Source organism: Elephas maximus, chromosome 10, assembly GCF_024166365.1.
Source record: "Elephas maximus indicus isolate mEleMax1 chromosome 10, mEleMax1 primary haplotype, whole genome shotgun sequence".
Taxonomy (NCBI): domain Eukaryota; kingdom Metazoa; phylum Chordata; class Mammalia; order Proboscidea; family Elephantidae; genus Elephas; species Elephas maximus.
The window spans coordinates 25,289,255-25,361,343 of record NC_064828.1 but is presented as its reverse complement, the minus strand read 5'-3'; the positions used below and the strand labels follow the sequence as shown (position 1 = coordinate 25,361,343).

The 72,089-nt window shown below is 35.8% G+C and overlaps 3 protein-coding genes and 1 pseudogene across 3 annotated transcripts; all 4 read left to right on the top strand.

Annotated features, from left to right (window-relative positions):
- The first annotated feature begins 23,265 nt into the window (after positions 1–23,265).
- Positions 23,266–24,192, top strand: LOC126084197 (olfactory receptor 4N5). Its single transcript, XM_049898517.1, has one exon. The coding sequence runs from the start codon at positions 23,266–23,268 to the stop codon at positions 24,190–24,192; it is 927 nt and encodes a 308-aa protein (XP_049754474.1).
- Positions 24,193–34,255: 10,063 nt separating this feature from the next.
- LOC126084315 (olfactory receptor 4K13-like) lies at positions 34,256–35,197 on the top strand. Its single transcript, XM_049898826.1, has one exon. The coding sequence runs from the start codon at positions 34,256–34,258 to the stop codon at positions 35,195–35,197; it is 942 nt and encodes a 313-aa protein (XP_049754783.1).
- An 11,086-nt stretch (positions 35,198–46,283) lies between these two features.
- LOC126084144 (olfactory receptor 4L1-like) lies at positions 46,284–47,210 on the top strand. Its single transcript, XM_049898412.1, has one exon. It carries the CDS (start codon positions 46,284–46,286, stop codon positions 47,208–47,210), a length of 927 nt encoding a protein of 308 aa, XP_049754369.1.
- A 3,478-nt stretch (positions 47,211–50,688) lies between these two features.
- LOC126084443 (olfactory receptor 4K13-like) lies at positions 50,689–58,177 on the top strand (annotated as a pseudogene).
- Positions 58,178–72,089: the final 13,912 nt, after the last annotated feature.

Genomic DNA, 72,089 nt, shown 5'->3' with positions numbered 1-72,089 from the left:
TGGCATGATTCTTAGAAATTTTCACTAAATAGTCACAATCATTATAAGTTACAAGAAAAATATATTCACTTATGTATTTAGATATTTTGTTGTTTTAATTACTATTCTTTCAATGTTTATAACATTTTAATTTATTTTAAGACTAAGGTAGCTAACAGCTTTATTCATTTCTAAATAACTTCCCAATAATTTGAAAGCCTCCTTTATCCTAAACAGCATATTTGTAATACCTGACTTAATTTTTAAACTTTCAAGTTTCTACTATTTATATTTCTATCTATTCTTGAGCCCAGAAAGTAAAATTTCAATTACTCTAAGCTTATACTACATTTTGATATTGGATAGATTTATCTCCCATATTTTCCTTTTCTTTCAGTTATTTTCCTAGCAATTCTCACAAGATGCTTTGGGAGGGCTGGTGGGAGAAGAGAATGGGAGACATCTTCCAGTCTGTCTGGTGAATTTGCTCTGTCAAAAGTTAAGGTATGACTTGGAATATTATTCAATCCAGCCTATCTGTAGTAGATTGCCACATCAATAATCATCGACCTTAGTTGTCAGTCCTGCTGCAACTCTAAATATTTTAGGCTGTAGATGACGAATCGGCACAGCTAGTTACCATCATGACCTCAAGATGCTTCTAGGTTATTTTTCAAATTATTTCATATCTATATATAAAATCAGTGATTCTCTGATTTGAAATTCTTGGTAGCTAAATATCAGCTCATTTTCAGGGGCATTTATTCATGGCAGGAATCTCATTCAACCATATTAAACTTTAAACAATTTGAAATCATAAAAATTAGAATCTGAGTCAAACCCTATAACCAATTTAAGAGATAAGCAGTCTCGAAAGCTTAATAAATTTTTATGCTGTTTTCTAAGATTTGTAAGAGCTCTGTATAAATATGTATATAATACGTGTTTTCACTGAAATGTTATTTAAAGATATGTACAGTTTAACCTTTTTTAATTTAACAGTATACCTTATACGTATTTCTATGTTAGTGCATATAGATTTCCATTTTTAAATTAATCACCAATGATGGGCTCTGGTGTGCTTTCCAATTTTTGTTTAGAAAGTCAATGCTACAGTGAATATTATAACTCATTTATCTTTGAAAACATAAGTTATAAATTCTAAAAGTGAAGGTTCTTTGTTAAAGTATAGCCAAATTTGAACATCTAAAATATGCTACCAAATTTCTTCCCCAAAATGTGCCAATGTACGAAAAGTAATATATGAAACACTTTTACCCCCATCCCACGTCCTGAAAAAAATTGAATTTACCTTATTTAAAATTTGGTCGGTAACATTATATATCTTTGTTATTTTAACTTGCATTTCTTTAATAATAAGTAATGCTGACAACTCTGTTTAAAGATATTTACACTTCTACTTTTGTGAATTGACAAGCCATATGATGTGTCCATGTTTCCATTGCTTCATTAATGTTTTCTTACTAATTGCTAAATGTTATTTGTCAATCATGGGAAACAGATCTGTTTTTGTGTTAAAAATATATTTTTTACTTTTTTTTTTGCTTTTCACTTTCATCTTACTTTTTTCACTTTCATAAAATATAATATATTGGTCTATCTTTATGGATTCTAGTTTTTATAGCATGTCTGGAATGTTTTATCAGCTTGGTTATTATTCTAAAATAATATTTACCCATGTTTGTTTTTACTAATTTCTTAGTATTATTCTTATAGATGTAAATCTTTTATCCTTCTGAAATTTCTTTTCATATGAGAAGTGAGACTGGGATCTGCTTTCCCCATTCTTGATTGCTAGTCAATTGTCCCATTTCCTTTTACTGAATATTTTTCTTACTGATCCAAAAATCTACCTCTATTATATATGAAGTTCACATATCAATTTGTGTTTATTTCTGGACAATAATTTCTATCTTGCTATTTCATTCTTCTTGCTCTGGGCCCCCAGTCTTTGAATTGCTGTAGCTCTGTAATGTTGTGGGGTATAGAATACATGAAGGCAAACACCATCATGTCACGTGGTATAAGCACATGTCACAAAGGCTTACTGGAGAAACTTAGGGTAAAAATCAGCTAGGTTCCCCGCCTTCTAATAATCTCACAGAGAAGCATACAGAAGCCAGGTTACTGCTGCTTGCAGCATGGTGCCCTGTTCTAGAAAAGCAATCTCACCTGATACTTAGTCTACTTTTTAATTGGACAAAACTGAGGGCAAGCTTGGAAAAATGGATTAAAATGTCAATCCTAAGAAGCTAAGAAATAGGAATTTTCAATCCAGCTTTTTAGGAAAATATGATAAAGCCAATGATGGCATTTACTGATACTGTGGACATTTGACATCAGGAAGATACTGTTTCCCAAAGGAGAAGAGCCACCAGTACCAGCTATCTTATTACAATGCACCCTTCCTGACTCACCAGGGAACAATTCTTTAGTCTCTCCACAAATTTTTTATTATTTTCATAAAATAGTGCTTTTCTCTATTTTCAAATTCGTTGGTTTATTTGCAGATCTTTCAGCTAACATCAAACTGTCGGGATTATATAGCTGTATAGTAGGTCTTCGTGTATTATAAATCCTCTAATGTTGTTCTTCAAGATTGCCTTGGCTCTTCCTGGTCTTTTGTATTTCCATATACATTTTCAAATCAACTTGTCAATTTTCAAAAATGTTCTGGTGGGATTCAGACTGGGAGTAAGCTGAATATAGAGATGAATTTAAGGACAGTTGGCATATTTACAACTCATAAACCTAATACATTTCATTTATTTAGAGGTTCATTTTGTCTTTATTTTTAAGGTATTATATTGTTTGTCTCTTTAATATTGTTAGTTATATAAATATATTACCCAATATTAAACCACTATAGCATCCCTAGAATTAAAAATAGTAGTTAGAATAAGGGTTAAAAATACCAAGATTTAGTTTGTACAATCTCTTCTTAGGAATTTTGCAATTATTTGCTAAGTGGAAAATGACCTAATAATTCTACTCCAGTAATCTATCTTTGAATAAAAGTCTTTCACATACAAATAAATATGCACATATTTCTTAATGGTACAGTTTTTATAGTAGTAATTAACCAGGAAAAGTACAATTTTTATTTGCAGAATGTTGTGTATAACATACCATTTATTCACTCATACACATATAATTATAAGACAACAAGCAAACTTTACCTCTACCAGCATCTTTTATTTTATTTAAAAATTCTAAAGCAAAATGGCAAGAATATAGTTATTTGTTTATAGGAATAATAAGCATAAAATACATATTATATTTTTCTGTATTGTTAAAACTTTTTAAAATATTTTAAAAAGCACTTTGTGTCTACTCCTTCCCATTAATGAAGTGTTCAGTAAGATATGAACTTCATGTTTTTCTTCCACTCTTACTTTTTTCCCGGCACTCACTTTAAAAAAAAAAAAAATTATCATAATATCTCTTCTTAGCCATCTAGGATATTTTTCTTGATACCTGGTTTCAAAAATGTTAGTTTAAGTTATTCTGCCTGAGTCTGCTTTATCTATCTAGAGCAATATGAGAATGTTTCTTTGGGGTCCCCCTTTGTTACCAGAGCTCTGCATTTGTAATACCCTTATAAATGTCTAAAGATAGATGGCTTAACAGATAAGTTTGTATACTCAGGTACCTGAAGCCAAAAGAAGTAGGTCAGTTGAGAGCTAGTGGCAACCATTCATTATACTATCTTTGAACACTTTATTTCCCAATCTGTTAAATCCGTAGGCCCATTGTAAAAAAAGTTCCCAAATATTTGGACTCTTCTTACATTACAGGAAAAATATAGGTGGAATGCCATCTCAGTTTGGCCATCAAACTGGGACTTTTAGCAGCAAATATGATCGACTTCCAGATTTTCAATTCTCTCTAATGATCTACTCAATTTTGTTTCTCTGGGTTCTGTTTCTCAATCAGAAAACCATTTAACCCTTTCTTCACGTACATGCCCCTTAGCATTATGCAACGTAGAAATAGAATTCATATTGAAAGGAGCCTTTTCTTTGCCTCTGGAGGACCAATAAATCTGCTCAAATTGTAAAAAATTGTTAAGAACTTCCACACCCTGGGACCAACTGAGATATACACCTTTCTCCAGATTAGTGCAGATATGGGTTGCATATCAACAGCTTCAATTTTTTTCAGACATCTTGATTTCTAGCTGATATTCTTCATAATCTCTGATAAGAAACGATACCTATTCTTTTTTTTTTAATTTTAGTTTAATTATTGTTCAATATTTTGTATTTGCTTTTCACATTTCAGTGGTTTTCAGGAAGTAGAGTTAACTAAATATGTATTTTGTCTCTCAACTTTATCTCACAAATTTTAATTTATTTTAACTTTATTTTAGCTATCACAGGTTTATTTTACTTGTGACAAGTAAAAGGAGTCAGTGGGGGCTCCTGCCATTCCAAAAGACTGACTTGAAAAGGAAAGCAAGGTTGGGGCTTATATGAGTTTTGTGGGGAAAATGAAGCAATGAATATTGAGTGAATTTCTGAACAAGGAGAGGGGCTTTCAGGCATGGGAGTGGTTAAAAAAATAGGCATCTGAAATCCAAGTTGGGGTCACTTGACATAACCATCGTGGTGGTGTTGTTCATTACTGCCACCTCAGGAAGGTCATATAGCGGTCACTGTGTCTCAGGCTGTGCATGCCTGGCTCCTCTGGAGTCTAGAAAAACAAAACAAATGTGTTATCACTTGAGCAGTTAGTTTTGCAACAGAACAAGGATGACGGCTGGGGTCTGGATACAGGCAGTGCAGATTAAACAATGTTGGCCAACGTGTAGGTACAATTCTCAGCAAAAACAGGAAGTGCCATACCTTTTTGGCTCACTGGCCCACGTTTTTGTTAACATGTCTCAAAAGAAGCCAGTCACAGAAGATCACATATTGCACCATTCTATTTGTATGAAATGTCCAGAATAGGCTAATCTATAAAGACAGAAAGTAGATCAGTGGTTGCCTAGAGATGGGTGAAGGAGTCCTGGTGGCACAATGGTTAAGAGCTCAGCTGCTAAATGAGAGGTTGGTGGTTAGAACCCACCAGATAGCTGATCTGCAGAAGAAAATACCTGGTGATATGATCCCGTAAAGATTACAGGCTAGGAAACCCTATGGGGCAGTTCCACTCTGTCATACAGAGTTCACTATGAGTCAGAAATTGACTGGACAGCACAGAGTGACAAAAACAGAGATAGGAGGGGAGGAGAATTGTGGATGTGGTCTTTAGTTATTGGCTTTTTATTGCCAAATAATGTTTCATTGTCTGACTATAACACACGGGGAGTGTCTGTTAATGCATACATCTTTTTAAGGATGATAAAATGTTCTAAAATTAGTTTGCTATGATTGTTACATAACTCCTTGAATATACTAAACACCATTTAATTGCACACTTAAAATGGGTAAATTTTGTGGTATGCTAATTCTATCTCTATAAGACTGTTTAAAAAATCCAATTCTAGGAGTACTCTCATGGCTCCTGCTAGTATATACAAGCTAATTCTTGCAACTGCTTCAGTGTATAAACTTTTTCTCCCTTATGTGGCCCAGTATGTCCCAACAGGTTATGCTGTATCTTGAGTCTAATTATCACAGAGTTGGAAGGCAGTCAGATCAGGCTCCAAGGACTTACCTGTTACCTTGTGAGAGAAAGGCCTCCACAGTGTCTTCCAACAGGCAGTAGCCAATGGCTTCTGGTCGTCTAGCCACACGTACGCATCCCGTTGTTCAGTGTTCTAGATTCTCCCTAACAAAGCCCCCGGCATTTTCATAACACACATGCCTTGACTGAACATTTACATTTTTTCTGGTACTCTGTAACTCTATTAAATCTTCAAGCTACTGCTTGTCTATTTCTGCTCTTCCCCTGAGGAAGATAAGGGCCTCTTTGTAAGCTACCAAAGAGTTTCTTAGCTCTTACATTTAACCTGCAACTGCTTGTTAAAGTCTTCCATTTCTTATTATTCCTCTATAGGGCATCAATACAATTTAGCAATAAGCAATCAACTCCACTGTTTTTGTAGAAGTATACTACAATTGTCTTTCAAATGCATGAATTTATGTACCTGCAATGACATTCGCCTTCACCAGGATGCTTTCCCAGACAACTACCAGCGAACTCTTTAGCAATCAGGCAGCTATTTTATGCCAGGGCCAATCCATGTGCCATCCTATCATTTGGAATGGAGCCTCCTTGCCCACTGGGTGGTGATTAAGCCAGTCACAAATCCCCATTTACTACTTGTTTTCTCAGATCACTCCTAGTATCCGTTGTGTAGGCTTAGGTCTCTGAGAAGTGGATACCAAGATGGGTTTAGAGTACATTCATACATTGAAACAACACTGAGCACTGAAAACAAAGCTGGTACATGAACAGCATGGATACATCTCTACAATATTATTATGTTGAGCAAAGACATTCAAAACAGGAGTACATAACTGTGAGATTTTATTTAAATGAAATTCAAGAATGCAAAACTAACTTTTAGTAATCAAAACGAAAATAGACATTATCACTGATGGTGAATATTGACTGTAAAGGGGCCCTAGGGCTCTTTTTGGTGTGAGGGGAGTATTTTATAATAATTTAATAAGTGTTGTAGTTAAACAGATACATACGTAGAAAAAAGTATTCAGTCCATAATTGAAGATGTGTGCATCTTACTCCCTAAATTATTTCTCACATAATAAAAAGAATTAAAAACTGATTGTTAAAAAATAACAAATAAAATTGTAGTTTAAAATAGCATTGGGAATGTATCCTTTCAATAGTACTTCCAATAAAACTAAAGTTCCTGCTGCATTATGGAAATAATATCAGTTATAGAGCAGTATATTGTTTTGTTTCTTTACCAGACCACACTTTTTACCTGGGGGCATTTTTAACTGGCTAGAAGTTCTTATAGCCAATGTCTAATGACACTCTCCAGGGTCAAAGCAGGCCTGGGGGGAGAGGAGTCCTAGGTTGGCTGAGCTTAAGAGATGTTATGCAAATTTTTGTTTATTTTTTATAGTCTTCTCTCTTGCATTTTTTTGCGTGCTGCACTTGTCTCTAATTTTTTCTCATGTGTTAACATTAAACTAGAAATACACTGATAATTAATATTGTTTTCCCAATTTGCTATTTCCTTTTCAGCAAAATAAATCATGATTCACCAGTCAATTATTTATTACATAACCCTTTCTTTTTCCCCGGCACCCCAATAAATGACCATGCTTCATATTTAAAATGTAGCTTAGAATAGCAGTCTGTATTTGTCTACATATAACAACTTTTTAGCTCAAACTGAGGAACATAGTCATCAAAAGGATGGAGTGTTTCATATGACTAGATAGAGCTTTAAACTAACGTTGTGGGAAATAGATTTCTGTCACCATTTTACTGTGAATGACTAAAGATCAATGAATAATTAAAGAATCCCAGAGGTTTTATTTATCTGAAGATATTTTTATTATTAGTTAAGAACTTACTTTGCACCTCCTGGACTGATGCGGAATGGTGGTATACAGAATTCGTTTATATCAAATTGTCTCCTATAATGACCTGCTTCCTTTCTCAATACTAAAGTGACTTCTGTGTTAAAAACTTAGAGGCTTAGTTTTGAGCTGTGACTCCTGAATCCTTAGTTGACTTTACTGGAAATGATAAAACCATAGACTTTTCTGTATGATCAAACATCCACTTAAAATGCAAAATAAGTAAATCAGAAGAAGAAAAGAGTGAAGAAAGGAGATATAGATACAAGTGAACAATAAAATACTATTTTTGTACTTTAAGTCTTGTTACCTTATTGTCATTTCTCCATAGCCAGACCTGCCAGATTTTATTTCCTCACTCTGTGTTTCATATAACCAGGATTAATGTCAGTGGGAAAGTGACCACTGACTTGATATGGTCTTCAAACTCCAGTGTATTGCTGCTACAGGGGGTATTTTCTTAAAACTTTTCAGCTTGGACTAAACAAACAAGAAAATAGATCACTGTAGAGTAATGAAATAGGGCTAAGTTAGAAATAACATGAATTAAGGAATTAAAATAGAAGAAGGGAGAGGGAAACTTTTAGAATGCTAGAAAGCCCTTAGCTAGCCTGAGTCATTGAGGACATGGCTGGAGTGGAGGCTTAGATAAGGTAGGTGAAAAAAACAAACCAAACTCGTTGCCATCAAGTCGACTCCAACTAGTGCAAGAGAAATAATTAGAGAAAAAAACGCATAACTATTCCTTTAACTTGCAGTGCTGCTTGAAGTTACCCAGAAAACCTGGCAGTGAAAGCCCAAACTTGCCAACTAACTCTCCAGTCTTCTCTCAGTTATGTAGATGTTACTTTAAATCCTTCTGTGTTTTGTCTTTCCTTTTTTCTTTTTCAAATCGCTGATTAGTTTCTGCTTTCAATATCAGCAATTTCTGATGAAATAAAATCAGATCTGATGCTCCAGAATGTGCTACACTGTCAAGAACTCTCTGCTTGGCCTAAAATATTTTAGTCTAATTGTACCATATCTCAGCCTTAGATGCTAAACCAAATATAAACACATAGACTGTGATTATGCCTTGTAAAAAAGGTGAGACCTTTGCTTTTTAACACTTGAAAGAAGTCTTTTGCAGCAGATTTGCCCAATGTAATACATAGTTTGATTTCTTGACTGCTGCTGCCATGGGCCTTGATTGTGGATCCAAGTAAAATGAAATCCTTGACAACTTCAATATTTTCTTCATTTATCATGATGCTGCTTCTTGGTCCAGTTGTGAGGAATTTTGTTTTCTTTATGTTGAAATGTAATTCATACCAAAGGGTGTAGTCTTTAATCTCCATCAGTAAGTCCTTCAACTCTTCATCACTTTCAGCAGGCAAGGTTGTGTCATCTGCATATCACAAGTTGTTAACAAGTCTTCTTCCAATCCTGATGCCATGTTCTTCTTCGTACAGTCCAGCTTCTCAGATTATTTGCTCAGCATACAGATTGGTAAGTATAATGAAAGGATACAATCCTGACACACACTTTTCCTGATTTTAAACCATGCAGTATTCCCTTGTTCTGTTCTAGCAACTGCCTCTTTTTCTATGTACAGTTTCTGCATGAGCATAATCAAGTGTTCTGGAATCCCCATTCTTGGGAATGGGAATTTGTTATGACTCACACAGTCAAATGCCTTTGCATAGTCAGTGAAACAAAGGCAAACGTCTTTCTGGTATGCTCCGCTTTCAGTCAAGATCCATCTGACATTAGCAATCATATACCTTGTGCCATGTCTTCTTCTGAATCCAGTTTGAATTTCTGGCAGTTCCCTGTCAATGTACTGCTGAAACTGTTTTTTAACTATCTTCAGCAAAATTTTACTTATAAGTGATATTAAGTATATTGTTCGGTAATTTCCGAATTGTGTTGGATCACCTTTCTTTGAAATGGGCACAAATATGCGTCTTTCCCAGTCAGTTGGCCAAGTAGTTATCTTTCATATTTCTTGGCATAAACAAATTCTTCACAAATTTCTGAATCATGAACAATAGCAAAAGGTTGTTGTGTTTTAAGCCACTAATTTATGAAAGGATCTTTATGCAGTAAATAATTAAAAAAAAAACATAGGTACTAGTATTGGAATGCTAACAAAACCCAAAAACATGTGACATTGTCTTTGGAACCCAGCAACAGATAGAGGCTACAAGGTCAGAGAGAAGATGGTTAGTGGGCGGAAGAGCAGTGATGAAATGGCTATAAGAGGGGGAATGAGAGTGGTCATTGTGACATTGCAGTGAAATGTTTGGCAACATTGTCATCAGAATTACTGTGGGATACTAAAAATGTACAGATTTACTTCAGAACATAGCTCAGGAATTTTAAAGGCAGAAAATTGACAGCATCAGAGTGTTACTTTAAGCTGTGTATGAAAATACAGTGAAGAGAAATGATCTAAAAAAGGAATTGTCCAGTTTTCAAGCAGATTTTAGGAGAAAAGAGACTCCAGGACTGTGCCTCTGAACCAGCAAAAACAAAGCAAACACACAAGAAAAAACACACAAGCAAACAATAAAAACCTCAGTATAAGAAATGACCTCTGAATAAAGAATAAATCAAGGTGTGGCTGAAAGACCTCAGAAAGATTTAAGGCAGTGCCTAGCAGAACCTCTCAGTTAGAAAATAGAACGTCTAAGAAAACTTCAGATTTTGTGTCACTAACCAGGCATACATAAAGTCACGAAATATCTGTTTCAGAAAAAATACATGGATGTGACTTTTGAAGCATGGAGTAAACTCCTAAAAGATTTCTAGAAAATGCACAAACTATTTAAGAGAATTATTCTGCAAAGTGAAAAGAGGAGTCTGGTGAAAAGTCTGAAAAGGCACTATATGAGAGAAGCTATCCAAATGACCAATAAACATATGAAAGGTTTCTCATCATCATTGCTCTTCAAGAATATGTGAATTAAAATTACAGTGATCCAATCCAAATTCCAATGACATTTTTTAATGTGATGGAGAAACAAATCACCGACTTCATATGGAAAGGAAAGAAGCCCCAGATAAGTAAAGCATTACTGAAAAAGAAGAAGAAAGTGGGAGGCCTCACTCTACCTGATTTTAGAACCTATTATACAGCCACAGTAGTCAAAACAGCCTGGTACTGGTACAACAGACACATAGACCAATGGAACAGAATTGAGAACCCAGATATAAATCCATCCACATATGAGCAGCTGATATTTGACAAAGACCCAGTGTCAGTTAATTGGGGAAAAGATAGTCTTTTTAACAAATGCTGCTGGCATAACTGGATATCCATTTGCAAACAAATGAAACAGGACCCATACCTCACACCATGCACAAAAACTAACTCCAAGTTGATCAAAGACCTAAACATGAAGACTAAAATGATAAAGATCATGGAAGAAAAGACAGGGACAAGGTTAGGAGCCCTAATACAAGGCATAAACAGAATACAAACATTACCAAAAATGATGAAGAGAAACCAGATAACTGGGAGCTCCTAAAAATCAAACACCTATGCTCATCTAAAGACTTCACCAAAAGAGTAAAAAGACCACCTACAGATTGGGAAAGAATTTTCAGCTATGACATCTCCGAACAGCACCTGATCTCCAAAATCTGTATGATTCTGTTAAAACTCAACCACAAAAAGACAAACAACCCAATCAAGAAGTGGGCAAAGGAAATGAACACATACTTCACTAAAGAAGATATTCAGGCAGCCAACAGATACATGAGAAAATGCTCTCGATCATTAGCCATTAGAGAAATGCAAATTAAAACTACGATGAGATTCCATCTCACTCCAACAAGGCTGGCATTAATCCAAAAAACACAAAATAATAAAAGTTGGAGAGGCTGTGGAGAGATTGGAACTCTTACACACTGCTGGTGGGAATGTAAAATGGTACAATCACTTTGGAAATCTATCTGGCGTTATCTTAAACAGTTAGAAATAGAACTACCATACAACCCAGAAATCCCACTCCTCGGAATATACCCTAGAGAAATAAGAGCCTTCACACAAACAGATATATGCACATCCATGTTTATTGCACCTCTGTTTACAATAGCAAAAAGCTGGAAGCAACCAAGGTGTCCATCAACGGATAAATGGTTATATAAATTGTGGTATACTCATACAATGGAATACTACACATGGATAAAGAACAGTGACGAATCTGTGAAACATTTCATAACATGGAGGAACCTGGAAGGCATTATGCTGAGCGAAATTAGTCAGAGGCAAAAGGACAAATATTGTATAAGACCACTATTATAAGATCTTGAGAAATAGTATAAACTGAGAAGAACACATACTTTTGTGGTTACGAGGGGGGAGGGAGGGAGGGTGGGAGAGGGTTATTTACTGATTAGTTAAAATTATTATTATTATTTTTTTTAGCAGATAAGAACTACTTTAGGTGAAGGGAAGGACAGTACTCAATACACTAAAAGTCAGCTCAACTGGACTGGACCAAAAGCAAAGAAGTTTCCAGAATAAACTGAATGCTTTAAAGGTCAGTGGAGCAAGGGCGGGGGTTTGGGGACTATGGCTTGAGGGGACTTCTAAGTCAATTAGCAAAATAATTCTATTATGAAAGCATTCTGCATCTCACTTTGAAATGTGGCGTCTGGGGTCTTAAATGCTAACAAGCGGAATAATTCTATTATGAAAGCATTCTGCATCCCACTTTGAAATGTGGCGTCTGGGGTCTTAAATGCTAACAAGCGGCCATCTAAGATGCAGCAATTGGTCTCAACCCACCTGGATCAAAGGAGAATGAAGAACACCAAGGTCACAAGATAACTATGAGCCCAAGAGACAGAAAGGGCCACATGAACCAGAGACTTACATCATCCTGAGACCAGAAGAACTAGTTGGTGCCCGGCCACAACCGATGACTGCCCTGACAGGGAGCACAACAGAGAACCCCTGAAGGAGCAGGAGAACAGTGGGATGCAGACCCCAAATTCTCATAAAAAGACCAGACTTAATGGTCTGACTGAGACTATAGGAATCCCGGTGGTCATGGGCCCCAAACCTTCTGTTGACCCAGGAAAGGAACCATTCCCAAAGACAACTCATCAGGCATGGAAGGGACTGGACAATGGGTTGGAGAGAGATGCTGACGAAGAGTGAGCTACTTGTATCAGGTGGACACTTGAGACTGTGTTGGCATCTCCTGTCTGGAGGGGGGATGGGAGGATAGAGAGAGTTGGAAGCTGGCAAAATTGTCATGAAAGGAGAGACTGGAAGGAGGGAGCGGGCTGACTCATTAGGGGGAGAGTAATTGGGAGAATGGAGTAAGGTGTATATAAGCTTATATGTGACAGACTGACTTGATTTGTAAACTTTCACTTAAAGCACCATAAAAATTATTAAAAAAAATAGAGACAAAGACATCAATCTCATACAATGTTTAGGGAATAAAGTCAAATTAGATATTAAGTTGAATATACTTTGTTTAATTTTGTGCCTTGTTCAATAATTGTAGACAGAATATGTTCCCACATCTATTTTGAATACTAATGGTCATGATAGAGAGATGTTTCTGTTTTACTTGGAGTAAACTAAAAAGAAAAAAAAAAGTAATTTAAACATAATGCCCATTCTAGAGTGGAATTCCTTAAAAAGACAGGTGTCCATTAGTGATAACATACATAGAAAGCAACAAAAAAATACAACAAATAGGGTGAGTTATAATTTTCACAAATAACTTACCAACACACATACCATGCGAAAAGGATGAAATTAAGTAAAATTGTTATGATATAGCGTGCCCATGAATATACTGTGCAGGTCTTGTGACATTTCCAGAAGTAAGTTTTGGCCTCATTCGTGAGTCCTTCTGTATTGCAGGTAAATCATACCATTCTATTCAATGTCTTTAATCTCCCTACTCAGTTGTATAAGAATAGTCTGAAAATGTTACTTTTAATCATAATTCTATAATGAAGGTACAAACCATGGTCAAGAAGTCATAGATCGAGTTTGGTAGCCCCCCATCAATCAGAAAATAAACAATTGAAGCTGTGCCCTTGTTTCCATTAATTTAAGTTGATAATTACAATGCATTATTAGCTCAAGAGTTGATGTACCAGTAAATACTTTTGGCTTAAATTTCAAGTAATATAAAATCAATACCTACCTTAAGGGAGGTTTCCATATGATAAGAAATCAAAACTGAAGTCAGCAAAATGTTAAAAAAAAAAAAAGAAATTGGCATAATGCTTACAAAAATAAAGTGTGGGGTTGTGTGGTTGGCAAAAAACGTATAATCGGCTCATTATTTGCATAAAAATACAGTAATATATTAAACGTATTTGATATAAATGTGATTGTCTTCCAGTACTGAACACAAGTTGACCACTTGAGCAAACATATAAAGAAAGCTCTGCTGAAATTTTTCAGCAGTGCAATTGGAAAAAAAAAAAAATTACAGTGAGATGACACTACACACCAACTAATAATTGCTAAAATTAGACTGATAGGACAAATTTTTGGCAGGTTTTAAAACAACTGGTTCTCTCATTGATGTCGTTGTTGTTAGTAGGAGTGTAAAATGGTGCAACCACTACAGAAAACTCTTTGAACATTTCTCATAAACTTAAAAATATGCTTACTCTATGTTCCAGCAATTCTACTCAAAGCATATATATGTGAGAAGTGAGAGCATATGTCTACAGAAAGACCTATACAAGAATGGTCTTTGCAGCTTTATTCATGATTGCCCCCAAAAGCGAGGTGTGGGGAAGGGAAAGGCTCATCAATTGTATGTTTGTACAAGGGGAATAAACATGGATGAATCTCAAAATTTTATGTTGTATATAAAAAGTCAGGCACTTAACAGTATATATTGTGTACATCTTTAATATTACGGAACCTTTCAATTTATGTTACTTTCAAGAATACACAAACTAATCGATGTTGATAAAAATAAAAATAGCGATCCCTTCCAGAGATTTAATTGCTTACAAAGGCCCTCAAGAGAACATTCCATATGTATCTTATATCTTGGTCTTTCTGGTGAACTCTAGGTATATACATGTGCAAAAAGTCTTCGAGCTGTATAATTAAGGCTTGTTCATTTCACTGCAAGTAAATTATAACTCAGTAGAGTACAGGAAAAATACCATGCATATACACATACACACACACACAAATTTTGACCCTCTACTTATATCTGTGTTTTACTGACTATGCAAAAGCATTTGACCATGTGGGTCATAACAAATTATGGATAAGATTACCAAAATGGGAACTCCAGAACACTTGTGCTCATGAGGATCCTGTACATAGACCAGAGGCATTTGTCCGAACACAAAGGGGTTTTGAGTGGTTTAAAATCAGGAAGGGTGTGTCAAGGTTGTATTCTTTCACCATACTTATTCAATCTCTATGCTGAGCAAATAATCCAAGAAGCTGGATTATATGAAGAAGAACAGGGCGTCAGGAATGGAGGAAAACTCATTAACAACCTGCGATATGCAGGTGACACAATCTTGCTTGCTGAAAGTGAAGAAGACTTGAAGCATTTATTGATGAAGGTCAAAGCGTACGGTCTTCAGTACAGATTACACTTCAACATAAAGAAAACAAAAATTCTCACAACTGGACCAATAAGCAGCATAATGATAAATGGAGAAAATATTGAAGTTGTCAAGGATTTCATCTTACTTGGATCCACAATCAAGGCCCATGGCAGCAGCAGTCAAGAAATAAAATGATGCATTGCATTGGGCAAATCTGCTGTAGAAGAACTCTTTAAAAAGAGTTCAAAAGCAAAGATGTCACCTTAGGGACTAAGGTGTGCCTGACTCAAGCCATGGTGTTTTCAATCTCCTCAAATGCATGCAAAAGCTGTACAATGAATAAAGGAGACCAAGGAAGAATTGATGCCTTTGAATTATGGTGTTGGTGAAAAATATTGAATACACCATGGACTGCCGGAAGAACAAATAAATCTGTCTTGAAAGAAGTACAGCCAGAATGCTCCTTAGAAGCAAGGATGACAACACTTTGTCTCACATACTTTGGACATGTTATCAGGAAAGACCAGTCCTTGGAAAAAGACATCATACTTGGCAAAGTAGAGGGTCCGTAAAAAAGAGGAAGACCCTCAACAAGATGGATTGACATGGTCTCTGGAACAATGGGCTAAAGCATAACAACAATTGAAAGGATGAAGAAGGACTGGGCAGTATTTTGTTCTATTGTGCGTTGTGTCCCTATGAGTCAACCTACTCAGGAGCACCTAATAAGAACAATACTTACACCTCTATAAATTTACCATACACATGCATGTGCATGTGTTAAATACTGTATCATGTTCAGGTTTAATTATTACATAACAGATTGTGATAGCCAAAAAAAGGAAAAGAAAACTACTTATATGTTTATCATTAGAAGATAATTTTTAAAATGATATATTAATAATTTATTAATAGCTTGAATAATTAGCATCAGTATTATTTGGAACTTCTTTAGGCATTAATATAAAATATTCTCCAACATTTACTGCAAGTGAAAAAATGAGGTGTGAAATATTGTTAATGATATACTTCAAATGTGTGCGTAAACAGGGTAAAACAATGTACATGAAATTTTACACATTTTTAAAAATTTATGCAAGAAACTGATAATATCCTCTATAGCAGTGCATTTCATAGACAAGGCACTGGGATGGGAAGATATCTCACTGTACAATTTTTTCTATTTTTTTTGAAAAATATTTAGCTTTGCAAACATATTTCTTATGCAAAGATTAAATGCTTATATAAAATGGAATCGTTCATTTCTCCAGTCATTCTCATCATTTTGTCTGAATCACCCCCGCGTTAGTAAATTGCAGTACTACTCAGAATTATTTCACCTAAAATATTAGGAGTCATTCCTGATTCTCATTTAGATCTCATGTCGATTATCAACTCCCAATGGATGTACCATCAAAATATATGTCAAGTTCTCTTTACTCCTTCTACTACAACCTCCTCCCCCAACTCCTGCCACTTTAAGCCCCCACCATGTTTTATGCATGGTACTACTTCAAAATCTCCAAACTGTTCTTGTTTCTACCCTTGCCCACCTCAAATCCATTCTCCACATAGTAACCAGAGAAGCCTTCAAACTACAACACTCCCCATTATAATCACACACTTAGAGTAATGACCAAATGCCGTACATACCCTGGGAAACATCTGCCCGCCTCTCTGACCTTGCCTTATACTTTCATTTTAACGCTACTCTCTCACCACCCTGGTCTCCTTTGTTTTTCAATGCACCAGCTTTTTTACCTTTCATGGACTTTGTTCTTGCTTTTTCCTTTTTCTGGAATGCTCTTCCCTCAGATCTTCCCATGGCTAAACACATCTAGTCATTCAGGCCTTAGCTTAATTACCATCTATTCAAAAAAACTTTTCTAACTACCCAATTAAAAAAAAAAAATAACCTTCCTTGCCTCCAGTCACTTTCCAACACTTCACTCTTACAGTCATTCATTCTCTGACATTTTATTGCCTCTGTTCTTTGCTTTTTATTGGCTTCCTCCAATAGAATGTCAGATCTCTGAGACCAAGGACCTTGCACACTTACTGACCCATAAAATAAGTTTCTCATATTATAGGCACTCAATAAGCTCTGTTAAAAAAAATAATAATCCTAATTTTTCAGATGAGGAAAAAGCTAGAAGAGCAACAATTTGATAAGACATAGAACTATAATTGTTGGAGCCTTGTATTTTGCATTCCAATCTCATGGTCTTTTTTACCATAACTGAGTGCCTTGTTGTTTAATGAAGTAGTTGAGGTCAATCTGAGTAAAGTTCTAAACTTGCTTTCTTAGCAGAGAGGAGAGACCTACTGTGGATTAGTTAAAACCTCAATATTACTTCTATCTATTTCTAAAGCTTTGTGTTAAATTCTAAGAAGTGAGATCCCTGGGAAGTCTGTAATTGTAAAACAAAACAAAAGTCTTCATATTTCCAAAGAGATCTCTCCTTCCTCTCTTCCTCCTCATCTTCTGTACATATGGATTTGTGGTACATGCATCTCTCTGGCTTGGCTTCTCTGTCTCTTCATTTTTCTCCTTATTTTCCATGTGTCCCTTTCCATTTTTTTTCCTCTGTACTTCTGTCTTTTCCAATTATCTATTTGTCTATGTTTCTAACTTTCTGACTTTTTGAAATTTATCCTGTAGATATACTTGTATGCAAGTAAAATTACATATGGTCAAAGTTATTTATTTGAAGCACAGATTGCAATAGGAAAAACAAACTGTGAATAACATTATCTCTCTCTTTTTACCTCTCCTTCCATTTTTTAAAATCTCTCACTGCATCTTTGGCCAAAATGTGCATAATTTTGAATGAAAATACATTCTGTTGTGTTTTATATTTATTTTATAAAATGTGTGTGTCATTTTAATTTTTATATGACTAAGATTTATCCTTTCTTTTTGATACATAATCAAGGCTTATACTAATTTAATTTTTTTCTTTATGTTTCTTCTATGTAATAATCTTGAATTGAAAAACAAGGAGGTCCACATTTTGCTATAGCAGAGCAAGGGAACCACATATTAAAAAAAAATGACTGACCATAAATACCAAGATCACAATAGGTGTTTCTTTTTTCATTTGAGAGGACACACTTCTAGATGAACTTTATCTAGAGACCATGCCGTTCTCTTATTTAAGGAAATTATTTTTTAGCATAATATAATCTGTGCTTATCGCTTACTCTCCAAAAATATCAAATACTAACATATTTACCATTGACTTAGCCTCACCACTTCCTTTCTTATTAAACATCAGTGGTTTTCTACCACTTACTTATGAGAAGATCTAAAGTAACCTCCCAAGGCTTAGTATCTTCATCATCCCTAATAATCCTGCAAGTTATTGCATTATCCCTGTCACTGATAAAATATTAAATTCAAAATCCAAAAATGATCCAGTAGGAAATTAGCTGATACATGATTGAATATTCAGTCCTTAAAATGTCCTGAACTTTTCTTTGGTCTAATTCTAGTTCATGTACTAATAGCTCCCATTGGAAGTATTCTGTAGGATTGAGGTAGCTGTAAAACCCCAAAGCACATTCTCTTGCATCATAAATTAGAGCGGATTTCAGAAACTATAGTCTTCCATTATGAGAATATGCATTCAAGATAAATTCAGGGGTGATCAGTTAACCTACCTTTCCTCAGAAGAAAGAGGATAAGCCTTTGTTTGAGAGTAGCAATGGACCCCAGGAGAGGTGACATTTTGGTCATTCTTCACATTTAAAAGAAAGAAAAGAGGAAGAAATAGAAAAAAAAAATCATACTATTCATCTGGGGCATCTGCTTCTTTGAAGGGCATGAGAATAGAATAATGCTGCAGAAATAGTAAGAGTAAGGTCTAAATTCCGATGTTTAGTACCTTCTATTCTCTGCCTCAAATAAACCTCCTGCTACTCCTGAATCTTAGTATAAAGGAGATCAAAACCTTTAATTCCACTTTTATAAAAAAGGAAAAATTTCAGTAGCTTTGGAAAAGCCACAACTTGGTTTAAATTTGAGTATCATAAAATGACTGATATTTTTCGCCATTCTAAGTCAGAGATGAAGGGGACAGAGATATTGATCATCACAATAAGTCAGAAAAGGTAGCCTTGGTTCCAGAGATGAACTTCACTGACTTCACGATTCTGCAAACGTCGTGCTTTCCACACACAGCTGGTATAAGTTTCCTTTTTTTTGAATAGGGTCCTAGCATATGCCAATATAAGGCTCAGAATTAGGGATACTAAAATGAGGAAGACTTAATTCACAAACTCTGTCTGAATTAGGTAAGAAAATCTTTACATAGACGGTTACTTGAACTTCCTCGAGTTCCGAAAATTCACTCGGACCTTCCATGAACCTCCCTAAATCAGCAATCCACTTAGACTTAGGCAGCCACTATCTTCTCAGAGATTAACCCCAGGGCCTTAGCAAAAGAGTCTCCAGTTATCATTTTTACTGGAATTTAATCACTGAATGTTTCCTCTCGTACTTCTGTTTAACTAGATGTGAATCAGTTACTAATCTTCTCATTTAATCTTAATGCCAACTATATAGAGTAGAAAGGGTGGACATGTTATTTTTATTTTATGGATAAAAAATTCAAATTTTAAAAGGCTAGATGATTTGCCTAAGATTACACGGTTAGTAAAATGCAAAAATAGTAGCTTAAGGTAGAATAATTTCCAAACCAAGGCTTTTTCTATAACATTAACTATATCATGTAAAACTTTAGCATATTATGAAAAAAAAAAAAAAAACTGTAGAGGTTTTTGTTACCTAATTTAATTATCTGGCTTAATTGATAAGTAATTGTCTTGGTAAAAATTTAGTAATTGAACACAGCTTTCTATAATCCTCAAAAATACAAGCATCAGATAAAAATTTTTAATGTTCTTCAGCCTGATGCACTTTTTCTAAACCTTGTGGCAACAGGTAAGGGTATGTCTTAATACAAAAGACAGAATCAGTATAGTATCTTATTCTGGAAATTTTATTAAATTTTTTTTCATGTTGGCAAGGATGGTATTAGGAGAATTTCCTCTAGAGCACAAAGATGAGTTACTCCATTTTTTATCAGGATCAGTTACAAACAGAAAAAATATATAAAAAAATGTAAGATAATAAGTTACTCAGACTTAGTAAATGTCAAATAGGATGACATTCAACAGGAAAGGCAGCGCACTGAAGAGTAAGTTAAACATTTTCAATCTGTAGAAAAGTCCACGGGAATGAAAGAGCTGGGAAGCACCTACCTTGTTTACTCTACCTTGGGATGGGTAAAATAATCTATTTTCTCAAAATTAGTGGAAACACAGGCATGGAATACAACAGAGTACAATAATGTAGACAACAAAGTGAAAAAGATTAAAAATCAAAAGAATGTGAACAACTAAGAGAAAGATGAGAAAATAATAAGAGCAATGTGGAAGAAAAAGCAAGGGATAAAGGGAGAGAGATAAATTATGACAGGAAGTAGAAGGGAAAGTAATAGGTAAAGAAGGTAAAATCAACCGTGAGAAAAGGAAGTGTACGAAGATAAAATTACTAGGAAAATAATGGGGAAAGAGGAAAAATAAGAAGGAAGCAAGAGGAAACAGAAGGGGGAAAGGGGAGAGTGAGCCAATAGGAGATGGTGGTCAGCTCCCCAAACACCTGGCTCCAAGAACTGTTCTGACAACAGTCTGGAATTCAGGCATGTGCAGTGTTGCCTGCAGGCGTTTGTGAGTCTGCAGTCTGAAATAGAGGGGAGGGATATGGTCACTCCCCCAAGCCCTGTGTCTTTCAGTGCCAGATTTCATGCACAGCTGAAATAAGAAGGAAGGTCGGTGATAATGGCAAGCATTTGAGCATTCGGATGGCTGTTTTAGCCTACGCTGACACTATTTCTTTTCTTCATTTGACTAAAAGAGAAAGTTTGTCCTTGTAAGATCCAATGTTTTGGGGCTTTATTGCAACAACTTATTTTGTGTAGAGGAATGCCCACCTGATATGCACATCTATTCTCTACCTCTGGACCTGTGATGAGCACAACTTAAAAATCACAGGAACAGAGGGACATACTTGAAAATGGGAGAAAAAAAAAGGTGGATTAGCCACTAAGTCATATAGGATTCTACCTCTTAGGTAACAGACTGGGGAATAGAGGTAGATGATAGGAAGTAAAAACAAAGGAGGAGTGGAAGAACTCTCAGAGTGCTCCCTAAGTCTTAGATTTGTCAATCTAAGGAGCATGGAATAATTAAGTGGCCACCTGGAATGGATAAAACATAAAAATAGTTGGGAAGACCTTATGACTTACTGTCCCAACAGCAGATTTCTGAGGGTAGAGAGGTATGACTGTGGGCCAATGGGTACTTAAGTGGAGAAAAGAGAGAAGGGAGCCCCTAAAGCTAATTTGAATGGCCCCAAAGAGGTTTTTTTTTTCCTGTTGAAATTTCCTTAGATTGTGTGTGTTTATATGTGCATCAGTATGTGTTTATATGCATAAATATGTGCCCATGTGTTATAAGTATCCATTCCATAATATTTGGTTAACACTTAAAATGTTACTAACCGTATAAAGCAGATACTGTGATGTTTTGTAGTTGGTGTGCCCTAAAACGCCAATAGAATGCCTGAATTTCCCATGAGCTCTCTTTTTGGACATTTCTGGCTGATTTTGTTTTATTCTCTCCATGTCTTTTCTCTCTTCCTAGCTTCTCTTTCTAGAGATGCCACATAATTTAGTAAAAAAAATCAATTGGGAACATTTTCCTCCTCACCACACACATTCCATAGCATTTTTTTAAGAAGCAGTTTTATTGAGATATAATTAACATATCATAAAAGTCACTGTTTAAGTGTAAATTCAATGGTTTTTAATGTTTTTACAGAGCTGTGCAAGCAGCACCATAATCTAATTTTAAGTATTTTCATCACCACCCCCAAAAAAACTCTCATATGTATTAGCAGTCACTCACCATCCCCTCCCAGCCCTAAACGACCACGTTTCTACTTTCTCTCTCTATAGAGATTTGCCTTTCACAGAAATGGGATTATACTATATGCGGTCTTTTGTGATTGGCTCGTTCATGGTGTACTATGTACCAGTACTGTCTTAGATATCTAGTGCTACCATAACAGAAATGCTACAAGCACCATTTCATGAGATAGTAATTAATAACTTCCTACTCAGTTTGAAACTAAGGAATGCATACCTTTCTTTTTCTACCACTTGCTAATGAGAGCAAAGAAGAAAACTAACTGTAAATTTAAGAAATTTAATTGAAATAGCTTTATTTTTCTAATCTGTCAAATCAGTATATTAGACTATGCACTCTTTATGACAAATTCCAGCTCTAGTCCTCTTTAATTGTATTAATTGAGAAAGTCAAAATCTTATTCTGGAAATTGTTTATGATGAAATATTTTTGTAGGAAGGATATCATTTGGCTGTGATTCTGGAATCTGAGGAAGAAGTAAGCTATGGAAATACATGAGCAAATGAGACTGGGTTAGTGCTAATTCGAATGCAAGAATAGGGAATGCAGCAGATGCAGGATTGAGATCCAACCAGAGATGTAACTAGGAGAACACCTCTGAGTTAGGTGAGACGTGGAGTTCTTGGTTGAGATTCTAGTGACCTGTTTGGAGTAAGGTTGAAAAAGAACACCAAACCAGGACAATGTGATGGAAACCACTAAGTCATGAATTCAAAAAACAAGGCAGATAGTCAAAAGCCAGGAACTAGGGATTATACAGGAACTGAAGGAGAGAAGGCTCTTCAATGACACTCTATTCTTTCGGAATGAGGAGAAGGGACCAAAAATCTAGTGAGTAATCTAAACATCAGAGACAGTGTACCGCTACCACCACAACCACCACCACCAACAACGAAAACAGATGGCTTTGATAATGTATTTCAATCACGAAACTTCTAACAAACCTCAAGCAAAGTATGTACCAATCCTAAGGCATGGGCATCCCAGAGTTCTCCAGCAGAGCAAACGCATTACTCTTAGCATGGAATTGGGAAAATGAAGGGTAGATGGGTTTACCCAGGATATGGGAAAGTAAGGGGGCATTGGTTGTTAGTTTTTTCAGCATGGAGAAGTGTTGGATGTGGCAAACCTTATTTTCAATTAGAAAGGAGCTATGGAATATGTAAAAGGTAGATATAACAGGAAACAATTTGCTTTTTGTTATTCTGTAGGGTGCAGAGTCATGGAGAGAGAGAACAGCACAGTGGTGACAGAGTTCATTCTCCTTGGTCTGACCCAGTCTCAAGATGCTCAACTCCTGGTCTTCATGCTAGTCTTAATTTTCTACGTCATCATTCGCCCTGGAAATTTCCTCATCATTCTCACCATAAAATCAGACCCTAGTCTCACAGCCCCCCTCTACTTCTTCCTGAGCAACCTGGCCTTCCTGGATGCATCATACTCCTTCATTGTGGCTCCCAGGATGCTGGCGGACTTCCTGGCTACGAAGAAGGTGATCTCCTACAGAGGCTGCATCACTCAGCTCTTTTTCTTGCACTTCCTTGGAGCAGGGGAGATGTTTCTTCTTGTCGTGATGGCCTTTGACCGCTACGTTGCCATATGTCGGCCTTTACACTACTCAACTGTCATGAAACCTAGAATTTGCTATGCATTGTTGTTGGCTCTGTGGCTTGGGGGCTTTGCCCATTCCATTGTTCAAGTGGCCCTTATCCTTCATTTGCCCTTCTGTGGCCCAAACCAGCTGGATAACTTCTTCTGTGATGTCCCGCAGGTCATCAAGCTGGCCTGCACAGACACCTTTGTAGTGGAGCTCTTGATGGTCTCCAACAGTGGCTTGCTCACCCTCCTGTGTTTCCTGGGCCTTCTGGCCTCTTATGCTGTCATCCTTTGCCGTGTAAAGGGGCACTCTTCTGAAGGGAAGAACAAGGCTGTGTCCACATGTACCACTCACATTATCATCGTGTTTCTCATGTTTGGACCTGCCATTTTTATTTACACTCACCCTTTCAGGGCGTTCCCAGCTGACAAAGTGGTTTCTTTCTTCCACACAGTAATTTTTCCTTTGATGAATCCTGTGATTTATACTCTTCGCAACCAGGAAGTAAAAGCTTCTTTGAGGAGGTTGTTGAGTAGGCACTTTGTTTGCTGAATGGAATAGGAGAATGAAAAATCAAGAGAGGAGAAAGTCCAATTGAAATTTATTAAATTATTTTTCATTCATGCACTCAGTCATTTAGGAAATACTATGTTAAGCACTTCCAATTTTCAGGTGCTAGTCTAGTTATATGAATGAGACAGGTAAGATGGTAGCATTCTATTTCTCCTAGAGTTATATTCAAGTGGGCAAATAAAGGTTAAACTATTAAATAAGCAAATAATAATAATTTCAGAAAGAGATAGTGCTCTGAAGCAAGTTGAACATAATGCTATGCTAGAGTTTGATTGCAGGGAAGAGAGTTACTTTTTTTTTTGATTGTCAATTAAGGTTTTGTTGAGTGGTGTGTTAACTGATATCCAAATGACATGAAAGGGCATGCGATTAAATTACAGGCAGAGAGAATGACTAGTATGCAGACCTGAAGAGCTTATGAGCTTGCTGCATTTGAAGATATAAAGATATAAAGAAGATTAACAAAAAAAAAAAGTTTTTTTTTTTTTTTTACTAGCTGAAATGTAGTTAGTGAGTGTAAAGGTGGAAGAAATTTCATGATGTTGGAGAGGTTGGTAGGGAGAAATCTTGTATTTTAGGCAATATAAAGAAGTCTAGGTGTGCTCCTTGCTACTACGGTATCATTGTTTCTAGGCCCTCTCAGCTGGCAAACCAAGAAAATATATCTGTGTATACTAATCCTTGTATATACACATATCCATAAGCATTTGTATACACAACTATCTGTATCTTTATTAAACTAAACAGTTCAGACTGATATCTCAAACCCTAATCCATGATGACTCTAGCCTCCTCTTCTTGCTTATCTGTAAATTCCCATTCAAGAGTATAAAACCTGTATCTAACCAGCTGACATCCATATATTCAATTGTTCAATACCATTATACATGTACAGCAGTATAGTATTTTAAATTTATAGTATTGTTTCTTGGGAAACAACTTTAACAGCTAGAGTACAGTGGTTATGTCCTGTCCTTTAGTTTTACAGATTCCACTCATTTTCGAAGTTACTTATGTCAATACCTTTCTCCGGCAACCCCTTCACTGAGGTTGTTTCACACATTTGTGATACAATTAGATTCACTAGTCCTCTTCTTTTTTTGTTTTTGGTCCAATCTAATAATCTTAGACTTAATTTGGTGTGGTTATGCCATTTGTATTTATTATGATTAGCACTGATATGGTTGGATTAAAATTTGCTATCCTGTCAACTATTTTCTATTTGGGATTTATGTTTTCCTTTTTTCTGCTTTCTTTCCATTTAATTGATCACAATAATTGCACTTTTCTCCAATATTTGATTGTTATTTTTTTTAAAAAAATTAGTAGTTGCCCTAGAATTAATAAAAAAACAAAAAACATTGCAGTCAGGTCAATTCCAACTCATAGCAACTTTCTAGGACAGAGTAGAACTGCCACTTGGGGTTTCTAAGTCTGTAAATCTTTTCAGAAGCACACAGCCACGTCTTTCTCTCACAAAGTGGCTGTTGGGTTCGAACTGCCAACCTTTTGGTTAGCAGTCAAATACTTAACCACTGTGCCACGAGAGTTCTCCTAGAACTTACAAGATACATCTTTAATAAAGTCTATATTCAAACAATATTTTACTGTTTGCACTGCATTTACAAACCTTATATCAATGTATCCCTATCCTTTGTTCTACTGTCATATATTTTATTTTGATGTTTGCTATAATATAACAAACACACAATACATTGCTATTATTTTTACTTTAGGCAGTTATAGAGAAATTAAAATTAAAGAGAAATGAATTTAATTTTTACCTTCATTTATACCATTTCCAACACTCTTTGTTTCTTAGTGCAGATCCATATTTCTTTCTGATGTCAGTGACTTCTGCCTGAAGAACTTCCTTCAATATTTCTTGTAGTGCAGATCTCCTGGGAATAAATTTTCTCATTTTTTTCAATTTGTGTGAGAAAGTACTTATTTCTTAGCCATTTTTGAGAGAAATTTTTGGCTATGCATAGAATCCAAGTGCAACATTTTTTTTCCTTTCTTTCAGTATTTTGAAGATGTCCTCTGTCTTTTCACTTGCACAGCCTCAGATGAATGTAGTGTAACTTTTATCTTTCTTCATCTATGTCTAATGTGACTTTTTTTCCCCTCCAGGTAGCTTCAAGATTTTCTTCTTGATTTATTTTTTAATCGGTTGAATATGATATGCCTAGGGACTGTTTCTTTGTTGATATTTAATATGCTTTTTTTTTTTGTATGGTCTTCTTCGATCTCTGGTGTAGTATGTCATTAATTTTCAAAAGTTTTTAGTCAGTATTTCTTCAAGTATTCTTCTTACCCTAAACCCACCAAAAAAAAAAAAAAAAGTGGAAACACTGATTCACCTTTTGGAAACTTAATTAGACATATATTAGATTCTTTGAAGTTTTTCTACAGCTCTTCAATATTCTGTTCTAGTTTTTTTTTTCTTCACTCTTTTGTCTTTTTCTGTTTCTGTTGACCTGTCTTCGTGTTTGCTAATTTTTTCTGAAGTCATGTTAAATATACTAATGTGTCTGTCAAATGCGTTCTTAATATTACAGTGGTTTGAAATTTCTAATATTTGCATTTTATTCTATGTTACAGTTTACATTTTTCCGCTGAAGGTACTCACTGGATACTTTTTGTTGTCCATCTTTTCCATTAGAGACTTTAATGTATTAATAAAAGCATTTTTTTTAAACTCTCTGTCTAATAATTTCAACTCCTGTGTCATATCTGTGCCTGGTTCTATTGATTCATTTGCCTCTTCACAGAATTTTTCTTTTTCTTTTTTTTTTCCATGGTTTGTGTGTGCCTCATAAATTCTTTTTGTTAAAAGTTAAAAGCTTCATGTAGTATAAGACTGAGATAAATAAATTTTATGGCCAAAGATGAGTAAATCTTTGTTTTCACTGTATTTTTAGTGTTAGGATTTGGATCAATATAGTCAAAGTTTGTGCTAGGTTTTGAGTTTGTTGTTGTTAGGTCAGAGCCTCACAGTCTTCAAATTTCTCCAGCAAATTAAATATACAGAATTTAATAGTAATTTTCTTTACTTGTCTTTGTGCCTGAAAAATACTACACTAATAAATAGGTAAATTTTTTTGTTAATGAATTCATGTGTACTTGTAAGACATTTCTGTGTTCTGTATTTTCTATGGTACCTTGGTGGCACAGTGATTAAGAGCTCAGCTGCTAACCGAAAGGTTGGCAGTTCAAATCTGCTAGCTGCTCCTTGGAAATTCCATAGGACAGTTCTACTCTGCCCTATGGGGTCACTGTGAATTGGATTCAACTTGATAGTAACAAGTTTTTTTTTTTCTATAATAAATAAATGTCCACTTTTTTCATCTCCATAAGATTTTCTATTTTATTCTCTTCTATACATTTGAATTCTGCAATGAAATTCTTCTTTTTTACATGGGTTTTACACATTTTCTTATATTTTCTTAAGCATTTCATCATAAAAATTACTTAAGAAAACATTATTGGCCCACTCTAATATTTAAATACCTGGGCGCTTCTATTAGTGTTTTTCTTCTCTTTGTTTTATTGCTATAAGAACATCTCTCTTGGTATAATGAAAACATTTAATTTTATATTGGACTTGGGTATTACATATTGGAAAGGTCACAGATGATGCTGTTTTCCTCTGAATAATGTTTATTCTTTCCTTTTCTGGGCAGATAAAATGAAATCTGATCAATTTAATGCAAATGGAGACTGAGCTAAGTCAAGCCTGGAATGGCAGACAGACTCGTAAGGTGCCCGCCTCCTGATCCTGACCTCCTAATAGTCATACCTTTGTATATTCTCCTGTATTGAATGGGGCCTCACTCCTGTGGGTAAGGATTCTAAAGCCCTCATTCCCACAACCACAAAAAACTGAATTCTTCCAACAACTTGAGTGAGCTTAGAAGATCTGTCCCCAGCCTAGCCTCAGATGTGACAACAGCCTCATCTAGCAGCTTGCATGTAGCCTCATGAGACCCTAAGCAGAGGATACAACCAAGCTGTGCCCAGACCCCTGACTCACAGAAAGAGTGAGAAAATAAATGTGTGTTTTCAGTCACCAGGAAACCCTCATGGGTGATTTTTTTTTTTTTAAGAAAAACCTTCCCTGAAAATCAGATTTACATATACCCCCTCCTAATCCCCTTCTTCTTCCTTTTTGAGTATTTTTGGCCATACCAATATTCAACCCTGGGCCATACGCTCCTAAAACTTTTAGCTGTATTCTGAAAGTTTCTCCCTATGTCATGTTTATCAAAAGGCTTGAATAATAAATTCTGGGTATCAAACTTTGTGCGTAAGGAACCCTGGTGGTGCAATAGCTCAGCACTTGGCTGCTAACCAATATAGGTTGGTGGTTCGAACACACCAGCAGCTCCACCTTAGAAAGATATGGCAGTCCCCTCCTGTAAAGATTTACAGCACTGGAAACCCCATGGTGGCAGCAGTTCTACTCTGTCCTATAGGGTCACTATGAATAGGAATTGACCTGCCTGCAAGGGATAATTTTACACATATCTTTCTGAAATCTGCATTGAAGAATCTCCTTTCTTACAAACACCTACTCTAACAGCAATAAAACACTAAACCATGGCATCTATCGCCTCATAAAAAAAATTAAAATGATTTTATTTTTCATAGAAGTTGTGATTGATTGCTAATAGGTGTATGGAGTACTAAATTAAAAAAGAAAATCCAAGGCTTAGTCAGAAAAAGTGACCTGTTAACTAGGAAATGAATGTGACACTCCACCGCTGTATATTTACTACCCTGACTTCTCTGTAATCTTTTTTGGAGGATTTTAACTGTTGAAGAAATAGTTGGAAAGGTTACATATAAGTATCAATGCAAAAAATTTTCCTAGTAAATGAAGTCATCATTTACTGTTCTCAGTTGTTGCTGTTAGCTGCCGTTCAATTTGCTGGACTCATAGTGACCCCATGTACAACAGGATACGACCATTGTGATCCATTGGGTTTTCAGTGAAAGTAGATCATCAGGCCTTTCATCCTGGTCCTTCTCAGTCTGGAAGCACTGCTGAAATTTGTTCTCCATCATAGCAACATCCAAGCCTTCTCTGATATACTGGTAGTGGCAGTGCGTGAGGTGCATTGGCCGGAAATCAAACCCACATCTCCCACATGAAAGATGACAATTCTTCCGTTGAAGCACCAACATCCCCCTTGTTACTCAGTTAGCTGTTAGTATTGTTATTGTTAGCTGCCATCGAGTTGAACTGTTAGTATATTGCTTGCTAATTATATTGCTTTGCCAGAAAAGTTAACACTAGAGTTATCTCCATGCTCTTCCTTTTATATTTTACTTTTCATAAAGTTTTATGTAATAACAAAGGACTAAGTGAAATACTAAATCTTCAGAGTGATTGAATGTTAAGCTCCAAGAATATTATCATTATTCAATAAAGAACATTAAGGATGGTAATAGTATGTACTCTCTCTCTCCTCCCTTGTATAGTAAAAGAATATTTTTCTCTTAAAGAAGAAAAAGTCTATGAATTTCTTTATAAGCCTTGTTTGGTGTATACACAGCTTATTTTAATTATACATGAATAAAAGCTCAAAATTACCCAATTAATTGTAAATATTCTGATGTATGAAATCAAGTTAATGGAATTATAGTTTTCCAAAGTCCATTATCTTTGATAGGTTTATTTTCTATAAATGTGCTCATCCTCCACCAACCAGCCAGACTTAGAGAAATTTCTAGAGAAATTTCTAGAGAAAGTTCACATGACAATAAACTTGGCAAATTCACAATCCACTTAAATAATGACAGAATAAGTTCTTGCTCCAAAAAAAAAAAAAAAAAAAGCTCTAAACCCAAGGGAAAACCAACTGGCTCATTTTAATAATTCCCTCTGGTGGTTGATCATCAGTCAGCGTCTGTTGTGTACGCTTCCTATCTTTTTTTTTGTTTTTTAACCTAAAAATGATTGTCATGTGTATTCCTGGAGGTAGAAAAGAGAACCCGTATATAACCAGACTCTCGCTGTGTCTGCAGCTCATGAAGAGGCCACTCCTCAGCTAGAGCTGGTAGGTTAAACAGCAGTGCTAACAGAATACTGCAATTGTGCCCTCTAATAAAAGATGAGACATTTAACATAAAAGTTGTAGCTGGATAAAAAACACATTATTCTAATCATGAGGACTACAGCATAAAACTAATCTAGGTCGACTAGTGTCTGGACAACTGCATCCAGTTCCAATAAGAAGCAAAGAGCGACTCTGCGCCTGACAAAAAAACTGCGCTCGTATCCTGCTCAGAGAGGTTAGGTTTATAGCTTGAACTTGAGTTTTTGGAATATGAACGGAATTAGTTTAATCCACAGGGCAAAAAAAAAAAAAAAAAAAGCCAAAGTATCTTAGAAAATATACATTAATGAAAAAATCAGGTTCTTGCTTGGCTAAGTTTAGCATCTGTGATAAGACCAAAATTTAATAAAACCTCAGGTCACAAAATGGGAAATATTGACCAATTTCAGTATTTAGTTTACTTATTTTCATTTTCATGTCCCTACAATGAGCATTTAGTTTAATTCAGAAAACATTTAAGAAATGCCAAGTGAGATAAATGTGTTACATTTAAATCAATTTCTTTTTAATTCTCCCTGGAGTCTATACTTTTTCTATATTTTAGTCAATACAGCTATCTAATTATATTGCTAATATATTCATTTTTTAAAATAATTTTGCAACTTAAAGACTATTCTCTATTTTTCTAAACCCACTGACCCTTTCCCACTTCCATGTAGAACTATTATTTTAATATGTTTTAACTTTTTTGAAAAAAATAATAACTTTTTCGATATATTAAAAAAGCCCTTTATGCACTTAAAAATAATATTTAGGTTTCATCTATTAAATACACAAACATTTTAATTAGGAAAATAGTTATAGTTGTTGTTTTGATAACTAATCTGATTTTTCACTTTCCAAGCATTTTCTTAGCTGATAAGTGAACATCACGTGTGGGTTATCTAGTCCATGCATGGATTCCCACTTTCATGAAAAGAAAACATAACAAACACTCATGATGACTAGAAAAGGCATGGCTCTTATTTTCAACAAAAAAATTTTAAAAATGTCAGCTACACATTTACACATATTTTAACTGTGCTATGTAAGCACTTTTATGGAAATGACTCTGCCTTTTAATATAGATATACAGTATTGAACACTCTAAACATAGCTTCTCTCTTGCCCCCAACAAGCCACCACAGTTGATAGGCGTTAAGTAATTTTTTATCTTTTAGTCATGTGTGTGACATGAAAAGGGCTAGGTCCTCAATTACAGGGCATTCATCCCATTCTCAGATACAGTGTCTGCCATACAAACCATGCTCTACTTTATCCTATTTATCCCATTATTGTTCATTCCTTTTTAGTTCACTGTCAGTTCATTGGGGCCCAGATGGAGCAGTGGTTAAGTGTTTGGATGCTAACCAAAAGGTCAGCAGTTTGAATCCACCAGCGGTTCCTTGAAAACCCTATGGGGCAGTTCTACTCTGTCCTATAGGGTCACCGTGAGTTGGAATCTACTGGATGGCAATGATTTTTTTCGTCTGTTTGTTTCTTTGGTTAGTTCATTGTTAGTCAAATGTTGTGCTGTTGTTGTTAGGTGTCATCAAGTCAGTTCCAATTCATGGAGACCCTAGGTACAACAGAAAGAAAACTGCACAGTCCTGCACCATTCTCGACAATCATCAGTTAGTCAAATTTATACTATTAAATATTTTATTTTCCCTTTGAGGTTAAACTGTGGCTTAAATTGGGAAGACTTCTTTTCTTTTTCTTATTCAACCTTATTTTTATTTGTGTCTTAATAAAATTTACTTTTTCAAATGTTAAATTTTAATGAATGACTTCATCTATCATAATAAATTTTAATCTCTGTATGTGTAGACTTAGCTGGAAACTTTTTAGTATATATGCTTGTAAAAATTCAAAAAATTCTGAAGAAATAAACACCGTTTTCTGTTTTTAATTTTATAAGTTTAAACTATGAAATTACTTTTGTGAGTTTCCTCAAGATTTTCTCCTGTTAATATTTTCAGATTGAGGGCACATAGTTTTGAAAACAATTTCACAATTAGTGTGTAGACTCAATTTACTACATAAATAAGGATATCGATGTTTTCATTAACACCAATTCTTCTTTACCATTCTTCAGGAATGAAATTCTTCATTGATCCCCTTAGTCTGGGTATTCTCATAGTTATTAAAAATGAGAACGTTAAAGAATAGAGCTTTGTAAAGACACATAAACAGCACATATACATGTAGAGTGAAATATAAAGTATACCCACCTGCATTACCCTTTAAAGGTTCATAACATTCTGTAAAGTTGAAGAGTAGATATTATTTTATTTTTACAGAAAAGCAAAAATGTTGAGTATATTTCCCTCGTAAATGTTGATGCCAGGACTAGAATTTAAATCTTGACCCTTATTTCATTTTTTAAGAAATTCTGATGTTTGAGCTAAACAATGTCTACCAAATACCTGATGAACTATTACACAGAAAAACTGAAATTCAGACCAGATTTTTCATATTCTATTCTGGTGCTCCAGAACTAAAGTATGGGATAACTATTTGTGTGTGTGTGTGTGTGTGTGTGTGTGTGTGCATGTTGTATCAGTAACAAAAATAAAGAAGAAGAGGAAGAAAGGCAAAAAAGTGAAAGAAACTAAGACCAAGAAACCAGTCGAGTTGGGACCAACAGATTACAAAGCTGGGACCAAAAGAGCTAAATCAAGACTTAAAAAGTAAGGTAGAAGTGAGCCAACAGTGGCAGCTCAATCTGAGAAAACACCTAAAGCGCAAATGTCAAGAGTGTGAGAGCCAGGAGAATAGTCGAGAGTTAGCATGTACATAGCCTGAAATGTCAGAGAAAAGCATTGAGTGAAAAAAGGTAAGCATTCAGGAACCAAGGGAAGACAAACATTGCTCGTTTGGGTGAAAGGCTTGGTGGTTGGTCAGATTCTATAAATACACAGAGCATAAAAGGATAAGAAATAAAGAACTCCAGAGAGAAGATCAATAACTCTAAATTCAGAAAAATAGGCAAGGGACTGAACTATGAAAGTCTGGAGTTTTGTTTAGGAACCAAAGTATGAGACACAGAGCATGAATCACAAAAAACCTAGACACTGAGAAACGTGAATGTTCCTGTCCAGAAATGCCCCAGGAAGTTAATATTATCTTATATTATTATAATTTTACTGGGGTTAAAAAAAAATGGAGTAAATGAAATGATTAGCATATCTTTTTGGAATAAAAAGGGGTTAAGAATACAGGATGTCTGCTAGAAGAATGTACCATAAAGTAACTTGCTGAGTTAGATGTACAAGTCAACTCACATCTGAGTATTTGAATATTTTGAATTGGGGTGATGGAGAGGAGTAAACGATTGAACACTAGGTTCCAAAAAGTTAAATGATTATGCTCTTATCCACTTGAACTAATTCACTTAAGTAGTAGTCATTTGACTCATTTAACCCATTGATCCATTGAATTCAGGGGTCATAAATTCATGACTGGAGCCCTGGTGGCTCAGGAGTAAATATTTTGACTGCTAACCAAGATGTTGGCGGTTCAAATCCACCAGCAGCTCCTTGGAAATCCTATGGGGCAGATCTACTCTGTCCTATAGGTTTGCTATGAGTAAGAATTGACTCCATGCCAGCAGGTTTTTTTTTCTTCTTTTTTTAATTTGTGATAAAAACAATAAATTCATGTGAAGTCATAATGTATTGCCTCAAACTACATTTACAGAATTTTACAATAAATTTTCATCATTTGCACCATTCTGGCTTAAAAAAATGTAGTGATGTGACTATTGCTTGCACTAATCAATTAAAATGTATTTTTCAGAAATGTCCACCTTCTTATAGGAATCAAATATTCATTTTCTGTATGTTCATACCTTCAAAACTGTAACAGATGAAATGGTGACTTCTTCTTGATTTTCTCTATTTTAAAGACGTTCTGAAAACTCCTACATAGACTGGATGAATATAAACAATAGCTCAATGATATCTGAGTTTGTTTTGCTAGGACTTACCAGCACTTGGGAACTTGAAATTTTCTTTTTTCTCATATTTTTCTTGAGCTATGCAGCAATCATGGCAGGAAACCTTCTCATTGTGGTCACTGTAACTTTTGATTTTCACCTGCGCTCCACACCTATGTACTTCCTCCTTGGAAATCTCTCGTTTCTTGATATGACTCTGTCTACAATCACAACCCGTAAGATGGTCACAGATTTCCTCAGAGAGAAGAAAACGATTTCCTTGTGGGGTTGCATGGCTCAGATGTTCTTCCTCCACCTTTTAGGAGGCAGTGAGGTGACTTTTCTCGTAGTAATGGCTGTTGATCGGTACATTGCAATATGCAAACCTCTTTACTACACAGCCATCATGAACCGCCGGGTACTCGTGGGTTCTGTGCTGCTGTCCTGGGGTGTTGGTGTTGTGCACACTATGAGCCAGATGGCTTTTACTATCACCTTGCCTTTCTGTGGCCCCAATGTGGTGGACGATATTTTTTGTGACCTTCCCCTAGTTCTAAAACTTGCTTGCACTGACACGTATGTTCTAGAGTTGCTGGTAATTATCGACAGTGGACTATTGTCTTTCATCTGCTTCTTACTCTTGCTCATTTCTTACACTGTCATTCTGGTGACTGTTAGACGTAGGTCCTGTGGTGGACTCTCCAAGGCTCTGTCCACACTGTCTGCTCATATCACTGTGGTCACTCTGTTCTTTGGGCCATGCATCTTCATTTATGCTTGGCCGTTTAGTAGCTTATCAATGGATAAATTTCTTTCTGTATTTTATTCAGTCATCACACCCTTACTGAATCCCATTATTTATACTCTGAGGAATCAGGAGATGAAAGCAGCTATGACCAGGCTCAGGGCCCAGCATGTTAGCTCCAGAAGGAACTTCTAGGTAACAATCATGAAGACGAAGATTTCAGTGCAAAGCCCTTGTAAATTAAATCTCAGGATAAATTCAATTCCTTGTGTGTACAGACTTTTGTAAATATTCATAATATGTATTGAAATGACCATGTCCCATCATTATTTTTGTATGGATTTATTGAAATAATAATATTCTTACTGGAAATTCAATTCAGTATGGGAAAAATAAATTAAAAAAATTCTAATACATATTGAATGGAAAAACTGGCTCATTAACTATAGCTGGAAACCCAGATGTCTAAGTCTAAATTTTCTTAAATAAAGAGAAAGCAAATATAAGTTTGTATGCTTTTAATTTTGCATTAGGAGTCTTTCAGCTAATTGTTCTGGATGACTAAATGTGCATAAAATTGTGTAAACTCTAAAACCACAAGTAAACACAAACACATTTTTGTGGCTTTTTATATATGAATGGATCACTGTATTTAAAGAGGTAAGAGGCTAGTTTTTTATGAGTGAAAGGATACATAGAGTGACTGTCATCAACTGACATGAAACATAGTTCATTCTAAAAAAAATTTTAAAAATTCACCTCAGAAAAGTTCATGGAGCTGCATTCCACTGTCATTCATATTTACATTCATATTTACTTCATATATCTCTTGAGAGTCAAGTAAAGAAACATTACTATTGTGCTAATTCCCATGGACAAAGAATAAATGAAGAAGACTATATATAGCAGTCATTCATGTCACAGCCCATGATACAGTGGGGTAATATTGAAGCTGGTGAAATTTCATTAAGAAAGCCAGAAAATTTATGTCCTGATATATAAATTTAGATCTGTTGTCCATGGAGGTTAGAATAAGTAAACGTTGTATGACCTCCTTGATATCAAATTAAAAATGCTATACTTTTTCCCAAAACCTAGTAACCCTTATAAGCTTCTACCCATAGTTTTCCCTCATTTTCTCTTAAGAAATATGAATAACGTAGTAGCTAGAGGCCAAGGGGGTTATCAAGGAAGTATTTCCAAACATATGTTTATAACATTTTAGAGGAAAATTTTTATTAAAAAAAAAAAAATGGATTGAAGCAAATAAGATCTGTGTCCCTAAGAACATGGGGCATATCTGCACTTATTTCTTATGAACTATTATAATCCTGGGGCCCTCGAGGCAAAGTGGTTAAAGAGCTTGCCTGCTAACCAAAAGGCCAAAGGGTTGGCAGTTCAAATTCACCATCTACTTCTTGGAAATTCTACAGGGTAGTTCTACTCTGTCCTATAGGGTCACTATGAGTCAGAATTGACTTGACGGCAATGGGTTTGGGTTTTTTAGTTTGCTTATTACAATCATAGAGTTAAATGTAGATAACTATACAACATGTAGCTTTATCAAGTTTCTAACCTTTTGCATCGTTTGTTTCAGATTCTTTTTTACTAAGTGAATGAGGCCACTAAGTGAATGAGACCAATAACACAAGCACTAACCAGAAGCCAAATGCACATTCATGGAGTCATGATGGTTATTAGTGGAGAGTACATATGGTGCCATATGTCTTAGTCCATGGCTATGAGCAGCACCATCTCAGATCCATCAAGGACATGAAGCAAAAAAATCTAGATGACACACCCGTGGAATGATATGTTATTTTGCCCAGAGCAAAAGTCAGAGATCATCTTAGGAACTGAAACTTTGAGGTAGAAAGACACAAGTCAATAAATGAGAGGTTGTCTAACAGGAAGTACATAAGGAAATGCAAATGAGAGTCAAAAGTCACTGTAATCGCAACCGGGAGGTTTCCCAGAACAATTGTTACCTAAAACACTGTAGAGAAGGTAAGGAGGAAATGCTGCATTGATCTAGGGTTAGAAAGTCCCAGAAAATCAAATTCAGACACCTCAGAGTAATTTGCTTCATACATTGACTTTGTCTTTTGTTGCCTGAAAGACCAAAAACAAAGAAATGACAAAAGCAATATATCATGAATAAACATTGACAGAAACAGATTTGAGTTGTTTTTAAATTCTAATATAAAAAGAAATCTTCACTAACAGCTACATAGTATTGTGGAAAAATTCTGAATTTGTTTATCCATTCAATTAATATTCCCAGTGAAAATTTGTTACATGGCACCTACAATGTCACTTCATGAGGTTTACAGTGTAATGGTGGAGCTAAACGTTAAATAGTCATAAATACAGATGTAATTATGATAATTGATTTGGAGGAACAAACAGAGTACTATGAGAACAGTATGACTCATCAAAGAGATGCCTGCTCTGGACTCTGCTAAATATGTTGTTTATATTAAAATGTAAGTAAAATAGTCCAGGCTGAGGAAATGTCATCTCCAAAGACCCTGAGACAGGAGACCAGTGGGACAAGATGAATGGTTTAGGTCAGGTTGGAATGATAGGCAGAGTGCACACAGAGTAACATCTCGTATCTATGATAGGAACTTTGCTTTTTATCCTAAGAGCAATAGAAAGTCTGATCATATTTCTGCTTTGAAACTGTCACAATAGCTTCATTGTACAGAATGGAATGAAAGGGCTAGAATGAAGCTTACAGTGACCTATCAGAAGACTCCTGAAGGACTGAATCACATCAGGGTGAACAGGGTGAATTATTGAACCATTGGTGTTGGCACAAGAGATAAACCTTGGAAAAATAATGTAAGTTTCAAATGGATACTTAACGTTAAAAAGATAAACAGGTCAAAGAAATCATAAGACTATTTAGACTAACATTAAGGAGAAAAATTCATTTTAAGCATACCCTCATATTCATAAAACCTGGAGAAAATATTTATAGTACCTAAAATATTAAAATGTGCATATTATATATGCATATATATACACATATATACATAGACATATAAAGATAGCATACATATATACTTATACTGCTATATGCATTCTGAAAATAAAAGTAAAAATGAAACGTGGAAAATAGTTTAAAATATCAGACAGATGACTAACATCTTTACCATAAAATTCATTCTTCCAAATAGATAAGGAAAAAAATGTGGTTTACCTAGTTAAAAATGAGCAAAACATATAAAGACTAATGACAAAATCATCCAAATAAGCAATAATCATGTCAAACATAAAACTCTTATTAATAATCCAATAAATATAAATAAGACAACATGTGCACTATTTTGTACTAAATAAATTATTAAAGTTTTTTAAAAAATGATTATTTATCATGGATGAGACCATATATTGATAATGAGAGTGCAAACTGATACCACTTCAGAAGGCACGTTTCAAATATATATCAAAAGTTTAAAATTTTCCTTAGCTATGACAAAATCCCACTTCAATAAAATTTCCATAAAGTAATACCAACAGATAAGCAAAAAGATTTATTTATAGGGGCACCTATTACATCATTGTCTATACAAAGAAAAATAAAAAATAACCTTAATGCCCACAATAGAGGATTAAATTATTCATACTGCTTCCAGCTAGGAAAGACACTCATTTTCATATGTAAAAACAATTACCTATTGATATTACAGAAAGATGTTCAAGATGTAAGTTTGACTAAAAACAGCAGGTTATAAAATAATATGTATAGGAAACCCATTTGAAAATATTATAGGCCCATGAAAAAATTAGAAAGATGTTTAAATTGTTAATGACTGGGCTCAAATCCTCACAATCCTTGCTATGTTTGAGCCCATTGTTGCAGCCACTGTGTCACTCCATCTCATATTTTGAGCACCTTCCAACCTGAGGGGCTCAACTTCTGGCACTAACTATATTGGACAATGTTCTGCTGCTGTTCAGGAGGTTTTCACTGGCCAATTATTTCAGAAGTAGATCACTAGGTCCTTCTTGCTGAAAACCTGTCTACAGTGGGTGACCCTGCTGGTGTACAAAATACTGCTGCCATAACTCCTAGCATCACTACAATGTACAAGCCACTACAGTACGACAAACTGACAGACAAGTAGTGATGTATTAGTTGGAACCATATGAAATTGCTTTTTCATTTGATCAAAAGATGGTCAAATATCATCAGTTTTTCAACGTTCAGTCTTACATATTAAGTTCTATTTTTCTTACACAATTTCCTAAACTGCTTTCCCTTTTAACAACGAAACATAATTGATTCTTGTTCCACACCTGAATTGAATACCATTGGCTCCCCACTTGCACTGCACCAACAAGCTCTCATCTAGCCCCTACACCACTGACAACCGGCCCTTTTCATGTTTTAACCCCACCCTGTGCCACTCTGCACCATGCCCAGACTCCAGCTTGGACCTGACCCTGCAGTTTCAGCAGGAGAGCAGCAGAAGAGAGAGGGAGAATCATGGACACAACAGGGTCAAGAATAGACTTGACAGCAGGCAGGCCAGGCCAAAATGGGGCCCTGAGAGTTATGGACATGGAGCAGGTTGTTGTTTTAGATGCAGTCCAGTCAGTTTTGGCTCATAGAGACCCTACGTACAACAGAACGAAACACTTCCCAGTCCTGCACCATCTTCACAATCGTTGTTATGCTTGAGAGCATTGTTGCAGGCACTCTGTCAATCCATCTTTTCAAGGGTCTTCCTCTTTTTTGCTGACCCTCTACTTTACCAAGTAAGATGTCCTTCTCCAGAGACTAATCCCTCCTCATAACTTGTCCAAAGTATGTGAGACGAAGTCTCTCCATCCTTGCTTAAGGAGTATTCTGGATGTACTTCTTCCAAGACAGATTTTTTCATTCTTCTGGCAGTCCATGATATATTCAATATGTTTTGCTAACACCATAATTCAAAGGCATCAGTTATACATTGATCTTCTTTATTCATTTTCCAGCTTTTTCATGCATATGAGGGGATTGAAAACACCATGGCTTGGCATTGTAGGAATTGTGGCAAATAGGAAGTCTTGTAGGGGTGCTGTTAGAAGGCCCCACCACAATGGCCCTGGATGGGGAATTTTACAGCTAGTAACTGGAAAATAGAGAAGCACTAAGCAAGTGAGAATGGGATAATCACTTAGGTGAGTGGCAGTGCATGTGATATTACAAGGAATATGTAGGCAAATCTCTCTTCTAAAAGGATTTGGCCATGAAAGGTATGAATTTTAAAAGATGCATAGGATAAAACACAATAATGTACATTCAGTGGCCTCCCAACTGTGAAAATGAATGAAATATTTAAAGATCTAAAGAACAGTCAGTTAAAAAAAAAGAGCACTGATAGTTTTTTCTGAATGGTAGAAAAATGTATAATTTTATTTTATCATCTTTTTTCCAAATATTGAAAATTAATTTATTAATAAACTGACTTCATGTGATACAGTTCAACAAGAGAGGAAAACATGTTGTCAACAAACAATCAGCATATTATCGCTGATATAAAAGCCAATATATCACCTCCACAAGGAGGAGATCTGGTGAAAAACCAAGAAGACGTGCACACGTAACTCACTTCGGGAACAACACCTAAAAATGGCCAATAAAAATATTTAAGTATGTTCAACTCACCAGTCATTCAGATTTTCACCTTTTTTCCCAATCAATAAGCAAAAGGAAAATTAGAGAACAAGACAGAGAAACAGAAAGAGAAAATTCCCAGGGTTATCAAGGTTTCAAAATAACAATTACTTTTATACAATTTTGGAGGTATTACAAATTGACAATATTTTTTAAAATACAATATGTGCAAAGAAACGTGCTTCTAGAAATACAAGCACAACAACACATTTTTTATACATAAGTAATTTTTATTTATATTTAAACATATATATACAAACATAGATATACATACATATACATACAAGCACACACATGCGCATACATATAGTACATTATTGACACGTCAATCAACAGGGAAGTATCAATGACATTATAGTACATCTAAGCCCTGGGCTCCGAACAGGCCGCTGGTTCGAACCCACCAGACACTTTGAGGGAGAAAGAGGCTGCAGTCAGTATCTGTAAAGACTTACAGCCTTGAAAACCTATGGGGCAGTTCTACTCTGTCCTATGGGTTCGCTACGACTCAGAATAGATTTGATGGCAATGGGTAATACTGTACATATATTTCTTTCTAAAATCTGTATTGAAGAATCTTTGCTTTCTTACAAACAGCTACTCAAACAGCAAAAAAACACTAAACGCTGGTATGTGTCTCTTCACCAGAAAAATATTTAAAAAGGTTTTCTTTTTCATGGCACTGTGATTGATTGCTAGTAGCAATGTGGAGTACTGAATGAAAAAGACAATCTGAAACTTAGAAAAAGTGACCTACTAGCAATGTCTGCTATGGGCTTAGGAATGAACGTGGCACTACATTTTTCATGTATTTACCACCTGCACTTCTCTGTAATCCTTTTGGGATGGTTATAGCTGTTGGAGAAGTAGGTAGAAAGATTACTTATAAGAATCAATGCAAAAAATTTTCCTAGCAAACGAAGTCATCATTTATTGTTACTCAGTTGTCATTGTTGTTGTTGTTAGCTGCCATCTCGTCAGCCCAACTCCTAGGGAAACCACACATTATGGGATAGGATGTGATCAGTAAGGTTTTCATTGGCTGATTTTTGGAAGGAGATTGCCAGGCCTTTCTTCATAATCCTCCTTAGTCTTAAAACTCTGCTGAACTTGTTCAGCATCATAGCAACGCCCGAGCCTCCTCTGATAGGTGGGTGGTGGCTGTGCGTGAGGTGCCTTGGCCGGGAATAAAATCCACATCCCCCACATAGAAGAGGAGAATTCTTCCACTGAATCATCACTGCCCTGACTGCTGCTCAGTTAGCTCTTAGTATTGTTGTTGTTATTGTTAGTTGCCATCAAGTTGAGTTGTTAGTACATTACTTGCTAATTATATTGCTTTGCCACAGAGGTAATATGGAAGTTACCTACATGATCTTCCATTTATATTTTACTTTTTATGAAGTTTTATGTAATAACACAGGATTTAGTGAAATTCTAAATCTTCAGAATGATTGAGTGTTAAATTCTAAGAATCTTATCATTATGCAATAAAGAGCATTAAGGATGGTGAAAGGATGATCTCCTCTCCCCCAACACATTAAAATGACATTTATCTCTATGTTAAAGAAGAATAATTATATGAATTTATAAGACTTGCTTGGTGTCTACAATGTTTATTTTAATTATACATGAATAAAAAACCAAACCCCTAGCCACTGAGTCAATTTGGACTCAGAGGAACCCTATAGGACAGAGTAGATCTGCTCCACAGTGTTTTCAAGGAGTGGCTGGTGGATTCAAACTGCCGATCTTTTGGTTAGCAGCCACATGCTTAACCACTACACCACCAGGTCTCCTACACGTGAATAAAAGCATCCAATTACCAAAGTAATTGTAAATATTCACATTTATGAAATCAAGTGAATAGAGTTATAATTTTCGTAATTCTGTTACCTATTATGATAGGTTCATTTTGTATAAATGTGCTTGTTCCCCAACAACCAACCAGACTTAGTGCTTTCTAGAGAAAATTCCTAGAGAAAGTTCACATGACTGATAAATTTGGTGAATTCACAATCCATTTAAATAATGAGGGAATAAGTCCTTTTTTAAATAATGAGAATAAGTCCTTTTTTAAATAATGAGAGAATAAGTCCTTGCTCTAACCCCAAGGGAAAATCAACGGGCTCATTTTAATAACTCCCTCTGGTGGTTGATCACCAGTCCGCATCTTCTGTATATGCTTCCAGTCTTTTTTTGTTTTTTAAGCTAAAAATGATTGTCATGTATATTCCTGGAGGTAAAAAAGATAACCCACATATAACCAGACTCTCACTGTGTCTGCAGCTAATGAAGAGGCCACTCAACAGCTAGAACAGCTAGAACGGGTAGGTTAAATAGCAGTGCTAACAGAATATTGCAATCGTGTACTCTAAGATGAGACATTTTACGTAAAACCTGTAGCTGAATAAAAAACACAGTATTCTGATCATGAGGGCAACAGTGTAACAGAACTCTTGGCCAACTAGCATCTGGACAACAGCATCCATTCCCAATAAGGAGCCACTCTGTAACAGACAAAGAAATAGCATTACATCCAGCTCGGAGGGGTCAGTTTTATAGTTTGAACTTGAGCTTTGGTAATATAAACAGGGATTCATTTAATACACAGGGCAAAAATATACAAAATAGCTTAGAAAATAGATATTAATGAAAAAATCAGGTTCTTCTTTGACTAAGTTTAGTGTGTGTGATAAGTCTGAAATTTAATATATTAAAATTTCAGATCACAAAATGGGAATTATTGACTTATTTTAATTTTGTTCACTTATTTTTATTTTTATGTTCATTCCTACATTGAATATTTATTTTAGAAAACATTTAAGAAATGTCAAGTGAGATAAAGGTGTTACAATTGAATCAAATTTTTTTTTTTTTAATTTTCTCCTGTAGTCTACACTTATTTTCTTGATATATGATTTTTTAGTCAATGTTGTTGTTAGGTGCTGTCAAGTTAGTGCCAATTCACAGCAACCCTCTGTACAACAGAACAGCCCAGTCCTGAATAGCTGTCTAATTATACTGCTAATATATTCATTTTTTATAATTTTGCAACCCAAGGTCTAGTCCCTATTTTTCTAAAGCCACGTACATGTTTTCCATGAAGGTGGTACTTTTCCAGTTACATTGAAAACAATTCTTTTAATACGTTTTAAAGTGTTCAATGTTTGAGAAAAATCCCTTTGTGCACTAAAAATAATATTTAGGTTTTGGCTATTAAATGTACAAGTATATTATTTTAATTAGTAAAATAGTTATAAGTAATCTGATTTTTCACTTTACACGCATTTTCTTTGGTGATAGGCGAACATTACTTGTGGCTTTTCTAGTCCGCATACGGATTCACACTTTCATGAAGAGAACATGATAAACACTCATGATGACTAGAAAGAGTACGGTCTTTATTCTTATCCAAAATTTAAAAAAAAAAATGTCGGCTACACATTTCCACATATACTGACTCTGCTATTTAAGCACTCTTGTGGAAATGTATGGAAATGATTGTGTCATTGAATACAGATATGCAGTACTGAACACCCTATACCTAGCTTCCATTTTGCCCAAAAAGCAAAACACCACGGTCAACTAATTTTTTCATCTTTTAGTCATGTGTGTGGCATTAAAAGAGGTAGGATCCTCAACCACAACGAATTTTTCCCATTCTCAGGCATAGTTCTGCTGGACAAATCAAACCCTACTTGATCCTGTTTATTTCATTAGTCTTCATTTCTTTTTAGTTCACTGTGGTGGTGAAGTGGTTAAGCACTTGGCTGGTAACCAAAAGTTTGGCAGTTCAAATACACCAGCCACTCCTTGGAAACCCCATGGGGCAGTTCTACTCTCTCCTGTAGGGTCGCTATGAGTCAGGATTGACTCGATGGCAATGGTTTTTTTGGTGTTATAGAATTTCCAAGGAATGGCTGGTGGATTCAAACTGCTGACCTGTTGGTTAGCAGCCCAACACTTAATCACTGTGACAGAGCTGACTATATTTCCCTAAGTGTTGAGGTCAGGATTAGAATTCAAATCTTGACCCTTAATTCATTTTTTCAAAAAGAAATTCCAGTATTTGAGCTAAACGATGTCTACTGAAAATTTGATGAAATATTAAGCCCAAAAATTGAAATTCTGACCAGATTTTTCCACACCCTATTTTGGTGCTCCAGAAATAAAACATGATATATATGTGTGTGTGTGTTTTGAATCAATAACAACAACAACAACAACAACAAAAAAGTTGAAGAAAAGCAAAAAGAGAAAGCTAGACTCAAAAAACTTAAGTTGGGACCAATAGAACTACAAAACGGAACAAAAGATCTAACTCAAGACTTAAAAAGTATGGTAGAAGTGAGCCAACAGTGGCAGCTCAATCTGGGAAAACATCTAGAGTTTATATGTCAAGAACCAAGAGAACAATAAAGAGTTAGCATGCACACAGTGTGAAAGGTCAGAGAAAAGCTTTGAATGAAAGAAGGTAAGCATTTAGGAACCAAGGAAACACAAACACTGCTTTTTGGGTATGCAAGTTTTAATGGTTGGTCAGATTCTACAAATAAGCAGAGCATAAAAGGATGATAAATAAAGAACTCCAGAGAGGAGATCAATAACACTAAATTCAGAAAAATAGGCAAGGGACTGAATTATGAAAGTCTGGAACTTGTTTAGGAACCAACTTGTGAGCTGCAGAGCATAAATTACAAACAACCTGAACACTTGGAAACATTAACGTTCCTGTCCAGAAATACCCTACAAAGTTTATTTTATATTATTATTATAATTTTATTGGTGTTAAGAAAATATTATGGACTGTAACCAGATTAAAGTTTAAGGAGTAAATGAAATCATGAGCCTATCTTTTTGGAATGAAAGGGAGGGTTAAGATATAGGATGTCTGCTAGAAGAACATACCATAAAGTAACTTGCAGAGGTACACAATTCAACTCACATGTGCGTATTTGAATATTTTGTACTGGAGTGATGGAGAGGAGTAAATGATTGAACACTAGGTTCCAAAAGTTAAATGACTATGCTCTTATCCACTTGAACTAATTCACTTAACTAGTAGTCATTTGACTCATTTAACTCATTGATCCATTGAATTCAGGGGTCATAAATTCATGATTGGAGCCTTGGTGGCTCAGTGGTGAATATCTCGATGGCTAAACAAGATGTCAGTGGTTCAAAGCCACCAGCAATTCCTTGGAAATCCTATGGGGCAGTTCTACTCTGTCCCACAGGGTTGCTAAGAGTCAGAATTAACTCCACTGCAGCAGGTTTTTTTTTTTTTTTTTTTTTAATTCATAATAAAAACAATGAATTTATATAAAGTCATAATCTATTACCTCAAACTACATTTACAGAATTTTACGATAAATTTTCATCATTTCCATCTCTCTGGCTTTAAGAAAAAAATGTAGTGATACGAATATTGCTTGCATTAATTAATTAAAATCTACTTTTCAGAAAAGTCCACCTTCTCTCTTTCCACAGGAATCGAATACTCACTTTCTGTATGTCCACGCCTTCAAAACTGTAACAGGTGAAATGGTGACTTCTTCCTGATTGTCTCTATATTAAAGACGTTCTGAAAACTCCTACATAGACTGGATGGATATAAATAATAGCTCAATGATATCTGAGTTTGTTTTGCTAGGACTTACCAGCACTTGGGAACTTGAAATTTTCTTTTTTCTTATATTTTTGTTGAGCTATGCAGCAATCGTGGCAGGAAACCTTCTCATTGTGGTTGCTGTAACTTTTGATTTTCACCTGCGCTCCACACCTATGTACTTCCTCCTTGGAAATCTCTCCTTTCTTGATATGACTATGTCCACAATCACAACCCCTAAGATGGTCACGGATTTCCTCAGAGAGAAGAAAGCAATTTCCTTGTGGGGTTGCATGGCTCAGATGTTCTTCCTCCACCTTTTAGGAGGCAGTGAGATGACTCTCCTTGTAGTTATGGCTGTTGATCGGTACATTGCAATATGCAAGCCTCTTCACTACACAACCATCATGAACCGCTGGGTACTCGTGGGTTCTGTGCTGCTGTCCTGGGGTGTTGGTTTTGTGCACACTATGAGCCAGATGGTTTTTACTATCACCTTGCCTTTCTGTGGCCCCAATGTGGTGGACAATATTTTTTGTGAACTTCCCCTAGTTCTGAAACTTGCTTGCACTGACACATATGTTCTAGAGTTGCTGGTAATTGCGGACAGTGGACTGTTGTCTTTGATCTGTTTCCTACTCTTGCTCATTTCCTACACTGTCGTTCTAGTGACCGTCCAACGTCAGTCCTCTGGTGGACTCTCCAAGGCTCTGTCCACACTCTCTGCTCATATCACTGTGGTTACTCTGTTCTTTGGGCCATGTATCTTCATTTATGCTTGGCCGTTTAGTAGCTTATCAGTGGATAAATTCCTTTCTGTATTTTATTCAGTCATCACACCCTTACTGAATCCCATTATTTATACTCTGAGGAATCAGGAAATGAAAGCAGCTATGACCAGACTCAAGACCCAGCATGTCAGCTAGTGATGGAACTTCTCGGTAACAGTCACAATGATGAAGGTTTTAATTCAACCCACCCTTGTAAATTACATTTCAGAATAAGTTCAACTTTTTTTGTGTAGATATTTTTGTAAATATTCATAATATATATTGAAATCACCATGTCCCATCATTATTTTGCAGGTTTTATTGAAATAATAATATTCTTAATGGAAATTCAATTCAGTTTGGGCAAAATAATTTTTTTTTTTAATTCTAATATGTTATTAAGTAGGAAAACTGGCTCATTAACTATAGCTGGAAACCTAGATATCCAAGTCTGAATTTTCTTAAATAAAGAGAAATCAAATATAAGTTTGTATGCTTTTAATTTTGAATTAGAAATCTTTCAGCTAATTGCTCTGGATGGTTATATGTGCATAAAATTGTGTAAACTTATCTAAACCCACAAGTAAACACAAATACAGCCACATTTTTGGCTCCTTATATATGAATGGATTATTGTATTTTCAGAGGTAAGAGGCTAGTTTTTATGAGTGGAAGGAAACATACTGTGACTGTCATTCAGCAACATGAAACACATATTTATTTCATTCTGAAGGAAAAACAAAAAGAAGTTCCACCTCAGAAAAGTTCCACAGAGCTGCAATCTACTTTCATTCATATATCCACATATCTTTTGAGGATCAAATAAAGAAGGATTACTATTGTGCTAATTCCTATGACCAAAGAATAAATGAAGAAGATTATATATTCCAGTCATTCATGTCACAGACCATGGTCGAGTGGGAGAGTATTGAGGTGGCAAAATTTCATTAAGAAAGTAACAAAATTTAAGTCCTGATATTTTTTTTTTTTATGTAAGTTTAGATCTGTGGTCCATGGATATTAGAATAAAGTAAACATTGTATGACTCCTTGATATCAAATTCAAAATGCTATGTTTATTCTCAAACACCTAGTAACACTTATAAGCTTATACCCAGTAATTTTCCTTCATTTTCTCTTAAGAAATATGAATAATGTAGTAGCTAGAGGCCAAGGGGTGTTATCAAGGAAATGTTTCCAAACATATGTTCATAACATTTTAGAGGATAATTTTTATTTTAAAAAAAAATGTACTGAGGCAAATAATATCTGTGTCTCTAGAGAACACTGGGCATGCCTGCATCTTTTTCTTATGGACTATTACAACCCTGGGGCATAGTGGTTAAAAAGCTTGGCTGATAACCAAAAGGCGAAAGGGTTAGCAGTTCGAATCTACCTTATACTCCTTGGACATTCTGTGGGGTGTTTCTACTCTGTCATATAGGGTCACTATGAGTCAGAATTGACTCAACAGCAATGAGTTTGGTTTTTTTCTTGTTTATTATGATCATAGAGTTAAATGTAGATAACTATACAACATGTAGCTTTATCAAGTGTCTAACATTTTGCATCGTTTCTTTCAGATTCTTTTTTACTAAGTGAATGAGACTACTAAGTGAATGAGACCAAGAACACAAGCACTAACCAGGAGCCAAATGCACATTCATTTGGTGCCATATTGGTCCTAGGCCGTGGCTATGAGCAGCACCATCTCAGATCCATCAAGGACATGAAGAAAAAAAATCTGGATGACACACCCCTGGAATGATATGCTATTTTGCCCAGAGCACAGGTCAGAGATCATCTTAGGAACTGGACTATTAAGGTACAAAGACACAAATCAATAAATGAGAGGTCGGCTAAAAGGAAGTACATAGAGGAATGCAAATGAGAGTCAAAAGTCTCTATAATCACAAGCAGGAGTTTTCCCGGAACAATTGTTACATAAAACATTGTAGAGAAGGTAAGGAGGAAATGCTGCATTGATCTAGGGTTAGAAAGTCCCAGGAAATCAAATTCAGACACCTCAGAATAATTTGCTTCATACGTTGTCTTTGTCTTTTGTTGCCTAAAAGACCAAAAACAAAGAAATGACAAAAGGAATATATCATAAACAAACATTGACAGAAACAGATTTGAGTTGTTTTTAAATTCTGGTAAATAAAGAAATCTTCACTAACAGCTGAATTTGTTCATACATTCAACGAATATTCCTAGTGAAAATTTGTTATATGGCACATGTAATGTCAAGATCTGAGGTAAAACACAGACCCTCACTTCATGAGGTTCAACGGTGGAGCTAAACATGAATGAAAATATATCCAAATAAGCAATAATCAAATCAAATATAAAACTCTTATTAATAATCAAATAAATGTAAATAGGACTACATGTGTGCTACTTTGTAGTAAATAAATATTGAAGTTTTTATAAAATTTATTATTTATCATGGAAGAGGCTATGAGGAAGTAGATACTCTTATATATCGATAATGAAGTAAAAATTGATACAGCTACACCAGAGGGACATTTAAAATATATATCAAAAACTTAAAATTTTCCTTAATTATGATAAAATTCCACTTCAATAAAATTTCCATAAAGTAATAACAACAGATAACCAAAAACATTTATCTGTAGAGGCACCTAGTACACGGTTGTTTATAGAAAGAAGAATTAAAGATAACCTTAATGCCCACAATAGGGAATTAAATTATTCATACTGCTTCCAACTAGGGAAGACACTCATTCTCATATGTAAAAACAATAACCTATTGATATTATAGAAAGATGTTCATGATGTAAGTTTGACTAAAAACAGCAGGTTATAAAATAATATGTATAGGAAACCCATATGAAAATATTATACACCTGTGAAGAAAATTAGGAAGATGCTTATCTTTAACACTCATCAGTAAATTGCTAATGACTGGGCTCAAATGTATTAGGTTGTTGTTATTAGATGCCATGTAGTCAGTTCTGACGAATAGGAATCCTATGTACAACAGAATGAAACACTGCCCAGTCCTGTGCCATCCTCACAATCCTTGCTATGTTTGAGCCAATTGTTGCAGCCACTGTGTCAATCCATCTCATATTTTGAGTGCCTTCCATCCTGAGGGACTCATCTTCAGGCACTATATCAGACAATGTTCTGCTGCTATTCATGAGGTTTTCACTGGCCAATTATTTTAGAAGTAGATCACTGGTCCTTCTTCCCAGTCTCTGTTAGACTGGAAGCTTCTGCTTAAAATCTGTCTCCCATGGGTGACCCTGCTGGTGTACAAAATACCGGTGGCCTAACTTCCAGCATCACATCAATGCACAAGCCATCATAGTATGACAAACTGACAGACAAGTCCTGATGTATTAGTTTGATCTTTTCATTTGATCAAAAGATGGTCAAATACCAGTTTTACAAAACTCAATCCAATATATTAAGTTCTATTTCTCTTACACAGTTTCCTAAACTACTTTCCCTTTTAATAAACAAACATAATTGATTCTTGTTCCCTACCGGGATTGAATACCATTGGTTCCCCACTTGTACCACACAAACAAGCTCTTACCCAGGCCCTACACCATTGACAACCAGTCTTTCTCATATTTTCATCCCATACTGTGCCACTCTGCACCATGCCCAGACTCCAGTTTGGTCATGACCCTGCACAGTTTCAGCAGGAGAGCAGCAGAAGTGGGTGGGAGAATCATGGACACAATAGAGCCAAGAATAGACTTGACAGCAGCCAGGTCAGGCGGAAATGAGAGCAGATTGTTGTTAGATGCAGTCCAGTCAGTTCTGACTCATAGCAACCCTATGTACAAGAGAATGAAATACTGCCCAGGCCTGTGCCATCCTCACAATCATTGTTATGCTTGAGACCATTGTTGCAGCCACTCTGTCAATCCATCTCGTTGAGGGTCTTCCTCTTTTTTGCTGACCCTCTACTTTACCAACAAGATGTCCTTCTCCAGGGACTGATCCCTCCGCATAATTTGTCCAAAGTATGTGAGATGAGGTTTCTCCATTCTTGCTTAAGGAGCGTTCTGGGTGTACTTCTTTCAAAACAGATTTGTTTGTTCTTCTGGCAGTCCATGGTGTATTGAATTTTCTTCGCCAACAACATAATTCAAAGGCATCAATTCTTTTTCACTTTTCTTTATTCATTTTCCAGCTTTTTCATTCATATGAGGTGACTGAAAACACCATGGCTTGGTATTGTAGAAATTGTGGCAACTAGGAAGTCTTATGGGGTACTGGTAGAAGGCATCACCACAAGGGCACTGGGTGGGGAATTTTACAGCTAGTAGCTGAAAAATAGAGAAGCACTAAGCAAGTGAGAACGTGACAATCACTGAGGTGAGTAACGGTGCATGTGACATTACAAGCAACCTGTAGCCAAATCTCTCTCTAAAAGGATTTGACCATGCAGTGTATGAATTTTAAAAGATGCATAAGATAAAACACAATAAAGTACATTCATTGGGCTCCCAACTGTAAAAATGAACAAAAATATTTTAAAGATCAAAAGAATAGTTGGTTAAAAAAAAAAAAAATACTGATAGTTTTTTTCTGAGTGGTAGAAAAAAAGTATGATTTTATTTTTTCCTCTATATTTTCCAAATGTTGAAAATTGATTTATTAATAAACAAACTGACTTCATGTGATACAATTCAACAGGAGAGGAAAACATATTGCCAACAATTAGCATATCGTTGATATAAAAGCCAATATATTACCTCCACAAGGCAGAGATCTAGTAAAAACCGGGAAGACATGGACAAGTAATTCACATCAGCAACAACACATAAAAATGGCCAATAAAAATATTTAATTATGCACAGCACACAAGTCATTCAGATTTTTATCTTTTTTCCCAATCAATAAGTAAAAGGAAAATTAGAGAACAAGGCAGAGAAACAGAAAGAGACAGAATTCCCAGGGTTATCAAGGTTTCAAAATAACGATTACTCTTATATACTTTTGGAGGTATTACAAACTGACAATATTTTTTATAAGCTAAAATGTGCCAGAAAACCTACTTCTAGAAATACAAGCGTGACAACAAATTTTTTTAATTTATATTTACATATACAATTTTTATTTACATAAATACATATATGTAAAAACACACATAAATACGCATATGCACACATACAAGCATATAAGCACACATACATATAATAAGCTATTGACATGTCAATCAATAGGAAAGTTAATGACACTACAGCCCATCTAAGCCCTGGGCTGCTGACGGAAAAGGAGATAGTTTGAACCCACCGAACACTGCGTGGGAGAAAGACGTGGTAGTCAGTATCTGTAAAGAATACAGCCTTGAAAACATATGCGACATTTCTACTCTGTCCTATAGGTTTGCTATGACTCAGAATAGATTTGATGGCAATGGATAATACTGTGCATATATTTCTTTCTAAAATCTGCTTTGAAGAATCTCCTCTTGTCTTATAAACACCTAGTCTAACACTACCTGGCATATATTTACTCACCAGAAAAATAAAAAAGGTTTTATTCCTCATGGCAGTTGTGACTGATTCTTAGTAGCAATAGAAAGTACTGAATTAAAAAGACAATCTGAAACTTAGAAAAAGTGACCTACTAGCAATGTCTGCTATGGGCTTAGGAAATGAACCTGGCACTACATTTATCAAGTATTTACCACCTGCACTTCTAGTAATCCTTTTCAATCGGTTATAACAGTTGGAGAAGCAGTTGGAATGATTACTTATAAGAATCAATGGAAAAAATTTTCCTAGCAAACGAAGTCATCATTTATTGTTACTCAGTTGTCATTGTTGTTGTTGTTAGCTGCCATCTCGTCAGCCCAACTCCTAGGGAAACCACACATTACGGGATAGGATGTGATCAGTAATGTTTTCATTGGCTGATTTTTGGAAGGAGATTGCCAAGCCTTTCTTCATAATCCTCCTTAGTCTTAAAACTCTGCTGATCCTGTTGAGCATCATAGCAATACCCAAGCCTCCTCTGATAGGTGGGTGGTAGCTGTGCGTGTGGTGTATTGGCAAGGAATAAAACCCACATCCCCCACATAAAAAAAAAAAAAAGAAGAGGAGAATTCTTACAAGGAATCATCACTGCCCCGACTGCTGCTCAGTTAGCTCTTAGTATTGTTGTTATTGTTAGTTGCCATCAAGTTGAATTGTTAGTATATTACTTGCTAATTATGTTGCTTTGCCATGGAAACTAACATTGAAGTTACCTACATGATCTTCCTTTTATATTTTACTTTTTATGAAGTTTTATGTAATAACACAGGACTTATTGAAATTCTAAATCTTCAGAATGATTGTTAAATTCCAAGAATCTTATCATTATTCAATAAAGAGCATTAAGGATGGTGAAAGGATACTCTCTCTCTCCTCCCTAACACAGTAAAAGGACATTTTTATTTATATGAATTTATTATAAGACTTGCTTGGTGTCTACAATGTTTATTTTAATTATACATAAATAAAAAAAACCAAAACCAAACCTATTGCAGTTGAGTTGATTCTGACTCAAAGCGACCCTATACGGCAGGGTAGATCTGCCCCATAGTGTTTCCAAGGAGTGGCTGGTGGATTCAAACTGCCGATCTTTTGGTTAGCAGTCAAACGCTTAACCACTACGCCACCAGGGCTCCTACATTTGAGTAAACGTATCCAATTACCAGAGTAATTGTAAATATTCATATGCATGAAATCAAGTTAATAGGATTATAATTTTCCTAATTCCATTATCTACAATAGGTTCATTTTCTATAAATGTGCTCGTTCCCCAACAACCAACCAGACTTAGTGCTTTCTAGAGAAAATTCCTAGAGAAAGTTCACATGACTGATAAACTTGGTGAATTCACCATCCATTTAAATAATGGGAGAATAAGTCCTTGCTCTAACCCCAAGGGAAAACTGACGGGCTCATTTTAATAATTCCCTCTGGTGGTCGATCACCAGTCTGCATCTTCTGTATATGCTTCCTGTCTTTTATTGTTTTTTAACCTAAATATGATTGTCAAGTATGTTCCTGGAGGTAAAAAAGATAACCCACATTTAACCAGACTCTCACTGTGTCTGCAGCTAATGAAGAGGCCACTCAACAGCTAGAACTGCTACGTTAAAGGGCAGTGCTAACAGAATACCGCAATGGTGTACTCTAAGATGAGACATTTTACGTAAAACTTGTAGCTGAATGAAAAACACAGTATTCTGATAATGAGGGCAACAGTGTAACAGTAATCTTGGCCAGCTAGCATCTGGACAACAGCATCCAGCTGCAGTAAGGAGCCACTCTGTAACAGACAAATAGCATCACATCCGGCTCAGAGGGTTGGTTTTACAGTTTGAACTTGAGCTTTTGGAATATTAAACAGGGATTCCTTTAATACACAGGGCAAAAATATACACGATGGCTTAAAAAATACATATTAATGAAACAATCAGGTTCTTCCTTGGCTAGGTTTAGTGTGTGCGGTAAGTCTAAAATTTAATATAATAAAATTTCAGATCACAAATTAGGAAATATTGACTTATTTTAATATTCCGTTTACTTATTTTTATTTTTATGCTCCTACATTGAATATTTTAGAAAACATTTAAGAAATGTCAAGTGAGATAAATGTGTTACATTTGAATCAGTTTTTTTTTTTTTTTTAATTTTCCCCTGGAGTCTACACTTATTTTCTTGATATATGATTTTTTAGTCAATATTGTTGTTGTTAGATGCTGCCAGGTTGGTTCCAACTCATAGCAACCCTCTGTACATCAGAACAGCCCAGTCCTGAATAGCTGTCTAGTTATAAAAAAAAAAAATTACTGCTAATATATTCATTTTTTATAATTTTGCAACCTGAGGACTATTCCCTATTTTTTTAAACCCATGTTCGTGATTTCCACGTTGGTGGTCCTTTTCCAGTTACATGTAAAACAATTCTTTTAATATTTTTTAACTTTTTCAATGTTTGAGAAAAATCCCTTTGTGCACTTAAAAATAATGCTTGGGTTTTGGGTATTAAATATACAAATATATTATTTTAATTACAAAAATAGTCATAGCTAATTTAATTTTTCACTTTCCACGCATTTTCTCTGGTGACAGGTGAACATTACCTGTGGCTTTTCTAGTCTGCATACGGATTCATGCTTTCATGAAAAGAAAACATAACACTCCTGATGCCTAGAAACAGTACAGTCTTGATTTTTATCAAAAATTAAAAAAAAAAAAAGTCAGCCACACATTTCCACATATACTGACTGTGCTATTTAAGCACTCTTGTGGAAATGTATGCAAATGACTCTGTCATTGAATACAGATATACAGTATTGAACACCCAATACACAGCGTCCATCTTGCCCCAAAGCAAGGCACCACAGTTGAAAGGAGCGAAGTAATTTTTTCATCTTTTAGTCATGTGTGTGGCATTAAAAGAGCTAGGTCCTCAACCACGAGGCATTCTTCCCGTTCTCATAGTTCTGCTAGATAAGACAAACCCTACTTTATTTATTTCATTATTCTTCATTTCTTTTTAGTTGACTGTGGTGGTACAGCGGTTAAGCATTTGGCTGATAACCAAAAGGTTGGCAGTTTGAATACACCAGCCACTCCTTGAAAACCCCTTGGGGCAGTTCTACTCTGTCCTATAGGGTCGCTTTGAGACAGAATTGACTCAATGGCCATGGGTTTTTTGGTTTTATAGGATTTCCAAGGAGTGGCTGGTGGATTCAAACTGCCGACCTGTTGGTTAAGCCCAAGGCTTAACTGCTGTGACAGAGTTGACCACCTTTCCCTGGTAAATTGTGAGGTCAGGATTAGAATTTAAATCTTGACGGTTAACTCACTGTTTAAAAAGAAATTCTGGTACTTGAGCTAAACAATGTCTACAGAATATTTGATGAAATATTAAGCCAAAAAATTGAAATTCAGTCAGATTTTCCACACTCCATTTTGGTGCTCCAGAAATAAAACATGATATATGTGTGTGTATGTGTGTTGAATCAATAACAATTAAATAAAAAGAAAGATGAAGAAAATCAAAAAGAAAAAGAATGTTAGAACCAAAAAACTTAAGTTGGAACCAATAGATTACAAAAGCTAGGACAAAAAGGTCTAAATTAAGACTTAAAAAGTAAGATAGAAGTGACCCATCAGTGGCAGCTCAATCTGGGAAAACACCTAGAGTGTAAAAGTCAAGAGCATAAGAACCAAGAGAACAGTCAAGAGTTAGCATGCACACACTGTGAAAGGTCAGAGAAAAGCATTGAGTGAAAGAAGGTAAGCATTCACGAACCAAGGTGAAAGCCTTGATGTTTGGTCAGACTGTGTAAGTACATGGAGTGCAAAAGGATGAGAAATAAAGAACTCCAGACAGGAGACCAACAAACTCTAAATTCAGAAAAATAGGCAAGGGAGTGGACCGTGGAAGTCTGGAGTTTCGCTCAGGAACTAAATTATAAGATATGAGCATGAATCACAAACAACCTGGCCACTGAGAAACATTAATGTTCCTGTTCAGAAATGCCCTAGGAAGTTTATCGTATTATTATAATTTGGGGGGGGGGGATAAAACCATGTTATAGACTGTAACCAGTTTAAAGCTTCAGGGGTAAATTAAATCATAGGCAGATTTTTTTGGAATAAAAGGGAGGGTTAAAAATATAGGATGGCTGCTAGAAGAAAGTACCATAAAATAGTATGCTGAGTTAGGTATACAATTCAACTCACATGTGAATATTTGAATAATTTGAATTGGGGTGAGGGAGGGGTAAATTATTGAATACTTCATACTGAAAACCCAAATGACTATGTTCTTATCCACTTGAACTAATTCATTTGACTGGTAGTCATTTGACTCATTTTACTCATTGATCCATTGAATTCAGGGGTCATAAATTCATGATTGAAACAATAAATTCATGTGAAGTCATAATCTATTGCCTCGAATTACATTTACAGAGTTTTATACTACATTTTTCATCATTTGCATCTTTCTGGCTTTAAAAAATGTAGTGCTGAGAACACAGTTTGCATTAATCAATTAAAATGTATTTTTCAGAAATGTTCAACTTCTCACTTTCTAAAGGAGTCAAATATTCACTTTCCATATTACGTCTACAACTTCAAAAGTATAAGAGGTTACATGGTGACTTTTTCCTCATTATCTCTACTTTAAAGACTTTCCAAAAACTTCTACATAGACTGAGGTAGTTACGATAAATAGCTCAGTGACATCTGAATTTGTTTTGTTAGGACTCATCAGCAATTGGGAACTTGAAATTTTCTTTTTTTTTTCCATATTTTTGTTGAGTTATGCAGCAATCATGTCAGGAAACCTTCTCATTGTGGTCACCATAACCTTCGACTTTCACCTGAACTCCACACCTAAGTACTTCCTCCTTGGAAATCTCTCTTTTCTTGATATGACTATTTCTACAATCAGAACCCCTAAAATGGTCACAGATTTCCTCAGAGAGAAGAAAACAATTTCCTTGTGGAGCTGCATGGCTCAGATGTTCTTCCTCCACTTTTTAGGAAGCAGCGAGATGCCTCTTCTTATAGCTATGGCTGTTGATCAGTACATCGCAATATGCAAAACTTTTCACTACACAATCATCATGAACCACCGGGTACTCATGGGTTCTGTGCTGCTGTCCTGGGGTGTTGGTTTTGTGCACACTATGAGCCAGATGGTTTTTACTTTGCCTTTCTGTGGCCCCAGTGTGGTGTACAATATTTTTTGTGACCTTGCCCTAGTCCTAAAACTTGCCTGCACTGAGACCTACGTTCTGGAGTTGCTGGTAATTGCTGACAGTGGACTGTTGTCTTTTACCTGCTTTGTACTCTCGCTCATTTCCTACACAGTCATTCTGTTGACCGTCCAACATCAATCCTCTGGTGGACTTTCCAAGGCTCTGTCTACCCTGCCTGCTTATATCACTGTGGTCACTGTTCTTTGGGCCATGTATCTTTCTTTACACTTGGCCATTTAGTAGCTTTTCAGTGGATAAATTCCTTCCTGTGTTTTATTGTCATCATGCCCTTATTGAACCACATTATTTATACTTTAAGGAATCAGGAGATGGAAGCAGCTATGAGTAGACTGAGGACCTAGCAAGTTAGCTTCAGACAGAATTTCTAGAGAACAATCACAATGATAAATGTTTTAGTGCAAAACCTTTAGAAATTACATCTCAGAATAAGTTCATTTTTTTTTGTGTGTGCATGTATGGATTTAAAAAAAAATATTCATAATATAGAAATTACCAGATGTTCCATCATTACTTTTGCATGGTTTTATTGAAATAATAATTATCTTAATGGAAATTCAATTCAGTTTGGGGATAATTTTTTTAATTGTCATACATGTTAAATAGCAAAAATTGGCTTATAACTATAGCGGAAACATAGAAATGTTCAAGACTAAATTTTCCTAAATAGAGTTTGCAAATATTTAATTTAGAATTAGAGGTCTTTCAGCTAAGTTATTTAGATACTAAATGTGCAGAAATTGTGTAAGCTCATCTTAACCAACAAGTACACACATATACATTCACATTTTTGTGACTCCTCATATATGAAACTATTATTATTTTTTAAAAAGGTAAGAAGAGGCTAGTTTTATAGACGTTTAAGGATACACACAGTGACCATCATCCACTGACATAAAAAAATATGAGTTTCACTGTGGAAAAAAAAAGAAATTCAACCTCACAAAGTTACATGGAGCTGCATTCTACCTTCATTCATATTTGCATTTGTGTTCACTCCCATACAGCTCTTGAGAATCAAGTAAAAGCATTACTGGTGTGTTAATCACCACAGAGAAGGAATAAACCAAGAAGACTACGTATTTCAGGCTTTCGTGTCACAGCCTATGGGCATGGGGGAGTGTTGAAGCTGGTAAAGTTTTATTAAGAAAGTTAGAAAATATACTGATATATAAATTTAGATCTATGGTCCATGGACTAATATTAGAATAAGTAGACAGTGTACGACCTCCTTGATATCAAATTCAAAATGCTATGCTTTTTCCCAAATACCCGGTAACCCTTATAAACTTCTACTCAATACATTTCCTCTTAACCAATATGAATAATATTGTAGCTAGAGGCCGAGGGGGTAGGGAGGGAGTGGATGGAGGGACTCAAGGAAGTATTTCTAATCCTACATCCAGGACATACTTTAGAGTAAAATTTTTACTTAAAAAAAAAATGGATTGAGGCAAATAACAACTGGGTTCATAGAGAACATTGGGTATATATTTCTTATGAACTATTTCAGTCATAGAATTAAATGTAGATACTGATACAACATATTTTTTTTTTTACTGATACAACATGTACCTTATCAAATTTCTAACATTTTGTTAAATTTGTTTCATATTCTTTTTTACTACGAATTTGGGTTATTAGATGAAATAAAGGCCCCTAAGCAACCCTCCACATCATCACTACCATCACAGTCCATAAACATCATTTCTCTGTGTGTTTACCCTATTTTTCTCACGTAGGTATACAGTATGTGTTAGAATACATCATTTTGCATATTTTTTAAACTTAATGTAAATTGAAACCTATAGAATTTTTGTTATTCTAAAATTTATTTTTTCACTGTATTGAATGTTTTTAGGATTTATTTGTTCAGATGCGTGCTATTCTAGTTCACTCATTTTAAAGGTTATGTTGTTGTTGTTAGTTGCCATGGAGCAGGCTCAGGTTCATGGAGACCTTACGTACAACAAAACAAAACGCTTCTTGGTCCTGTGCCATCTTCATTGTTGGTAATATGTTTGAATCCATTGTCAGGGCTATTTTGTCAGTCTCCATCATTAAGGGTTTTCCTGTATTTTTGCTGACTCTCTACTTTACCTGAGATCATGTCCTTTTCTAGTAACTGGGCATTTGTATTTACTTGTCCAAAGTAAGCAGACCAAAGTCCCGCTATCCTTACTTCTAAGGAACATTCTGTTTGTATTTCTTCTAAAACGGATTTGTTCGTTCTTCTGACAATCTAGGGTACGTGCAATATTCTTTGCCAACACTAAAATTCTAATGCATCAATCCTTCTGTCTTTCTTTTTCATTGTCCAGCTTTAACATGCATATGAGATCATTGAAAAGACCTAGGGCTGGGTCAGGCACACCTTAGTCATGAAAGTGATATATTGTCTTTTTAAAACTTTAGAGAGATCTTTTGAAGCAGATTTGCCCAATGCTATATATTGTATTATTTCTCAATTGCTGTTTCCATGGATATTAACTGTTGATAAAAGTAGAATGAAATAATTGACAACTTCAATTTTTTCTCAATTTATCATATTGCTATCAGTCCAGTGTGAGGATTTTCATTTGATTCATGTTCAGCCATAATCCTTACTGAAGGCTGTAGTCTTCGAAGTTCATAAGTGTTTCAAGTCATTTTCATTTTCAGCAAGCAATGTTGTGTCATTAGCATATCACAGGTTGTTAATGAGTCTTCCTCCAATCTCAATGTCGCATTCTTCTTCAAATCCCTTTCATAACCCATGGGATATATGTTATCCCACCCACTTTTTCTGGGTCTGAATTTTCTTGAGACCCTACTTTTCTGCAACAAGTATTTCCTGCCCTCCAGTGGGACTTGTGTAACGTTGAAGGGAAAATAAAACTTTATTTAAGCAAAATAGCTGAGTTACTAGCCTTAGTGTGAGGTGGTAAATTCAGGAAGTGTGATCATGTAAAAACTTGGTCTGTTTTGGCTTTTGTACAGCTACATAAGACTTGTAAGCATATTTATAGTTTTCCTGTAAAAGTTAGGGAGCCCTGGTAACTTTGATTGTGTGTATGTGTGTGTGTGTGTGTGTGTGTGTGTTGCAATAAATTCTGCCACCCATTACTGGTAGGACAGATGGGTACCTGCTAATCCTGGTGTCTGAGAAGCCCCCAAATTTTGTGGGACCCATATATTCCCAAATAATATTTCTCAAAATCCATACTACCAAACAAAAATTTAAACATACTCCATGACTCGCCATGCTTTCTTTAATGAAAGCACATGGTATCAAAAAAACTCAAAGGAGAAAATAATAAGGTCTTGAAAGGGATTTAGTCCACTGCATGGATTTATTCAGCATTAAAGACTGAATAAGTAAGATGAAAGGATATAACTCTGACACACACTTTACCAATTTTATAGCATGCAGTATTCCCTTGTTCTAATGTCTTCCTCTTGATCAATGTACAGATTCCACATGAGCGCAGAGAAGAACTCTGAATTCCTAGTCTTCATAGTTTTATCAAGAATTTGTTACGATCTACATAGTTGAGCACCTTTGTATCGATATAACACAGGTAAACATCTTTCTGGAATCTTCTGCTTTCAGTCAAGTTCCATCTGACATCATCAATGGTATTCCTCATTCCATGTTCTCTTCTGAATTTGGTTTGAACTTCTGGCAGTTCCCTGTTAATGTAATGTATGGCTGCAGTTGTTTAGGAAACATTTCCAGCAAAATTTTGCTAGCATGTGTTTTAATGATATTGTTCAATAATTTCTGCATCCAATTTGATCATCTTTCTTTAGAAGGGGCACAAATATGAATTTTTGCCAGTTGGAAAGCCAGGTAAGTGTCTTAAAATTTCTTGACCTACACCAGTAAGCACTTCCAGAGTTGCATTCATTTGTTGAAGCATCTCAATTGGCCTTTCCTGAATTCCTGGATCCTTGACTTTTGCCAGTGCCTTCAGTGGAGCTTAGATTTCTTCCTTCAGTATCAGTGGTTCTTGTTCAAATGCTACCTCTTGAAATGGCTGAATGTCAACCAGTCCTTTTTGGTATAGTAAGTCTGTGTATCCCTTCTTTTGATGCCTCCTGGGTCATTCAGTATTTTGCCCATAGAATCCTTCAGTAATGTAGCTCAAGGCTTGAAATTTCTCTTTAGTTCTTTCAGCTTCAGAAATGCTGATTGCATTCTTCCCTTTTGGTCTTTGCGCATTCCGTAATAATAATTTCCCTCTTCTTCTCAAGACATGCTTTGAAACCTTTTGTTCACCTTTTCTACTTCATTATTTCTTCTGTTCACTTTAGCTACTCTGCACTTAAGAATAAGGTTCAGAATCTTTTCTAACATCCGTTTTCATCTTTCCATTTTTTTTCAATAACGTTTTATTTTCTCCATGTGTAATATTCTTGATGTCTTCCCACAACCCTTCTGAACTTCTGCCGATAGTGTTTACTCAGTCAAATCTATTCTAGTCATGGTCATTAAATTCAGGTGAGACGTATTCAAGGTCCAAGATCTTGGGTTTGCTTTGATTTTCTTTAGTTTCAACTTAAATTTGCACCTGAACTATTAATGACCTGTTCTGCAGTTCTGGCTTTGTCTTAACTGATAATATTGAGCTTTTCCACAGTCTTTTTCCACAGATGTAGTCAACTTGATTATTATGTAATCCATCCAGTGAGGTCCACATATGTATTCATCAATTGAATCATTGAAAAGAAGTACTTCCAAGGGAGGCAGGGCCAAGATGGTAAAAATCTTCAATTTCTGCATCTTTGGCATTAGTGATTGGTGCACAAATTTCATTAATAAGCATATTAACTGGACTTCCTTGTAGGCTTATAGATATTATTCTGTCACTGACAGTGTTGTACTATAAGATAGATCTTGAAATGTTCTTTTTGAGATGGGGCCACGATGGTGGAGTAGTCAGACACTTCCTATGTTCCATCTTAATACAAAGACTTATAAAAACATAAACCAATTATATATCACAATCTAGGAGCCCTGAACATCAAAGGCAAAGTTGATGAATTGGGCTTATAGGCAGAGGAGCGAGAGATGGTTCACAAGTAGCAAGGAGCTGCCAGGCCTGACCTGGCGGGAACTGCCCCGCACAGATCAGATCTACTGGCATGAGCACGGTGAGGCAACCAGTGGCATTTGGGAGGTGTTTTCCACATTGGGAGAGACCAAGTGGTGGAAAGTCCATTCACACCTCCATAATCGGTGAAATGGGGCACTAAATCAAAAGACAAGAACACGCATCTAACCTACCACACAGATTTAAAAAAAAAAAAAAAACTTTTGGGAAAAATATATCTTTACCACTTACCTGCCCCCTTCCCACTCTGTGCTAGGTCCAAGCCAGCTTCTGAGACTGAGGCATCCTCTAGGCCAGAAGTAGGACCTGTCATGTGCCTTGAGCCATTCTCCTGGCATTGGAAAGAGAACAATTTAACAAACAGGGAAAAAATAATCAGCCAGCTCCCCTAAACTAGGAACTCAGGGCAAGCTCTTTTGCTTAGGCATGGGCATAAGAGGTCCACAGACTTTGAATGCCTTTTACTCCTGCATAGACCTGTATGGGCCCATTTCAACAGCATAGACCCTCAACAACGCAGTACAACAGGGTATATAACTGAAGTCTGACTCCAACATTTTCAGCTATACTGTGGAGAGGCAGGTTAGTGATATTTGACACTACTCTGCCTATTAAGCAGAGTCCTTACCTACCCAGATCAGGGCCTAATGACTGGTAATCCACCCATGCCACATAGCCACACGAGACAGGGGCCCAAGAATAAGTGCTGCCTCCCAGTCCTTAACAGCCAAGAGCACTGGGTATCCATAGTCCATCTGCAAAACCCACCCACCTACATGCTCTAGGGAAGAGGGACACGCTTTCCTCACAGACACTCAGTGGCAGCTGTCAGCCCCCTGCCTTGTTCAGCACGTGAACCCCTACTGCAGCCAAATAAATACCTGTGCCTCCACCAATCACCTCTGCTCATCTAGGACTGTAGGTGAGAGCCTGCACCACACACTTGGTGACTGACTACCTGGACAACTGAGACGAATTCATATAAGAAAAATAAATGGACTTCTGGGCTCGCATATTTAGTAACAGCTCTAACCACCTGGCGATGGGATGTTAGAGCTTCAAAGGTGCCAGCACTCAAACTAGCTCACACAGACAGCTTATTCGGGCATAAGAAAACAAAACGAGAAGGTAGGATATAGCAAGCAAGCATAAAATAAGTACAGTAACTTACTGATGGCTCGGAGACAACAGTCAATATCAAATCACATAAATAAGCAGACCATGATGGCTTTACGAAGCTCCCAAAACAAAGCATCAAGAAATCTTCCAGATGAAGAGAATTTCCCAGAATTACCAGAGGTAGAATACAAAAGATTAGTATACAGAACTCTTTAAGAGATCAGGAAGTAAATTAGGCAAAATACAGAACAAATCAAGGAGCAAACAAACAAAGCAATAAAGGAACTTAAGATGATTAGAGAAGAGCATAGTGACAAATTCAAAAGACTGCAAGAATGCATAGAGAGAGAGCAAACAGAAATTAATAAGATTAACAATAAAATTTTAGAATTAGACAACTCAATAGAAAGTCATAGGAGCAGAACTGAGGCAATGGAGGGTAGAATTAGTGAGATTGAAGATAAAGCATTTGGCACCAACATATTTGAGGAAAAATCATATAAAAAGGATTAAAAAAAATGAAGAAACCCTAAAAATTATGTGGGGATCTATCAAAAGGAATAACCTATGAGTGATTGGAGTACCGGAACAGAGGAGATAACAGAAGGTACAGAAAGAATTGTTGGTTTGTTGGCAGAAAACTTCTGTGATATTGTGAAAGATGAGAAGATATCTATCCAAGGTGCTCATCGAACCACATAAGTAGATCCCAAAAGAGAGTCACCAAGACATATTATAATCAAACTTGCCAAAATGAAAGATAAAGAGAGAATTTTAAGTATGGCTAGGGATAAATGAAAAGTCAACCACAAAGGAGAGTCAATAAGACTAAGCTTGCACTACTCAACAGAAACCATGCAGGCAAGAAGACAATGGGATGACATATATGAAGCCTTGAAAGAAAAAAAAAAAAAAAAAACTGCCAGTCAAAAATTATATATCTAGCAAAACTGTCTCTCAAACATGAAAGTGACTTTAGGGCATTTCCAGATAAACAGAAGCCTAGGGAATTTGTAAAAACCAAACCAAAATTAAAAAAATATATATATCAAAGTGCCTCCTCCAGTTGGAAAATCAGTAACATAGCAAAAACCCAAGACTAGAACACAGGACAGAGCAAACCAGATAAGGAAATCACAAAAACAAATTAAAGCTAAAGCATGAAAATAGGGAAACAGAGATATCATTATGTAAAATATAACAACACTAAAACAAAAAAGAGGTGCTAAATAATGTTTAAATAATGTAGTCATAAATCTTTTGTATGGAGAGGAAGTCAAGGTGATATCAAGAAATAAAAGGTGGTTTAAACTTAGAAAAATAAGGGCAAATATTAAGGTAACCACAAAGGAAACTGGCAATCCTATATATCAAAAAAAAAAAAAGAAGAAGAAATATATGAAGACTCAGCAAATACAAAATCAGCAACAAAGAAAAAGATTAAAAGAAAATACATAAAGAAAAATGACTCAGCACAGAAAATTAAGTGGAACAAGGAAACTGTCAACAATACACACACACACAAAAATACATCAAAACGACAGCACTAAACTCATAAAAAAAACTCATAAAAAAACTCATACCTATCAATAATTATGCTGAATGTAAATGGACTAAACATATCAATAAAGAGAGAGAAATTGGCAGGATGGATTAAAAAAAACATGATCCGTCTATATGCTGCCTACAAGAGGCAAATCTTAGACTTAAAGACACAAACAAACTAAAACTCAAAGAATGGAAAAAAGATATCAAGCAAACAACAATCAAAAAAGAGCAGGAGTGGCAATATTAATTTCTCACAAAATAGATTTTAAAGTAAAATCCACCACAAAGGATAAGAAAAGACACTATATAATGGTACACCAGGAGCACATAACCATAATAAATATTTATGCACCCAATGACAGGGATTCAAAATACATGAACTCTAACAGCGTTGAAAAGAGAGATACACAGTTCCACGATAATAGTAGCAGAATTCAACATACCACTTTTGGTAAAGGACAGACCATTTAGAAAGAAGCTGAATAAAGACACGGATGATCTAAAGGCCACAATCAACCACCTTGGCCTCAGAGACACATACTGAACACTTCACCCAACAGCAGCCAAGTATACGTTCTTTTTCAACTCACAAGGAACATTCTGCAGAATAGACCACAAATTAAGCCATAAAGCAAACCTTGACAGAATCCAAAACATTGAAATGTTACAAAGCATCTTTTCTGACCATAAAGTCATAAAAGTAGAAATCTATAGCAGAAAAAGCAAAGAAAAACACACACACACACACACACACACGGAAACTGAACAGCACTTTGCTCAAAAACTACTGGGTTAGAGAAGAAATTAAGGACAGAATAAAGAAATTCACAGAACGAAATGAGAATGAAAACACATCCTACCAGAACCTTTGGGGCACAGCAAAAGCAGGGATCAGAGGTCGATTTATAGCAATAAATGCACACATCCAAAAAGAAGAAAGGACCAAAATCAAAGCATTAACCCTACAACTCGAACAAATAGAAAAAATCAGGAAAAGAAGCCTTTGGTCACCAGAAGAAAGCAAATAACAAAAAGCAGAGCAGAATTAAGTGAAATAGAGAATAGAAAAACTACTGAAAGAGTTAACAAGACCAAAATCTGGTTCTTTGAAAAGATTAACAAAACTGATAAACCATTGGCCAAACTGACAAAAGAAAAACAGAAGAGGAAGCAAATAACTCAAATAAGAAATGAGATGGGTGATATCACAACAGACCCAACTGAAATTAAAAGAATCATAACTGAATACTATGAAAAATTATACTCTAACACATTTGAAAACCTAGAGGAAATGGACAAATATCTAGAAACACAATACCTACCTAAACTAACGCAAACAGAGATAACCCACCCAAAACCCACAAACAGAGATAGAACAACTAAATAAGCCTGTAACTAAAGAAGAGATTGAAAAAGGTAATTAAAAAAATTTAAAAACTCCCAAGAAAAAAGAGTCCTGGTCCTGAGGTCTTCCCTGGAGAATTCTACCAAACTTTCAGAGAAGAGTTAACAGCACTACTACTAAAGATAGTTCAGAGCATAGAAAAGGGTGAAATACACCCAAACTCATTCTATGAAACCAGTATAACCCTGATACCAAAACCAGGTAAAGACACCACAAAAAAATTACAGACGAATGTCCTTCATGAGCTTAGACACAAAAATTCTCAGCAAAATTCTAGACAATAGAATTCAACAACATATCAAAAAAAAATTTTACCATCACCAAGTGGGATTCATACCAGGCATGTAGGGATGGTTCAACGTTAGAAAAGCAATCCATGTAATCCATCACATAAATAAAACAAAAGACAAGAACAGCATGATATTATCAATTGATGCCGAAAAGGCATTTGACAAAGTCCCTTCATGACAAAAACTCTCAGCAAAATAGGACTAGAAGGGAAATTCCTCAACATCATAAAGGGCATTTATACAAAGCCAACGGCCAACATCATCCTAAATGGAGAGAGTCTGAAAGCTTTCCCACTGAGAACAGGAACCAGACAAGGATGCCCTAAATCACCACTCTTATTCAACATTGTGCTGGATGTCCTGGCCAGCACTATATCGGCAGTATTTTGTTATTATACTTAGTATTTTTTGTCTAGTTTTCACAAGTAGATTGCTAGACCTTTTTCCTAGACTGTCTTATTCTGGAAGCTGCACAAACCCGTCCACGATGGGTGACCCTGCTGGTATGTGTAATACCAGTGGCATAACTTTCAGCCTTATAGAAACACACAAGCTACCACAGGAAAACAAACTGACAAATGGATGGTGGTATACATATGCTAAACCCATAAAACCCATTGCTTTCGAGTCAGGTCCAACTCATAGTGACCTTACAGGACAGAGTAGAACTGCCCCACAGAGTTTCCAAGGAGCGCCTGGTGGATTTGAACTGCTGACCTTTTGGCCAGCAGCCATAGCACTTAACCACTACACCACCAGGGTTTCCAATACATATGCTAGATTATATATATTATGTGCTGTTGTTTTTGTTAGGTGCTGTCAAGTCAATTTTCAACTCATGGTGACCCCATGCGACAGAGTAGAACTGCCCCATTGGGTTTTCTAGGGCTGTAATCTTTACAGGGGTAGATCACCAGACCTTCCTCCCCATGGAGCCAAGGGATAGGTTTGCACAACCAGCCTTTTGTTTAACAGACGAGTGCTTAACTGTTGGACCACCCATGCAAGCTTTACTGCTACAGGTGCCAGCAAATTGAATTTCAACATAGGTTGGAGATTTTTTGTTTGAAAATGAGTCATATAATAATAAAGCCGGGAAGGGGATTTCATTTGCTGGCACCAGTAGCAGCAAAGACTTCATATTTCTAGGGTTGATGCAGTAAATGGCATTTGCTTATTATAGCAGAAACAAAGAGGAGGTAGGTTCAGCCGAAAGAGCAGCTCTCTTCAGATAGCTTTCCAAAGTAGTTTTTGGCCTTCTTCCAATAAACTCAGCACAGATCTCAGTTTATTAGTACTTCCAACAATTCTGTAATGTATATAAAGCAAAAACAAACAAACAAATTCATTGCCAATTCTGACTCAATGTGACTCCCGGTGTGTCAGAGTAGAGCTGCACTCTGCTCCACAGAATTCTCAATGGCTATCATCTTACAATCTCAAGCATCTATGTTTGTCGTACTGTGGGGCTTGCATGTTGCTAGGATGCTGGAAGCTATGCCACTGGCATTCAAATAACTGCAGGGTCACTCATGGCAGACAGGTTTCAGCTCAGCTTCCGGACTAAAACAGACTAGCAAGAAGGACCAGGCTGTCTACTTCTGAAAAAAAAAAAAAAAAAAATTAGTGAAAGCTTATGAATAGTAGTGGAACATTGTCTGATATAGTGCCAGAAGGTGAGCTCTTCAGGATGGGAGACACTCAAAACACGTCAGGAAGGTTTGCCTTCTTAAAGCAGATTTGACCTTAATAATATGGATGGAGTCAAGCTTTCAGGACCTTCATTTGCTGATGTGGCATGATTCAAAATGAGAAGAAACAGTTGCAAACATCCATTAATAAATAGACTCTGAAACTTGCTCTTGAACGTAGAGTAGCTAAAGGGAACAAAAGACATGATGAAGTAAAAAAGCTGAACAGAAGAGTTCAAAAAGCAGCTCAAGAAAACAAAGTATTCTAATGAAATGTGCAAAGGCCTGGAGTTAGAAAGCCAAAAGGAGAGAACACAATTGGCATTTCTCAAGCTGAAAGAACTGAAGAAAATATTCAAGCCCCGAGTTGCAATATTGAAGGATTCTATGGCAAAATATTAAATGACACAGGAAGCATCAAAAGAGGACAGAGAATACACAAAGTCACTGTACCAAAAAGAATTGATCACCTTTCAATCATTTCAGGAGGCAGCGTACGATCAAGAACAGTTGGTGCTGAAGGGAAGAGGTCCAAGCTGCACTGAAGGCACTGGTGAAAAACAAGCCTCCAGGAATTGATGAAATACAAATTGAGATGTTTCAACAAACGGATGCAGCGCTGGAAGTGCTCACTCACCTATGCAGAAAAATTTGGAAAACATCTACAAGGCCAACTGACTGGAAGAGATCCATATTTGTGCCTATTCCAAAGAAAAGTGATGCAATAAAATGAGGAAATTATCAAACGATATCATTAATATCACATGCAAGAAAAATTTGGCTGAAGATAATTCAAAAGCAGTTGCAGCAATATATCAACAGGGAATTGCCAGAAATTCAAGTGAGGTTTAGAAGAGAATGCAGAATGAGGGGTATCATTACTGATGCCAGATGGACCCTGGCTGAAAGCAGAGAATACCAGAAAGATGTATATCTGTGTTTCATTGACTGTACAAAGGCATTCGACAGTGTAGATCATAACAAATTATGGATAACATTGTGAACAATGGGAATTCCAGAACACTTAATTGTGCTCATAAGGAACCTCTATGTGGACCAGGAGGCAGTTGTTCGGACAGAACAAGGGAATACCTTATGGTTTAATTTCAGGAAAGGTGTGTGTGTCAGGGTTGTTTCATTTCACCATACTTTTTCAGTCTGTATGCGGAGCGCAAAGTCTGAGAAGCTGGACTATATGAAGGAGAATGTGGCATCAGGATTGGAGGAAGACTCATTACAACCTGCAATATGCAGATGACACAATTTTGCTTGCTGAAAGTGAAGAGGATTTGAAGCGCTTACTGACAAAGATCAAAGGCTATAGCCTTCAGTATGGATTACACTTCAAAATAAAGGAAAGAAAAACCTTCACAACTGGACCAATAAACAACATCATGATAAATGATGAAAATATTGAAATCGTCAAGGATTTCATTTTACTTGGATCCAAAATCAACAACGTATTCCATTGGGCAAATCTTCTGCAAGAGAACTCTTCCAAGTGTTAAAAGCAATGAAGTCTTTCTGAGGACTAAGGAGCACCTGACCCAAGTAAAGGCTTTTTCAATCGCCTCATATGCATTCAAATGTTCAACAACTACTATAATAAATAAGGAAGAATGATGAAAAATTGATGCCTTTGAATTATGGTGTTGGCGAAGAATATTAAACATACCACGTACCGCCAAAAGAACAAACAAACCTGTCTTGGAAGAAGTACAGCCAGAATACTCCTTAGCAACTTTCTTTGGACATATTACCAGGAGGGACTAGTCACTGGAGAAGGACATCTTGCTTAGTAGAGGGTCAGCAAAAGAGAGGAAGACCCTCAACAAGGCTGCGATGACGGGCTCATGCATAACATCAATGGTGAGGGTGGTGCAGGATCGGGCAGTGTTTCATTCTGTTGTACCAACTCAGTACCAACTCAACAGCACCTAACAACAACCTAACAATGGTTTTACAGAAATAAATCACTAGGTCTTTCTTCTGTGTTGTCACTGGGTGGATTCAAACAGACAATCCCATTAACTCCTCCACTTTATCAACCAGCAGGTTTAGATTTTGTTATCTACAACTAAACATTCTGACAATCTCATCCAGTTCCATTTTTCCACTCTCATTTGGAGATTGAGACAGGTTATTATATTCACTAGTATAAATATTACAATGTCAGCCAAAAACCCAAAACCAAACCTAGCACTGTCGAGTCAATTCCGACTCATAGCGACCCTATAGGACAGAGTAGAACTGCCCTGTAGAGTTTCCAAGGAGTGCCTGGCGGATTCGAACTGCCCACCCTTTGGTTAGCAGCCATAGCACTTAAACACTACACCACCAGGGTTTCCTATAATGTCAGAAGGAAGAATAATTCATTATGACAAAGAACAAAATATAAAAATTTTCTCTGTAATCACATGCTTCTATTCTGCAAACTCCCATTATAAAAACTGTATAAAAAACCTCTCGTGGTTAGAATAGATTACATTTGTGATACCACGTAGTTGTCTCTGATAACCTGCTATTGCCACTATTACAATTTATTGAGTCCACATTTGGTCAGATCAAGGAAAATATATCATACAGCAAAAAAGAATCCTTTGCAGCCTGACTTGCTAAGCAGAACTGTTTTGAAGAGGGCATAAAATAGGGGACACTTGTATTTTTGTGTTACTTATCACAAAGTATTTATTTGTTTATAAAATGATTATGGAAACAGAGTATGAAACGGAGGCTAAAGAACATTGTCTTCCATAACAGAAAGAAGAAGGATCTAGTATGTGGCTTCTTTTTTGCTCTGTGACTTTTGACAAATTACTTAACAATTCTAATCCTCATATTCCTCATCTTAAAATGATTATAATACAATAGTGATGATGGTAATAATAATAAATTATATAAGTTATATATATTATCAAGTTCTACATATAAATTAAATACTAGTTTTGTGTGGGAAAAAAGCAAGAGAATTTATATTAAAATTTAAACCCATATCTAGTATAGAGGAACCTATTCTTTATTATCACTAAGCTATCAGCTTCTTAGGGCTAGGAGTATGTCTTTGTATTTGTAACCCCTAGGATTAGCCTACTATCAAACTTATAGTG

Excerpts from the sequence above, each read along its gene's own strand:
- LOC126084315 (XM_049898826.1), top strand. The coding sequence starts at position 34,256 with ATGAATATAAACAATAGCTCAATGATATCTGAGTTTGTTTTGCTAGGA.
- LOC126084144 (XM_049898412.1), top strand. The coding sequence starts at position 46,284 with ATGGATATAAATAATAGCTCAATGATATCTGAGTTTGTTTTGCTAGGA.
- LOC126084197 (XM_049898517.1), top strand. The coding sequence starts at position 23,266 with ATGGAGAGAGAGAACAGCACAGTGGTGACAGAGTTCATTCTCCTTGGT.